The 72,089-nt window shown below is 36.0% G+C and overlaps 1 protein-coding gene across 1 annotated transcript; it reads right to left on the minus strand.

Annotated features, from left to right (window-relative positions):
- Positions 1-1,417: 1,417 nt before the first annotated feature.
- Positions 1,418-19,393, minus strand: LOC132300593 (mitogen-activated protein kinase kinase kinase 5-like). Its single transcript, XM_059797758.1, has 11 exons — positions 18,584-19,393; positions 17,101-17,727; positions 16,879-16,966; positions 9,454-9,516; positions 9,205-9,368; positions 8,835-8,910; positions 6,922-6,981; positions 6,716-6,841; positions 2,334-2,543; positions 2,139-2,236; positions 1,418-2,028 (listed from the first exon to the last, which is right to left on the minus strand). The coding sequence occupies exons 1-11, from the start codon at positions 19,066-19,068 to the stop codon at positions 1,974-1,976; spliced, it is 2,052 nt and encodes a 683-aa protein (XP_059653741.1). The 5' UTR covers positions 19,069-19,393; the 3' UTR covers positions 1,418-1,973.
- Positions 19,394-72,089: the final 52,696 nt, after the last annotated feature.

The following is a 72,089-nucleotide window of genomic DNA, read 5'->3' on the forward strand; positions in this document are numbered from 1 at the left end:
CGTTATTTCCAATAACAATGCATCATTTCAAAAAAAAAAAGTTAGTTCACCTACTTATAAAATTGCTAAAACCAGATAATATTATTTGATTGGGTAAGTATACTAATGACATGACGGCACACCCAATTAATTGTGAATTGGAGAGGATAATGCGATTGATGTCACGTGATTGGTATTGTGTGGTTGGTTTGGCTTGCCTACAAAAGATGTGAAATCAGTAAACTTTTAAATGGATTAGACTTTGCTTTGACCACCTAATTATGGATTTGGAAAATGATACTTAGGCCTATTTGATAGGCCTACTTGTTAAAGTGAATTAATTTAGGCTATTAGTCGCTTGAAGTGGGACCTAAAACAAGGTCTCACTTCAGGCCATCAATAAGCTTAATTGTTTCACTTTGATAAATAAACTTAATAAGTTGGGCTGAATATAATTAATTCACATGTAAGGAATTAAGTCTCAAGCATTCCATCACTTATCTTATATCCAAGACCATGTTTAGTTAATGTTTAATTTTTGTTTGAACTTGACTAGAAGAGTTGATTATTATTATTATTATTATTATTATTATTTTGGATAATTTTCTGAAAACAAGAGAGGATCTTGAACCTGATCTATAAGATCCAAATGGATTTTTAGTTTTAATGGATTTTATTATTATTATTATTATTATGATTATTATTATTATTAAGAGCATGAAATCTTTTTCTTAATAGTTGGATCAGGGATTTATTAAAAGATATAAACTTTTCAAACTTTAATAATATATTAAATCCAGTCGTTAGTTAATAAACATTACTCATGGGACAGTGCTCTAATAGTGAGATAGCTCTTTTGATGGACTTCTCTAGTATAATTTGAGTAATGCAATTAAAAGAACTCCATCAAGAGACGTGATTAAAAGAGCTCTAATCCCATTGACCGTTAGTTTAAAACTTTAAATGTTTGAGCAATACTTCTAAGAGAGGAGAGCTCCCTCACGAGTAGAGCCGTAAGCTATATTCATATTTAACTGAATTGAGACAGTTATTTGAGATATGTGAAAGAACATATACGAGCTCGGTTCCTCGTGCTGCAATATAACACAGATGTTCGAGATGTGAAAGAACACATACGAGCTCGGTTCCTCGTGCTACAATATAACAAAAATGTTGAACCGCATCAGACAGCTCCCACCCAACACTCACACTGTACAGATCAAAACACTCTTCAATACATAGTCAAGAAGCAGATCCAACTATGCCCAACACAACATTATAACTCACTAATCAAAATGCCGTAACAAGGAGTGTAACTTAGTGTCTTCACCTTCGAAAATAGGACTATGGTTCAAATTCCCATAAGAGCACAAGGTATGAAATAGAATGATCGGACAAATTAGCCAAAAACACTCTTGACGCAGAGCACAACAATACAAAATTGAAAGTTCCAACTGAAATAACTAATATGAAGCTGCCACATTGAGTTCCTCTGTAAATTGAAAAGAAAATGACTGACAAATAACTGGATAAATTCAATTTTCTGATATCTACAATTCCCCAATCCTACATGAAAGAACTTCTGTAATTGCCAAAGCTCTAATTTAGTGAATAATATACAAAAAACTGCTTCTAGATCACCAGTCCAAGGATATTTTCCAGAACAAAGTAGCCTCACATCTTCACAAAGTGTCAACAATAAAGTTGAGATGGCTGCAACTCCCTATGGCTGCAAGTCACCTGATAGAGCATCCACGAAGATATGTGGAACATTTACTGAATCGAGCCACTTTAATAGAAACCCATATCATAATAGAAGCGGTATTTCACTTTTGACAAGTTATCACAATAAATGGATCTTTGTCGCGCACACTGTTTGATAGAGCTGGGAGCATTTGCAGAAGGCCTAGGATGATACATACTGAGACCCAAGTGAGGTGGGGATGGACTAGGATGGGCCTCAAGAGGAGGAGGAGACTGACGTGGAACCACTGTTAAGTCGGGAGTTTCATGCTGAGATTGTTGGCCAGCTGCACGGGATAAATGAAGCTGGAGAAGGCAATCATACAAGAGTAAAGTATTACTATCTATCTGAGATAATGAGTGGTACCATGATGAGTTGGAAAGGGAAAGGAATAAATGCAGAAAGAAACTCTTACTTGTTCCCAGGCTTTCCATTTATGGCAGGTGCTTTTGGAGATACTGGCACCTGATCAAGTTTATGACTAGAATGCTCTTGTGGAGTATGTGCTCTATCCTGTTGAAATTATGTGTTATAGTTCAAATTCACTATAATTTAGCGGGGGGAGAGAGAGAGAGAGAAATCCATGCAGTACATCAAGACTATGACTTACAGTCAATTTCATCCCACTAAGAGCCCGGGTGAAAGATGGAATATCAAGCACCTGTGAATTTTTTATGAATCGATGTTCTAGTAGCATGCTAGCTGAAGGCCTCTCTGCCGGATTCCTACAAAAACAACAACGTAAAAAATCTTTGCCCTCACATGACAATGTTTGAGGTATGGTTGGGGTTTCTCTTGTAACCTTGAACATGGCTGCAGCCTGCATTATAGAAGGAAATGTAACCAGTTTAGCAGATAAACAGAGGAAATTAATATGGTAATAAATGAGTCCAACCAGATTCAACCTTGACCAAATTAAGCTCCGCCAGAGCTGCAAATAAACCTTATTAAATGCAAAAGCAAAAAGTTGGGTATAAATTATGATGCACTGAATCCACACAACAGATAGCATCATGTGGCAAAAGAAAGATTTGTTGGCAAGCAGCCAAACTTCAAGTCGTACTTGCAGACAGACTACATGGCATGTCACCATATCCAGTGAAACTCAAATAGGCCACACATGAATTGCTGCATAAGTTTGTGCTAGTGCTTTATTGGGTCTTTGGTGAAAGTGAATCCCAGTGGGAGAAACCCTGTCAGGCTATTACTGTTGCGCATGAAGCGTGATAGAAGAGAGGAGTGGGGAATATACCTTAAATGATGAGAAATAATTCTAAACCAGTTCAAAGTGATGGACAATGACTTTTTCCAGACTAGTCACTTTCCAAGAAATCAACAAAATGTACCAGCCATATCCATATAGTTGAATGCAAATTCTACAATAATATCATTAACTAATTGTGATCCTTTCAACAAGGCTCTTTGGGGAAGTGGCCTTGGAGGTTTGGAGTTGACAGGGATAGGCTTTGGAGGAGAGCTATCTCTCAGAGATTTGGAGAGGAGCAGGGTGCGCAGTGCTGTCTTGAGGTGAGGATTCCAGGTGGGGTGGGTGTTTGGAATTCATAAGGAAAGTGTGGGATGAATTCTCTAAACACATCAGGTTCAGGGCTCGAGGAGGATCTTTTATCCGGTTCTGGGAGGACAGATTATGTGGGTACCATGCGTTGGCGTGTGTTTTCCCCAGACTCTTCAGGATTGCCATGGATAGGCATGCTTTGGTTGCCGACTGCTATCACTTTGATGGTGGGAGGACGACTCGGGATGTGCGTTTTGTGAGATAACGTTCTTAATTTTTGGCATTGTTGTACTGCTAGGAGGTGACTGCAGGTGAGGCAGATTCCTTGGTTTGGACCCTTTCTTCTCCAGGGAGGTTCGATGTTTGCTCCTTTTATGGGAGGCTTTCTGATGATCCAAGGGCTGCATTCCCCTGGAAGGCGGTGTGGTGCACCAAGGTCCCCCTTTAGGTGGCATTCTTTTGCTGGATGGTTGTTTTGGGGAAGATTCTGACTCTTGACAATTTGAGGAGGAGACAGGTTGTGGTCAACTGGTGCTGTATGTGCAAGAGGAACGAGAAGATGGTTGATCATCTTTTGTTGCATTGCCCGGTTGCTAGGGACAGTTGGGGCTTGCTCTTGTCTTTGTTTGGGGTTTCTTGGGTCATGCATTGAACCTCTTTTGGCTTGATTGAGGCTTGGAGATGATTTATAAAGGGATCCCAAGCCCGTGACTCTTGGAGGCATAGTTGTTAAAGGCTCAAGGCGCACAAAAGCGCAAAGGCCTCCAGGAGCCTGAGGCGCAAGGCGAGGCGCGCGCCTGACTGAAGCAAGGCGCACGTTGAAAAAAAAAAAAAAAACACTCACCCAATAAAGATTCAATAGTATATATAAAGATGCAAAAGTTAACTAAATCAATTACTTAAGTTCAATATTCAACATAAAGATGCCACAGCGAACTAAATCAAGTACAATAAAAATGAAATGTTGAATAAAAAAAATTGAGATTGAATATTACTCTCACTTTTGATTTCAAGCATTGTTGCAAAGTAAAATTAAGTAGTCTACTACTCTATTGTGAAACTTCCTAAACTTTCAAATACACACAGTCAAACTTTAAATTTTAAAAACCAATTATGGGACATCCAATGATTTATGTATAGTACCATTTATGTTGGAGGTCATAGAGAGGCAGTATAAAAATTGAGATTGATTCTAATAAATTAATAATTAAACAACCAGTTTCAGAGAAGACAATTTTTTTTTTTTTTTTTTTCCTGAATTAAGAGAAGACAATTTTGGAAAACAAAAAGTAATTGAAGCCAGTTATTTTTAATTAACATAAAATTAGTATTTTTAATAAGAAAATCAAGCAAAAGAAAAGGAGTAAAAGAAAAGGCCAGTTATAAAAGGGTCTCTTGAATTTTGCTTCTGAAGAGACGTGGCAGTAAAAGAAAAGGCTAAGGGAAGTTATGTAACTTATGTCTCTACGTGGCAGCAAAAGAAAAGGAGGAGGAAAAGGTTGAAGTTGAAAAAAGAGAGAGAAAAGAAGATTATTCTGCCGAGAAAAGAAGAGAGAGAAGAAGAAGAAGAAGAAGAAGAAGAAGAAGAAGAAAAGAGAAAAAGAGAGAGAAAAAAAGAGAGAGAAGAAGAAGAAGAAGAAGAATAAGAGAGAAAAAGAGAGAAAAAAAAAAAGAGAGAGAGAAAAAAAGAGAGAGAGAAGAAGAAGAAGAAGAAGAAGAAGAAGAAGAAGAGAAAAAGAGAGAGAGAAGAAGAAGAAGAAGAAGAAGAAGAAGAAGAGAAAAAGAGAGAGAGAAGAAGATCTGAAGAAGAAGAAGAAGGAGAGAAGAAGGAGAAGGACTTACCTGGAAATCGCAAGCTTCCTCTGTCGGCAGAATCGCAAACTTGCAGAATTTTTCTTCAAAGTTTCTCAGCCCCTCTTCGATTCACTTTTACAGTTTCCTTTTTGCTTTTACACTTTCCTTTTTGCTTTTGCTTTTATTCTATTCTTTTTCTTTTTGTAAAGTTGTCAAAACAGTAATAATAACCAAATAATAAGTAATAAACAAATAGCAAATAGTAACAAATAGAAGGAGGCGCGCCTTTTCTACGCCTGGGGCCTCTCGCCTCTTACGTAAAGGCGCACGCCTTGTTTAGCCCAGACGCCTTAAGTCACTCAAGGCGACAAGATGGCGCCTGGAGGCGCCTTGCGCCTCAGGCGTGCGCCTACGGCGCCTTTAACAACCATGCTTGGAGGGTGGCACCCTTGTGCCTTTGGTGGTGTCTTTGGAAAGAACATAGTAGGAGATCCTTCGACGTCAAGGAGACTCCTATAGGGGTGTTGAGTTTGTCTTTCCTCAATTCTCATTTTTGTTGGGTTGCTGGGAGGAATTGTAAATGTATGGGGGAGATAGTTGATTTTTTGGACATTCAGAGAGCTTAGGGGCCTTTTCAGGCTCTTTTTTTTTTGGTTGGGGGGGGGGGGGGAGGCTTCTAATACAATCTTACTTATAAAAAATAAAAATAAAAACTAATTGTGATCCTCATCCAACAACAAAGATTGATTTATAATTGTGATCCCTCATCCAATAGCAAAGACTGATTTCTATTCCAGATTAGTTATCTTCTTCTGAAATAAACAGAACCCAAGTTTTACTAGATGTCCTACTGAAGTAACAATTTACAGCAAATTAAGTTCTGATTCCATCACTGTTTCACTTTGGTTTAATACCTCTACAGTAATACTATAAAATGGAAAGTTTATGTCTAACAATATTCATTCTTTACATCAAAGACTTGAGTACTTATGAAATATTTCCGTTTTGTTTCTTCTTTTCCTAATATTTTTCTATGGTATCCAGATTTTGCTTCTAGCAGTCATCTGTTCTTAAGCATCACTACAGTTTTGTTGGCGTATTTTTAACCTCACGTGCTTCGGTCTTTTTGGATGTTTTGTATCCAAGCTTCTTCATCTGCCACATCTTTCCTATTTTGAGATTGTTTAATGTGATCAATCACTTTTCCTTCCTGCTTCGAGAGACTATTTCAAAACACATCCAAAAACAGATTTATAAGAGCATATAGGTACATAGCATGCATATTTATTTTTTCATCATCTCACATCTTGCATTCGATAGTGATTTATTATTCAGGAGTTTCGAATTTTGATTTCATATACTAATTTTATATATAAGACAAGATTTTCTTACTATTGTTATATTTTCCGCTGGTATTGGAAACGTGTCATCAGGTTATAAAGCATAGTTTCTAAATCATAAAGCAACGAAAAGAAAAAGACAATTACAAAGAACATAAATGGTAGGCAAGACAAAACTTTGGTGTTCTAGTGTGAAAAGAACATGGAGAAGGCAATCACAGCAATTTTGATGACATTTATGTACAGTTTTCTTGTGCACTTGCATAAAGTTTGCATATTGACAGATCCAATATCGGACAGGTCATGATGAATACAGCACATCAACTAAGACTAAATGCTTACCCCTTCATATTCACTCCAAGGAGGTTTCCCTTCCAGCATTTCAATAATTGTACAACCCAAACTCCAAATATCAACAGCTAGAGCAAGATCAGAATTAGCATCTTTCTGTGTCGCAGGCTGCAAGAGCTGCGGGATAAAAAATGATGTCAGTACAGGAAGGCAGGGAGATGATTTCATAAAAATTTGGTGTCACAGCAAGAATGAACCTCAGGAGCCATCCAGTATGGACTTCCTTTTAAAGACAGATAAGCTGTTTGTCCGCTAAGCTGCATAGAAAGCCAGATTTTTTTTTCCAAACAAAAAAAATTAAATTATGACAGACTAAGAATCAATACATGACAAAATATGAATCAATACAACGATATGATGGCAACGATAAACCACAATAATGATCAAAATAAATAAATTCAAAAACCATGAAACAAAGTTGATCATGACTAATTATATGCTACTTATCAGTTTGTTTGCAAATTGCTGATGAGGTGTTAACACAATTTCCCTCAATTCAGGCTCACTCATCCACTTTATATTTAACAACTAAGAAGCACAGACACTTCTATGAGGTGACGTGTCCGTGTCCGACATCAACACTCCATGGACACGCCTAGACACATAAGAACATACATCAAAGTGTTAAACCTCTAAGGAATAAAAACGTAACTATAATGACATGATCGGATAGTTATATCATATATAACATAACATATTCCTTTTTATATTCAAATAGCGTCTTCTTTTTTTTTTTTTGATAAGATTTTTATAAAAGGCAACCAAAATCGACACTATAGCTTTAAGCTATCCAAAAAATCCAAAAGACAATCCATTGAATTACAATACCGCCCATTTACCCAAAAGAATAAAGAAGTAAGAATAAGGAGAAAATAAGAGCAAACAATAGTTGCTGCAATTCTATTAAGAATAATACTGATCACCCCTCTCCAATACCATAGCCACCCTTTATACAATGTCTCCTACCAATCCTAGTTGTAATTGGCTTTAGTACAATAAAGGAAAGTAATTAAAAAATCAAAAAAAATATATAAATCAGTGAAGTTTCCGAAAAACACTACATGGAAAGTTTCCAAAAATCAGAACATTGAAAGCTTCCAAATCAGAATGTGGGTAGTTTTCAAAAATCAAAAGGTTAAATGCAGAAAATTAGGGATTCTGTTGGGCCTTCTTTGCATTCCTAGCCCTCTTTGGGTGCTCCCATGTCCCAACGGTTCATAGGGGTGAATCTATAGCTGCCGCTGACTGTGACCCAAAAAAGAAAATCTGGAAAAACAATTTGCAGATCAGATCCCTCAAAACCAACCCAAGGCATGTGGGTGCTTCTGATCTGATAGAATACTCGAAATAATTTAAATCCTTGCTAGACTATGATAAGATAATTTGACTAGGTGTTTGTTTGATGCATCTAAATGGTAATAGTGCACTAAACTCAGTGATAAAGTAGTGTAATGTAGATCTGCAGAAGTACAGGGATACATAGGAGAGAGTTTGTAGACAGAGAAACAGAGGAAAGAGATTACATATATCATGCTTAGAGATAGACAGACTAACCCAGGTTACCCAGTCCTTTAAAGAGAGAGACCCATTATGAGAGAAAAAAATCAATCCAATTCATAGTAATGGAGTGGCAGATTGGTCCATGTAATTCCTATGACTGTGATGTCCTTTGATTGATAAGGTTAATTTTGTAAATGTGTTGCACATAAGGGTAGTTTAGACATTTATATTATCTACTTGACTTGACTTTAACAGGCCTGACGGTCAACTCACAACAGGGGTGGTCAGGGTTAAGTCAACCATACGGAGGTTGACCATGGTATTTTAGAAACTTTAATTCGTGGATAATAAAAGAAAACCTCAGGGTTAGTAAGGATAATTTACCCTATAAATAAAGAAATAGGAAAGCAAAAAGAATCAAATCCAAAGTCAGTATGCTTGACAACCGTGCATATAAATCCCTGATCTTTATTTATAAGGCACACCATAGAAGATACCACAATTCTGTTGAATTTATATGCATGGCTTATGTATGGTATTCTATATCAGATGTATGGTTTTTTAAGAATGTTTTTGCTTGTCTGGATGTTAAAAAAAGTTCGGAACTCACATGTTTAGCCATCCCAAAGTCAGCAAGCTTGACGACCCCAAATGCATCAACAAGCAAATTAGCCCCTTTAATGTCCCTATAAAAAGTATCACATTGTTAAACTTGCCAAGCCAGAACTGATACTCCCATACTCCAGATAGAATATGGAAAATAATATAATACGGAGTACAAAATATCCAAACAGAAGCAACATAGATGTGTAGGCCTTTCACCAATAGAATCTGTCCATCTGCAGTTAAATATGAAAGAAATTTAACATGCTTCAATGTTATATCCTAATTTGTTACTCTAAGGATACTCTATGAGAGATTTGAGTTAAACTTATTCGAGTAAAATTAATTCCATCACATGATCAAAGATGTGTAGTTACCTGTGTATTGTCTTTGTGCTATGTAAGTAGGCCAACCCGGAGAGAATATGACGAGTAAAATTGCGTACAACACTTTCTGTTATTGCTCCACAATGGTCACGGATGTATTTATTAATAGGACCAGGATGAACATACTCTAGATATATGTGAAATTTGTTCTTAACCTGCATGTACATAAACCAAGGGTGTCTAGAAGAACATTGGGGTATAAATATAGGAACCATAATATGCAACAGGGAAATTACTCACAATTTCACTGCCGTAATACTGCACAATATTTGGATGCTTTAGCTGACTGAGGAGTTTAATTTCCTGCCAAGTTGGAAAAAAGTAATAGCTACAGCAAATTAATAATAGTTAAACCAAAAAAAAAAAAATCTGAATTAGAGTAGATAAATACAAGTAAATCCAGCTGAGAAATCCATGTAACCCAAATTCATGTATATTCTCAATGAACTAATGCCAAACTACTTTATTATGAGTTCTGTTGTACAGTATTGTATAAGTTGTCATACATGTACAGTTAGACTACATTGTAAGTAGCCACCTTCACCTACCCCACATTACCATATATAGCATTACCATGCATAAGGTTTACTTGTCTTCCATCTCCTATATAAACATCATTGTATTATTGTATTATTCACTCAATAAAATATATGCTTTCATATATTCTCTCTCTCTCTCTCTCCATGGTATCAAAGCAAAAATTGATTCCTCTATAAATAAAAAAAAATTCAATCTTATTCAGACTCCGATCTCGACTCCATCTCGGCTTTCTCTTAGCAATCTCTTCTCGATGATCTCAGTTCTCATCTAGGCAACCTCTCTCGGATCCCTCCTCGACAATTTCTCTCAGGTTCATCTTGGCTTGATTTTGGTTCTCTCATCTTGGCTCCCTCTCCCTACTATATCTCATTTGTTCGGCCGCCCTCATTATGGATACCAAGGACTCATCTTCTTGGGTCACTCAGCAGCACCAAATTGAAAGGCTCAAACTACCTTCGATGGTCGCAAGACGTATAGGTGTTCTTACGGGCTTGAGGAAAACTATCATATCTTCAATCAACCAAACCCACCACTGATGAAAACATTATGGAGATTTGGGAGAAAGAAGATGCTAAGATTATGACTTGGTTATGGAATAGCTTGGAACCTGAGATCTTCAACAACGTGTCATTCCTAGAATCTGCCAAAAATATCTGGGAAAATCTCAAGGACGTGTATTCTTCAGATAAGAATATTTCTCGTATTTATCAGTTGTACCAGGACATTTTTAATCTCTAGGAGATCGTTCTGTTGAAGATTATTACTTAGAACTAAAGGATATGTGGGAAGAATTGAAATGTCTGCCAACCATTGACTAGAGACATAGAAAAACATAAAGGGCACAGTGAGGAATTTCGGGTGGCGAAATTTTTATTTGAACTTAAACCAGAAATTGCTCCGATCAATTCGTAGATTTTGTCTGGCAAGGAGATGCCTACAGCTAGTGAGACTTTTGCTTGAGTTTGGAGAGCATTTATTCATGCCCTTGTGATTAAACCAATCTACTCTTATTGTTCCAGTTGAGTAACATGATACTTTCCGTGGAGGACGAGGGACAGAGGTCCTACCAACCCAGGCCGTGATACTCGTGGCGGCAAAGCGGGTCGCGGCAGCAAGGAGTATACTAATTGTGGCTGAAACAATCACTCTGTTGACTTCTGTTGTCTTCATGGCAAGCCAGCTTGGGCTAATCAGGCTTTAGTTCAAGAGGAGACTACTCCCAGTCCAACGAATGAACAAGTAGTTATCTCCAAAGCCGAGTATGATTCTCTGGTAAAGTGTGAGCACGCAAATCAGCCCTCCTCTTCCACCTCTACTATTGTTACTTCAGGTAATACCTGTGTCTGTGCTTCATATTTATGCACCTTGGATCATTGATTCAGGGGCATCTGATCACATGACAACATCTCTTATTTTCGATATTTCTCATGTTTTCTCATCATCAGTTGTTACTATAGCGAATGGAGCCAATTCACCTGTTAATAGAATTGGTACCTTCCACACGCAGTTTTATACATCCCTCAATTTTCATTCAATTTATTGTCAGTTCGCAAAATCATATCAGATTTAAATTGCTTAATTATTTTTTCTTCTTCCCGTTGTGTCTTTCAAGATCTTAAGACGAAAAAGACGATTGGTGGGAGGTTTGAGAAGGATGGTCTTTACTACTTCCAGCCAACTCCTGCTCCGACAGCTCTACATACCACTTCCTCATCAACTTATCAGTGGCATTGCCGCCTTGGACATCCCTCTTCAAATAGTGTTCGAGTCATGGTCCCTTCTTTAGTTGATTTTTCTAAGTTTAATAGTACTACTTGCGAACCCAATAAACATCGTCGGGCTATTTTTACTTCTCGTTTTGATAATAAAAGTATTAAACCTTTTGAGTTAGTACGTTCGGATGTTTGGGGACAAGCTCGTACTACTGGTTTATTTGGTACTCGTTATTTTGTGTCATTTATTGATGATTGTTCACATTTAACTTGGGTTTATATTCTTAAAAATATAGCTCAAGAGTTATATGTTTTTCAATCCTTTTATGCTGAAATTCAAACTTAGTTTGATGCAAAATTACTTATTCTTAAAACAGACAATGCCCTTGAATATTAAGTTAATAATTTTTAAAAGTTACCTGAGTTGAGGGGCATTATCCATCAAACATCTCGTGTTGATACCCCTCAACAAAATGGAATTGTTGAACGAAAGAATGGACCACTCCTAGCTATTGCTCGTGCCTTAATAATTCAAATGCATGTTCCAAAACATTTTTGGGCGGATGCAGTTTTGGTTGCTGATTATCTTTTAAACCGCATGCCTTCTGGGATCCTTCAAGGAAAATAACCCTTACAAATGATGTTTCCTAATAAAGATCCTTTTTCCATCCCTCCGAAGGTGTTTGGGTGTGTCTGCTTTGTTCATAATATAAGCCTAGGACAAGACAAACTTGATCCTCGTGCCCATAAATGTAATTTATTAGGTTATTCTCGCACTCAAAAGGGATATAAATGTTATAGTCCAACTCTTCGTAAACAATTTGTGTGTGCAAACGTAACTTTCTTTGATGATGTTCCTTATTATTTCCAGGAAGGCAATCGTTTGGAGGACTCTGTTCTTAAAAGAGTATGCTCTTCCAACTCCAGTTTTTTATTCTGACATCCCACTAGCTCTTCATGTCCATGCTTGTTGCCGGAAAAGAGTAGTTAATTATGTTCTAAAAACTGAAATAGTAAACCCAGCCTTGCCACTTCCACCAGTCACTTCAACGCCTGGAGATTCTTCCATCTCTTTAGACTCTAATCTTGATCAACCTATCGTCGTTCAGAAAGGTAAAAGCTCTTGTACCAATCACCCTATCTCTAATTTTGTATCATATAATAATTTGTCCTCCTTTCAAGATTTTTCTTTGTCGGTATCCTCTATTGCTCTTCCTAAGTCCTACAGAGAAGCACTTTCTCATCCAGGGTAGAGGAAAGCTATGGAAGAAGAAATACATGCTTTAAAATTGAATCATACTTGGGACCTTGTTCCTAAGCCTGCTGATACTCAGGTTGTTGGTTGTCATTAGGTTTTCATTGTTAAACAGAAGCCCAATGGTATTGTTCACCATCTCAAAGCTCGACTTGTTGCTAAAGGCTACACTCAGACTCATGGCCTTGACTCTTTCCTCAACTTTGTCCGTGAGTCGTAGACGTAGGCTCAATACTTTGGCCGAGGTCAAAGTCCATTTCTTTTCTTCTATTTTGTCATCTTGACAGGTTACCCATCAGAACAAAGAGGTTCCTTACAATGGGGAAACTCTTAACCTCTATACCTCCCCTACTTGAGAATCTACTAAGACGTTCTCTCTTATGGCCAAACTGAACTCTGTTCGTATGATTATCTCTTGCAACTAATCTAGAATGGCCACTTCATCAACTTGATTTTAAAAATGCCTTTCTGAACGGTGACCTTACGTGTGTGTGTCATCTTAAGAAGTCTATCTATGGCCTCAAACAGTTCCCTCATGCATGGTTTGATAATTTTAGTAAAGCAATGGTAGCTCATGGTATGACCAGTAGGCTAATCACTCTTTTTTTTTTTTTTTTTTTTAAGAAAACGAAACGTGGTATTATGATTCTTGTGATGTATGTAGACGATATCGTTATCACCGGCAGTGACAAAGATGGAATACAAGTTTTAATCCATCAAGTGAGTTCTACCTTCCTTACTAAGGATTTGGGCAAAGTTCAGTATTTTCTAAGAATTTAGGTGGCTCGGTCGAAGCAAGGCATTAGTCTCTCTCAGCGGAAGTATACTTTTGATCTCTTACAGGATTATCCTGGATATCTTGATTCGAAACCTGTAGCTACAGCCATGGAGACTAATGTATAACAAAAGGTGGATGATGGTGACCCACTCGATGATCCAAAGATATATCGGAGACTTGTAGGTAAACTTATTTACCTCACAATCACTCGTCCAGACATCTCCTATGCAGTTAGTGTTATAAGTTAGTTCATGATCGGTCCTCGAGTACCCCACATGGAGGTAGTTTTACGCATCTTAAAGTATCTCAAGGGTGATCCGGGACGTGGTCTGCTTTATCGATCTTCTGGACATCTTCGGATTGAGGGATACACAGATGTAGATTGGGCCGGTTCTCCTTCTGATCGACGGTCCACCACGGGTTATTGCACCTTCATAGGAGGAAATCTAGTAACTTGGAGGAGTAAGAAACAGTCAATTGTGGCTCGTTCCAGTGCTGAAGCAGAGTATCGTGCCTTGCCACACACTGCCTGTGAACTTACTTGGTTAAAGACTCTTTTACAGGAACTTGGGATTTCAATCCAGTACCCAATTCCTCTCCATTGTGACAATCAGACAACTATTCATATTGCTAGCAATCCAATCTACCATGAGAGGACTAAACACATTGAAGTAGATTGCCATTTCATCCGATCTAAAGTTGACTCGAATAAGATTGTTACACCTTTTGTTCCTTCTGGCAAATAGCTGTCAGACATCCTCACTAAGGCACTTCCAAATAACTCCATTGATTCTATATGTAACAAACTGGGAGTTATTGACATTTACTCTCCAGCTTGAAGAGTGTTTTTTTTTTCCTAGTTGGGACTCACACACACTGCCTCCACTGAAGTTCGAACCCCTGACCTCCCTTTGAAAAGTAGGAGCCTTGTACCGTGTATAGTTACACGTGTATAGTTACACGTGTATAGTTAGATTACATTGTATATTAGGGTTTACTAGTATTTTATATATTCTGTAACCGCCTTCACCTACCCTACATTACCATATATAGCATTACCATGTATAGGGATTACTTGTTCTATTGTATTTTATATATTCTGTAACCGCCTTCTCCTATATAAACACCATTGTATTATTGTATTATTCCCTCAATAAGATATACGTTTTCATATATTCTCTCTCTCTCAACAAGTTCCATATAACAAAAAATTATTCAACCAAATAACTCATATGCATCAAAGAATTCAAAGTCAATAGAATAATAAAGCCACGAACTACTATTTAGAAAAAATCCAATTTATATAAGGATCCATGAAAGTTCCAGTTGTCGTGGCTTAAACAGCAAGATTCTTTATAGTCTGGTCAAGAGTGTGGGGAAACACAACTAACAATTAAGGGTCACATTTAGAAGAAATCACTTGGAATTGATGGAGTGATAAAACACTGCAAGGAGACCTTTTTCTGTTACAAGAATATCTCTAGTTTGTCAATTTTAATTTAGACTAAGCTATTGTCCGTACTTATTCAAAACAAAATCTAGTGAAAGAAGCAATTGGTATAGCACAAATTATACTTCAAGAAAAAGAGAAGTTTGAGAAACAATTTTGCAATCCACCGATTCAAGCATTCATCATCTTGCAATCCAAATATTCAAGCATTCAAAAAGAGGGGACCAGGAGCAGATTCGTAGCTCAGAATGTGAAAAACTCTTCAGCAGATTATGAGCAAATTCTGGTCTAAAATAGATGACTAGAGCTGAAATTTCAAAGAAAAATAATAACCGACACTAGCTTTATTATTATTATTATTATTATTTTATTATTATTATTTTTGGTGGCATGCCACTGACTCTTGCTCAAAAAGTGATTTCCACCACTACAGATTTTCTCCAGTATGGTAATTACCCAACACAGACATACTGAAATTTGAAAACAAACACATACTAATAGCATTTGGTTGGTGGTAAAAAAAATTTAGAAAAGAAAAAAGAACACTTCATATTTGTTATTTTAAGGCAATGTTTTGAGTACTAATGAACATAAGCACAGACCTATCTTGAGTACAAATGTCATTTCCTGAGTTGATTTATAACTTACTCAACTTAGAAAATAAATCAGGCATTAAATTCCTCTCTCAAATCAATTAAATTAAAGTGACCACAATTTCACATGATCCAGGTCCAAAAACCGTGCTAATTAGTAAATTTAGAGTAAATTACATTGACCTCCATGAGGTTTAGCAGAGTTACACAGAAATTACAGTGACATCCCCTAAATACGAAACTTCATAACAATTACCTCCCAGGCTCCCTCTATAAACTATTAGCGTTGTTCAAAAACAGAAATATGATGTCATGAGATGAAAATGTTTAAATTCCAATATTACTTTCATTTAACACAACATATTTACTAAACAAATATTATATTATCTGAGGGAATATTAGTAATATCATAGCTGCCATAAACTCCATTAAAGGGACATCAATAATGGGAGATATTTCCAAACCTCAAGAGAGTCCAATGTAATTTACCTGTAACTTCCTTATGCATACATGGTGTGTGTAACTTTAGTAAGATTATATGTTCACTAAAATACTTTCATAAAAATCAGAGTTAAAATCATAAACCCCCCCTCTACTTTCAAATCGTGCATAAAACCCCCAGTAAAATAATAAATTAAAAAACCCTAAACTAACAAAACTTTTCAAGTTGCCCCCAAACCTGTGACCAACCCATTAAATGAGTTGTGAAATTTCAAATTTGACCCTTGCTATTTAATATTAAATTAAAGTTATAAATATTATTTTAAAATTAAAAGATGCCCCTTTATAATAATATTATTTAATGTTTGATGCATTGTTATCTTACTAGTGATCGATGACCCATTTCTCACCCCCAGTATTATTTTTGTAATTTTAATAAATAGGAAGGTCTCTATTATTTCTACTCTTTTTTGTTGGGTTTCAGGGAGAGATTATAGATCTACGGAGGAAATTATTGTTTTTTTGGCCTCTTTGAAGGTCTAAGGTGGCCTTTGGCCCTTTTGTTTCTTTGGGTTCCGCTCCCCTTTTGAGCTTTTTTAATATATTCTTACTTATCAAAAAAAAAAAAAAAAATAGGAAGGTCAAATTTGACATTTCACAACCCATTTAATGGGTTGATCATGGGCTTTGGGGTAACTTGATAAGTTTTGTTAGTTCAGAGGTTTTTTTTTAATTCTACTGGAGGTTTTATGTATGATTTGTTTTTTGATTTTAACCCTAAAAATCAAGAAAAATGGTTGACCATGTTAGAGAATGTAATATAGATATATACTTATATTAAAAAAAAAAAGAATGTAATATAGATGCATATAGTGTTACAAATATTGGTATACAACCTGCTGTAATTGCGTTATACACTCTGCAGATTTTGGGTCATCCTGCAATATCTCAACTTCTTTCATTGCACATAAGGCTCCAGTTTCCCTGTTGAAGAGAACAACATTATCACCAAGGGTTGTAGCCAAGTATCACCTCCTCAACCTCCCAAAGTGTGGGGTGAGGGTTCAAGTCCCCATAAGAAAGAACTAGCATAAGAAAGATATGGAACTTTAACACACCTGTTGGTGGCAACATAAACACTTCCAGATGTACCACGCCCAATAAGCTTTCCTTTTTTCCATTGACATTTCATCGGCATCAATTCTGGCTTAGCTGTAACTTGGGAAACAGTAGCAGGCTGGGAAGGAGAGGCAGCACCTGGAGGAAGAGGTAAGGGGTGGACATGGGCCTGAGCATTACTTTCACGTGGTGCTGTCGAGGACTCGAGGGATAACTTGTTATGCAATGGTGATGCAGGCCCAGTAGGAGTAGGACTTCTGGTGTTTCGGCAGGGACTTAGGCTTGGACTGTGGAGAGGTGAATTATCAACACTAAATGCAGTTATCTCAGGGTACATTTGATTAGGACACCCTAGACCCAGAATCATATCTAAAGGAGGCATCTCAGGTGCAGACCAGACTTGAATTACTTGAGGAGACATGTGATAATATGCAAAAATATCTCCGTTACTTATCTGTGGGCTGAGTGCAGGACTCGAAATGGGGCTAGTGGGATTACCAATAGGAACGGTAGAGCATGAACTGTCTTGATTCCTTCCCAAGCCATTCAGTTCTTGAGGAACCTTCCTAGATGACTGAGTTTCAGCACGCTCCATATTCTTTTGGGTGTCCTGGGAAACTAACCTACTGAAATTGGACAATATGCAAACATGGAGTAGAGTCAGCATAATGCAGGAAGTACAGGACATCTCAATGCAAAATCAATACATGAGGACCTAAGAAAAGCCCTGCACTAATGCACTTCAATAGTTAGCAATAAAATATGCAACCAAGTTTTCCATTGCTAGCTAACCAAATATTTCAAAGCATGATAAAGAACACACAGTTCAAATGAAGTGAACCCTTGTATCCTTAACGCCTAATGTACTGAAAATCTGGAGGATTAACATAGTGTTATGGATTGTTCATCCACTGTATCAATAAGCTTCTCAAGAAACTTAATTATATTTAATCTAATGTTCTTGGAGGCGCCATACCAGAGATATGATCCTTTGAAAAATAGCAAATAGCAAATAACAAATAAAAAAAAATACAAATAATAAAAAAATAAAAATCTGGATGTAGAGGCAGAATTATGGAAAATCATACAAATAATAATACAGTAATAAAAAGAAACAATAATTTGTTTTTCAAGAAACCAAGTCCAGTTGTATATGCTACAGATGTATGGATCTCCACACAGAAAGCAATTCAAATTTTTTGGCATAGAATGAGATGATGAAAAGTACTGCATCTCTCATATCTTCATCTGCTTCTTTGTTTGCGCGTGGTAATACAAATATTAACCAATACATTTGCACACAAAATATAAAAATTTAAAGCACTCTCAAAAAAAAAAAAAAAACAGATATATTGTCTGACAAATGAATAGATTAATGGAAACTAATAATAGGGTATGTTCATGTTCATTCCACGATGCTACATGAACATCCAAATACGACACACATAAAATCCGTATTGGAGTCAATTTTGAAACTCTTACCTCTCAGATGCAGAACTCGACGTGACTCCATCTCCGTTCCCCCTCCCGTTCCCGGTCAATCCATCAGCTCTTTCTCTCTCCTCTCCGCCTCTCGACGGCCCCTCCTTCCGCGACCGCAAAGGAACATTGCCCGCATTAGAATTCAAATGTGAATTTGAAGTTGAAGTTGAAGCCGAGGAGGCGTCACTGCGGAGCAACACGGCCAATTCCGGGAGGGGCAGAGGCTGCGGCTCCGCAGCCGACGGCGACCGACGCGAGGGAAAGTGGTCTCTAGCGCTGTGTGAGCGACAGAGACTAGAAGAAGGCTCGGCGGCAACGCCAATGTCGTCGTCCGTGAGCTGCCAGAGCTTCCTGGCCCGCGCGAGGCGGCGCCGGTACGAGGAGCGGAGACCACGGAGGCCCCTGACGACCCTGTGGTGGGGGCTATCGGTGGAGTGTCGTTTGGAGGACGATGACCGAGAGAAAGCGTTTTGTAGCCAATGCATTGGAGATTCGGCTGAGATGCATCTTACGGTGGCGATGAATCAAACGACAATGGTGGTGGTGGTGGGGGTGGTGGTGAAGAGATAATTTGATAGGGTCCGATTTAGGCCCTCAGAACCGTTTGATTGGAAGAATACGAGGCCATTGTTGTTGATGTTGATGATCATTCACATTCAGAAACAAACCCTAACAATGGAGGAGATCGGAGGGACTGGTTTCACTTTCTCTCTCCTCTGTAACGCTGTTTTACCCGAAACAGGGAGGGAGGTTGTCCCCGTCTTGAGGTCAAAAACTCACATCCCTTATAGCAGACCCCCCCTCTCTCTCCCCTCTTTCTCTCTCTATAAATTTATGTAATTTATAAGTAAACTGGATTTTTTTTTTTTTTTTTTTTTTTTTTTTTGAGTAAATTGTTATTATTATCTTTTATAATTTAATTATTCATTTATTTATTAGGGATGTGACTGATGTTCATCATATTCTTGGGTTTTGTCTCAAAAAGTTTCTCTATTTTAATGAATTTCCAAAAAGAAAAAAAGAAAAGAAAAAGGAGACTGACAAAAAAACAAACAAATAAATGTATGTGAGATTTATCTTGAATTGAATAGATTTTTAAATTATAACAATCAAATTATAATTCAATTTTTTTTTTATGATTTTATTTCTGATTATCTTAATCTGGATTTGAATTTTAATTATTATAAAATACTTATCCGATTGTTATGAAGAAAATTAATTCTAAATCAAATGGGATTTTCAAATTAACTGCATTCAAATTCAGTATAAAGTTTTTCTTATTTTATTTAACATTTTTATTTTTAATATTATCACGATATATATATATATAAATGTAAAATGTGCCTTTCATTTTGAAATTACAGACCAACTCAGTTTCGTTGAAGAAACAGCAGTGAATAACTAAAACTATAATTAAGTTAGTTTTGAAATTCCTTATTTGGATAAAAGATGAGGGCATTTGATAGCATAAATACCGTTAGAGGTTTGGATGAATTAATCCTCAAATAGATATATATATATATATATATATATATATATATATTTTAAATGATTACCAAAATTTAAAATCAAACCCAAGATTATGTAAAACAAAAATTAGACTCTATTATTTTGTTTTGTCCAATTGAACGTATTTTTGACAAATTTTTAGATTTTGTTTGGAACCAAATTCTTTCAGGCTCTATTTGGTTGGATGGAAACTTTAGAAAGTGAAAGTGAGAGTAAAAAAAAATAAAGTAAATAAAAATTAAATAAATTTTTTAGGAGTGAAATGCAAAAATTCTCCCTATAATTTCAAATGTGTGCAAATAACATCATTTATGTTCAAATCTCATTCCTGTAGTATGTAAAGTGAGCAAACAGGTTAAAATTAACTTATGGATGAAAAGATGAAAATACTTTTTGCCAGGTTAAAATTAACTCATGGATGAAAAGATGAAAATGTCCTATATTTTACTAATAAGAAATATAATAAAAAGTATCTAAAAGTTGAAATTATCTAAATAGGCATGCTAGAAACGAGGTAGTTTTTAATTATTCCTTCAACCCAAACAAGAATCATGTGGAACAAAAACATTGTTCGTAAACCGTACTCTCTCTCTCTCACTCTCTTCGTATTCATTAGGCTCTCACTCTCCAGAGACACCCGGGGGACCGGAGGGGGGATGATAAATTTTTGAATAAAGTACAATGACATCTCCAAATTTGATATAAAAATAATCATATATAAGTTGACTTATTTTTAGATAATGACACCCATTATCACATTTTTTGATCCAAACAAACCCTTAATACGTTGAAAAATACGAGATTGTCTATCACTATTTAATTCATTTTTATTGTAAATTATCATAATTGAAGTCATTTTTGCTCTTAAATCCTTGAGAAGATTCATTTTATGGATGTTGAGATTACAAGTAAAGAAGGAAATCAAGTGTCCCCAAAGGACCACACAAAAGTAATATATAAGGGGCAGAGCCAGGATTTAAATTCAGAGGGGGCACGGTGAAGGGAAAAAAAAAAAAAAAAATGGAAAAGAAAAATGATAGGACTTTGAAAGAAACTAATTAAGCATGAATGAATAAGGAAAATTTTGACTTTTTTTAAAAGGAAATTAAACAAATTTAAAGAGTAAATGAGGAAAAAAAGGAAAAATTTAAGAGAATTTTGAAAATTTAGGGGGGGAATAATATATAAATGTCTATATATATATATGTAGAAAAAATTATAAAAAATCATATATATAATGTAGGGTGGGGCTAAGCCAAAGGCATGTGCCCCACCTAGGCATATACTGGCTCCGCTACTATATACATATATACACACACAAAAACACTATAATAATATACACATTATTACTGCCATTTATTGTAGAGAGATTTGAAGCCGGTGGGTGGAGGACGTCAGCGACGGCAGTGGTTGTGGTGGTTAAAGGCATGGTGAGGGCATATATATATACTCGTATACTACGTATGGTTCAGATCAGCATCAAGGACCTTAGAAATGTTTGTTAATATAAAGTTCTCGAGATAAGTTCAATGTAGGTTGCAATTAAGGTTTTCAAAAAGGCTTACAACTACCGAAATGCTATAACAGTATATATATACTCAAGCTCACTATACAAGTCCTACTACAAGAAGGATATACACATGGCACATGTAACCAATCATTGGACAAAGAATGTTCTACCACAATGCCCTTGCCAACTCAGCTAATTTGTCCTCTAGTGTACCAGAAATTACAGCTCACTATATCAAGGTTGTAATAGCATTTTTATCCAAGACTTGGTGATTACTTACCGTAAAGTGGGTTTTTGGGGTATCAAAAGTGACCAAAACGACCACTTTGATACTAAAATGATTTTTGGTTCCGAAAAGGGCAAAAATGACCACTTACTTAAAAGTGAGTTTTTGATATAACGACCTGAAACCGGGAGTTCGAATCGCTAACCGGGTCCTTACCTGAACCCGAGGACACTTAAGGGAAAAATGGTCATTATTCACCTTACTACACATGTGAGGGTTCGTCATCAACCACGTCTGCATCGTAACTTGAAAAATGTTAATAGAAGGGGTGAGCATGGAGGCTCAGTAAGAAATGCCTAAAGCACCAACTTTGGATTCCCTTGAGCTACACAAAACACATTAGGGTTAAAAAAGAACCGGGATCATACATTGGGGGTTCTATCACATTTACATCACAATATCAATCTCATCAACGACATTTATACAACATATCATAAATGTGCATGAAATTACTATGCAATGCACAACCGTCCCCAAACTTAGTCTCTATTGACCCTAACTCACACTGAAAACCGCTAACCTACTTTACTGAGGCGAGATTGATTAACTATCCCTGATTTCAAATCTGGCAACCATTTGGAGCTTAGTAATCAAATTAACACCAAACTTATGAAATCCGGGTTACTTTATAAAATCCATTTCATGCCTTTTCTCAATATCGTTTCCCGCCATGCCATGCACCTAAATCAAATTCATCAATTTAACTTCCTTTCCATTCATGTGACAACAAAGGGATAAACATGGCATTCTCTTGAAACAAGCATAGCATTTTCGTAAACCAACTACAAGCATGGCATTCTTCATAAAATAAACACAAGCATGGCCTTCTATAGAAATTAACTACAAGCATTCTCATCATAGAATTTTCATCATCACAATCATGCTAGCACTTTGGCACAATTAATAAATTCTTCAACTAGTCAATTGTAATTAATTCATTAACATAGAAAGGGAATACATTTATACATCACATACTAGCATGCTTTCTTCACTTTATCATACCAGTATAATTTTATTCACAATATCACTTTCAACAATGAAATTAAGAGAATCATGGTATGAATACTCAATAAAAGACAAAGTTTGAAGCATTAGGAAACCCCTACCTCAATGTGTACAAGCCAAACAATCCCTTAGGAAAATCTTAATTTCGAATTCCTCTAAACCCTAGCAATGGTGGTCTCAAAATGTAGTCCTTGACAAGTAGAACAAAACTCTCTTCTTGGTCTTCATCAAAATCTTACCCTAACCCTTTCAAATTTAAGCTTGAAATGTATAAGACATACGTATGTTTATAGATATAGAGAGAGAATGAGAAGAGTTAGAGAGAGAGAGAGAGAGAGGAAAATGCCAAAAATGGGGAAGGGGGGGGGGGGGGGGTTCTTGGCTTGTCTTCTAACCACTTGTGTGGTCCATCTTGTGCCACTTGTCAACTTTTTGTGGAATATAACTTTTTGCAAAGTTACCAACATGCCCTCATTCATCCATTACAAAGCCATCCTTGTCCCACAAAATATCTTCCCAATGTATAGATATATGAATATGTATATATATGTGTGAAATGCCACTAACGCCCCTCACTTAAATGAGAAAATCAGGAAAAGTTCCCTAGCCTGAAAGTTGTCCTGACTTCAAAAAATTCTAAAAATGATCCCATCAATACTTATTGGCTCCAAATAAATAAAAAATGCATTTCTAAAACTTTCAGCTCAAGAAAAGAACTTAACGGTCCTCGGGCCTGTGTAGCACGCAAAACGATGCATAAAAAATAAATAGATAAAAATAATAAAAATTCAAAAAAGTCCGGGACATTACAATTTACCATCCTTAAAGAGATTTTGTCTTCAAAATTTACTCTTCTTAAGAAGAAGGCCCACTACTACTCAATTTCTTGAAAGACATCACATAAGCCTGCAAGACTACGAGCTCACGATCCTTATTGCCTTTGACACCGGATGTTAATAGGCAATCACCCACCACCGTCACTAGTAGCATAATGTTCACCACCTTATATGGGTACTCATCACACAAAATCCTACCACGTAAATCATTGGATTCTATACTTGGCTTAAAAATGGCACTTGGTCGACGGTCTGCCACACCACCGTCAAGTTTGGAGAGTGTGCATTAAGGCGAGGGCCAAGAGTTTTACATTTATAAAAGCCACTACTACCTTTCACTATAAATATAGCTAGGGCGAGTAGGGATCGTCCCAAGGGATTGTGAGGGTCGAACAAGGTTGTGAAATTGCTATTAGGGCTAGTAGGTCGAGTGATTAAACAATTGGTTGGTTGGTTGATTAGACTAGAGAGCAACTAAATTAAACTAAGTGATAACAAAAGAATGCAATTAAGAGTAAATAAGAGAGAGAAGAGTCTTAGGGTTTAGAGATCACCACCAAGCAATGTATTTCTATACCATTGACAAGTGACTAATGAGGGCAAATAGTGTGTTGCAATATTGGTGTGTGTGTGTTTAGTTGATTCAACAAGCAAGGATGACTAGTAAAGCATGTATTTTCTAAATATCATGTGAAAGGCACAATATATCTAAGCAATGAAGCATATATTGTCTAAACAATATGTAAAAGGTACAATAGATCAAAACAAGTCATTAATCCTTTTATTAAGCTCACAATCCAAATACAACACAAGATTAGAGACATATGCTACTTGCATTCAAAAGCTTGGATCATCAAATAACAAGCATGGATTGTCCTCCTATTTAACACTATGCTACAACTACACTACATCTACACTACTAGCATGAAAATAACTAGGGGAGAGGCACAATCCATCAAGGAATAAGTATGAACCATTAAGAAAATCACAAGAGCATTCTTTTAAGTACTATGTTTTGACAATCTCTAAATCTATAGAATCAATACACATAGACATGCATCAATAATACAAAATCTAGAGACAAGCACAAGAACATCTATTCTAGCATACATAGACATATGGATAGAATGAAATGATCAATTGGAAGCATTAAACCACATAAATCATTGAATAAATAAGATCTATATATATCCAAGTGTCAAAACATTAATTACAACACTAATCCCTCAATAATACACAAGATTAAGATATAAAAAGCATGCTTGGGGCTAACTCTAGCCCTAAGAGGATGTCTAGCCACTCATGGTGATGTTGCTCCAACCCTTAAGGGCTAACTCCATGGTTGAAATCTGCTCCTTGTTGATGAAGAACTCTAATGGTGTCTCTAGCCTCCTCCTATTTTCTTTTACACTAAAAATAGCCTCTAAAATTGTATCTACCAAATGCTAAAATCTCCCTCTCAAAAAGTGCATCATATTCCTTTTATAGGTAGGTCAAGTGACACACCAAATGAGCTAGGGTAGTGCAAAGAATATTCTCTAATGATTGGATAGAGGACGGATTGAGCAAGCTGGCTTTTTAACTTTTTCGCACTGGAGGAAGTTCGATCGATCGACCCTTGGACTTGGATCGATCAAACTGGCTGAGATCTATCGAACTGAGGCTGGATCGATCCAACTGGTTGAGCTTTTTGGGAAAAGACATATCTAAGATATTTTTGGGAAAATGACAAAAATGGTTGGTAGGGTGGTACAACTAGATAAGATCAATCATTTGAATAAGGACAAAAGTGTTCGATCGATCGAAGGGTGGTGTTGGATCGATCGAACTTTGGACTTTATGCTTTGGGTCAAGGTTTGGATCTATCTTGAAGTGCTGAGATCGATCAGTGTTCGATCGATCGAACATTGAAGTTGGATTGATCGAACATTGCTGCTTCCCACGTTTGGCTTCATTTGCTTCTTTCTTTTCTCCACTTTGCTCCTTTCTTTGTTTAATCCCAGAATTGCTTCAATTAATCTCTTATTTGGCTGAGTTAGCTTATTTTCGGGATAAGTGCCTGAAAATGAAAATAATACGAAATCAATCTAAAACGATAAAGTAAGATAGATAAAGGTACTAGAATGCCTAAGCTTAAGGGGTTTAAATACACACTTTTTAGCGCTCATCACACCCCCAAACTTAAATATTGCTAGTCCCTAGTAATGAACTAGAAAGTAAAGGAATGAAATGAACAACTATACAAGTATGAACTAGAAAACAATAAATGGATAACGCCACTTTCGTAGGGAACACGATTGCACTTAACATATGCAACAAGCCTTTTAAACCCCTAGGTTACTCCTAGTGGACGAGTGAAGTCTCGCGAGGGTTTCCAAAAATGATACCCACAAACACTAAGCTCATTCTTTCAAAAGAGGTACCAATATTGCAAACAAGCATTGGGAGAAAACTACCTCAAGTATGCAATGTTTCAAACATTTCTAAGCAATCTCCCAAAATCTCAACATCAAGCAAGCAAGTATGGTCCTCCACACATCAAGAAAATGATCATGCAAATCAAAACAACTTTAGAGTCCTTTTTGAGTGGACCGGCATCAAGTGTGTTGCTATCTTAGCCAACTAGAGAAATGATCACATCCTTACCCTCAAACTAGCACACAAATCTAGTACTGATCATCAGGACAAAAAGTGGACCTTTTATTAAAGCTTTATTCATCTAGGTGCGCTTATTCTTTTCACTCGATTTTTTTTTTTAGGATCAAAGATGGAAGCATGGTGCAATGTGTTGATCTATTAAGCTTTCTAGCGATCCATGAGGTCGAGCGTTAGGTCAATGACTTCCAAACCAGACGAATTTAGGGCATTAGGCATTCAAATACCCCTACGGACTTACAAGCTCAAATCAACTAGGCTACAAATCAAGACAACCTCCATTTAATCATTTCCCACTTCTCACCTTTTGGGAGAAGTCCTCACTTTTTATTGCTTTTGCAACTTTTTTTTTTTTTTTGAACAATCAAATTCAATTATTAACCTAGAGTTTGGGCCCTCCACCTTTCGGTGCGAGAAGTTCAGTGCTTGATGAGGCTAGAATCCCAGCTACTTAATGAAAAAGGGGTTGTTATCCACTTTTATCAAGAATGAAAGCTTTCAATGCACTACTAGCCCAATTGGGATATAACCAATTCAATAATTAACAAAGCATGTACCCCATAAATGAATGCTCGTGTGCGCCTGTGTTAGGGTAGAATCCTAGAATGAATCTCAAAACAATCACAAAATCAGAATGATGTGGACCACAAGTGCAAGCAAAATATCAATCTTTTGAAAAATTTACTCATAAATGGCTTCCATAAAGCATACAAGGAGTATTGGACTCTCAAGTCAAGCAATTTTTAAATTTTAAGCAATATAGTCCTCAAAAGATCAAAATCATCGCTAGATATGGACCAATCATAGAAATATCCCTCAAATACACAAGTCATGCTCAAAATTTTGAAATTTAAAGCTAACACTGCAAAGCACCATTCCCCCCAAACTTAAATGGCACAATGTCCTCAATGTGCAAGAGAACAAGGGAAAGAGTATACCAGTGCAACTAAGTAAGAATGATCGGGACTGAAGTATCCAAAGTGGGTGGCATGGCCCCCCCAAACTTAGAATGAACTGTGGTCCTGAAAATTGGCACTTGGATAAACTCATCAGATATCAAAATGGGATAATTAGTGTACAGTGGATATGCAAGTGTAAATGGGATAACAGATAAAGAGATGAGAGAGGTATAAGGGTGGTCCTGAAAATTGGGTAGCACTCTCTCACTGAAATCACTATGATGCACCTGATGGAATCAAACATACAGATATGAGAATATAATCATATGACATCCATAGCAAAAACAGATATATAAAACTGATAAAGTACAGGTACAATAGAAATATCAAAGCCGACAGACCGGCTGCAAAAATAATAATACTGTACAGTGACAAAAATATAGATCAGAGATCAGAGAGCAGAGAGGGATCAAAAGATAAAAGGAATTGGGAACTCTGGACGATGAGGTAGGACGGGCAGGTCAGGCTCCGCGGATATCTCTGGATAGATCTCAGAACATAGTCGCGACATCCGTAGGGAAGGTAGCAAAATCAGCTCTGTGGGCCGTAAGATCAGCTCGTATAGCAACAACAGCATCCTCAAGAGTCTGCAGGCGTACTCCAAAGCCAGGGGTTAGATCTGGAGCCTCAGGTATAGATGAATCAGAAGAAAACTCCTGAGTTTGTTCCTAGTCGTGAATGGGTGACCTGGCAGGAGAGTACTGCTCTGCGTCATCTGCAGGGTGCTCTAAATCAATGTCTATATGCTCGGTAGCTGGATTGACTGGTGCGTCGTCTGCTGCGGGATCTGCTGCTGTTGCCTGAGTTGCTGCCTCTGCCTCCTCCTCAGCCTCTACCTCCTCTGCAGCCACTACTGCGTGGTCTGCAGTCTAGTAATAATGGCGTTGTAGCTCTTGTTCTAGTCCTTCTTCAAGAAGTGACAGGAACCTCTCTCAGGATGCTCCCGAGGATGAATAGGGTAGTGCTGGTCAATCAAAATCTGGGTGATGAGGTGGCCGAGTGGGAGAGACTTAGCCCGTCCGGGCGTCTCCTTGCTAATGTACTCATCAAATAGCTTCCTCATCACGCTCCAGATGAGCACGGGAATGGACACCCAGTGGCCTGTGTAAAAGGCGTAGAGGGCTGTCAAATAATCTCCCCTTATCTGAATCTTGTGCCCTGCCATATAGATGTTCTGGAAGAACACGGAATCAAAAAACATAGGTCATCTGGAAGGAATGTGCGGGTGGTGAAGGTCTCGCCAGCAGCATGGTGACCTGTAAGAAAGACTGCCATGTCGGCATAAGAAGGCCTGTATAGCCTCGGATATGTCTCTTGAAGCTCTGGAGGACAGCGGTGTGGGCAGTGGCAAGACCGGGCTAGCGAGTCCACTATGATAGTAATCTGATGGCCATCTATAGTAGTGACCAACTCAGCTGTGGTACGCGGGGATGGTCGGAGGTTCTGGAAGAACAACCATACCAGCCGGGGGTAGACTGGCTCTGTGACTGGGGCAAGAATAGCTGCAAGGCCCTTCAGAATGATATCGTGGTAAGCTGATCGGGTCAGCACCGATCTAGAGAAAAAGGCTGTGTCGAACACTGACTCATGGTCGACTGTCATATGTGCATATCTAGGCGCGGGTCTATCACGTTCCTGAGCTGGCTGGCATGGTAGAGATGGTACTGGTGAATGCTCAGCTCCAGCATGTGGTGGAGATGGTGATGGAGTAAATGCAGGATGAGCCACAGAGGTGGATGGAATATGATCATCCTCGGCCTCATGAGATGGTGACTGAGGTGGGGTAGCCTGTGCTGGCTCCTCCTGTGCATGAGAGGGCTCTGCTGGCTCCTCTATCCGTGGTCTAATATGTCTCTGAGGCCTGTGTTGCCTCTTGGCAACGGTCTTGCGCTTAGTCATCGCCTGTAAAATAATTTAAAAACTTTTAAGGGGAGTTAGTACCAGAATTAAGAATTGAAGGCACGAAATAGAAACATGCATGTCAAATAAGATAGACAAATCATATAGATGACATAAATCTATGCAAATGACAAGATATGAGACATGCTAAACAATGTAAGTATGAAATGCATCTAATGTGGAATATCACAGGCATTGGGCATATATAAGATAGCATGAATACAAGATATGAAGAATGAAGTGTGTGTGCGAGATCTGTGAAATTCGATCGATTAGAAAAAGAAGTGAGATCGATCTCAAAAATTGGATCGATCGAAAATAATTGAGATTGATCTCACAACTTCGATTGATCTGAGATATGAGTTTGATCGATCAAACTGTGCAATGAATGTAAACAGTCACAGATCTATGACTTTGGAAGCACGGGGCCCACACGAACGTGTTCGTGGGCCCATCAACACAACAAATCATTAAATCCCATCACCCAATCATGGCCTATCCTCCCAAAATCAATTCAAAAATAAAAAATATAACAACATATATACACATATACAAACATGCTTCAAGGGTATCAATTGTGGATTTCATCACAAAAATGGCCTGGATTCAACACATAGAGTATGTATGGATGAGATTGAAGCTTAAATGAACCTGAGATGCTTGGATCTTACCTCAAAACGATGAGAGAAGTGGAGAAGGTATGAAGGAAGTGAAATCCGAGATGAGTAAGAGAGTGTAGCTTGGATCTCGCTGGAGATCTCGCCGGAGATGGAAGAGATGAGAGTGCACAGTGGCGACGAAGAGGGAAGTAAGGGTTTGGAAGGGTGGATCGATCTAAATGATCAATCTTGAGACCCTCCAGGTCTATTTTAAAAACATTCCCGACAGAGTTCGATCGATCGAACCGAGACTTCAGATCGATCGAACTTTGATGAACTCTCCTCAAAGTATTTTTGGATTTTTGAAATTTTTAAAAAATGAAAAACTAAAATTAAAAATTTAGAATTAAAATTAAAAATTGTAAAATAAAATAGAATAAAATATTTTTGGATTTTTATTTTCATATATATTTTTTAATTGAATAATCAATAGTAATTAAAAACTAAATAAACTAAAATATTTTTGTATTTTTGAAATATTTTTGAGAAATAAAATGAAAATGAAAATAAAATAAAATAAAAATAAAAATAAAAATATTTTTGAATTTTTAAAATTTTGAAAAAGTTAAAATAAAGTCAAACAATGAAATGAAGAACTGAGATCGATTGGAACAAGAGTTCGATCGATCAGACAGAGAGCAAAAATATGCAGGTTTTTGGTTCAGAAATTGGCTAAGTGTTGGAACTTGAAGATCGATCGAACTTGGAAGTTGGATCGATCGAAGAAGTTCAGATCGATCTTGGAATGTTTCGATCGATGAGACAAAGAGGTGAAATATGCAGGTTCTTGCAGGCTCAAAATTTTTCTAAGTGTTGAATCATGAGATCGATCGAACTTTGAAGTTGGATCGATCGAAGGTTTCCTGATCGATCTAAGAATTAGTTCGAATGATGGGACAGAGAGGTGATTTGGATGTAGGTTTCTGCATGTCAAATTTTTTTTTCTAAGTGTTGGATGCAGGTGGAAGTTCGATCAATCGAACTCAGGTTTGAGATCGATCGAACTATGCAGAATGCTCAATAATGACATGAAAGCTCATGCAATCCTCACCAAATTTCCTTTCAATGCATATGAACCAAAAACAAGTATCTAAACTTCGTAAGAAATGAAATTTAAGATAGCAATGGGGGAGGAATAGGGTTTTGACACCCTACGAAATGTTTTTCCTAGTCTTTAACGTCTCTAGCAAGACATTGGGCTCCTTTAGCCTGGATCAAAGATCTTATAATGTATCCCTTCCTTGTTGGGGTGATAGATGTTTTGAACTCCACCCAACAAATGGTTCTTTGAAGAACTTGTTGGATTAAGCTCAAAAGAAACCTTTGGTTCCTTGTCTATGTAGTCACAACCTTTAGGCTTCCATGCCCTTTCAAAGCAAGAATTTGAAACAAGACTTTTAGAATGCAAGGTTGAAGATGATCCTTTGGAAGTTTTAGTCTTACACAAACACACATTTCCTTGACATTGAAGATCATGACATTTATCTACAATATTAACCTCTCCTTCATATTTGTCAAATGAATTGGGTGTGGGATTAAAGATATTCAACTTCACCTTCATGTGGCCAAATGAGATCTTCATTATCCCCGTCCTACAATTGATGTTGGCATTAGCGGTTAAGAAAGGACGGCCAAGGATAACGGGAATTTGGCTCTTAGGATTGGGGACCAGTTCCGTGTCTATGACAACGAAATCAACAGGAAAGAAGAATTTATCAATTTTAATCAAAACATCCTCAATGATACCCCTAGGCTTCTTAATAGATCGGTCGGCAAGTTGCAAAACTACCGACGTCGGTTTTAATTCACCTAGGTCTAATTTGACATAAACTGAGTATGGAAGAAGGTTAACACTTGCTCTTAAGTCAAGAAGCACCCGATTAATGATATGATCACCAATAATGCGTGAAGTAGTAGGTGAACTGGGGTCTTTAAACTTTGGCAAATTGTTATGTTGCAAAATTGAGCTCACTTGCTCGGTCAAAACCACTTTTCTTGGTGCTTGACTCTTGTTCTTCCGCTTTTGGGTGCATAAGTCTTTCAAGAATTTGGCATAAGCCGGAATTTGCTTGATTGCATCCAGAAGTGGAAGATTGACTTTTACTTGCCTAAACATTTCCATAATTTCATTGGTTTTTGCCTTTTGCTTGTCTTTTGAAATGGATCCTTTTAAGGCATTCGGAAATGGAACTTTTGGTTCAAACACTTTTTCAGAATTTTCTTTTGAACTCTCTTCAACGTAAGAAGTTTTTAAATCATTTTGTTTCTAATCATTTTTCAGCAAAACTTTTTCAACATCATTTTTCGAAACTTCTTTTTCAAACACATTTTTCAAGACTTTCTCATTCACAAGATCATGTATATGCAATGAAGGAGGAATGGGGTGTGAAACGGGACGGGTGACAACTTGAGGTTGCACCGGTTCACACTCTTCATTGGACATTTTAACTTGATTGTCCATAATCCTACCACTCCGCAAGATAGTCATTGCATTAACATGTTCAATGGTGTGGCCTTCCGATGAAAAATGGGTTTCCACAACACATTGTTGCTTAGGTGGGGCATTAATTGGCATTTTTCCTTTCTCTCTTGCATTGAGAATGCTTGCTATTTGCCCTACTTGGGTTTCTAGTTTCGCAATAGATTGAGAGTGAGAAAGGAGCAATTGAGTGTTAGCCTCTAAAGTGCCTAAAGCATTCAAAACTGTTTCTTCAAAGGCGGGACTTCTAGTACATACATATAGACACATATGGATTTCTATATAAATTTATGAGTGTGTATAATTTTAACAAACTTAAATAAATATCTTTAGATATTTCTACACCACTATTCACCTTAACAATAACAATGCCCAAAAAATTCATCTAGAGAATAAATATTTGTATACAAAGGAATATTAGTGCTAAAGAAATAAATTAAGTTACTACATCTAAAGAGAATTAAATAGAGATGAGTTTGTGACATGTGATTTGTATATCACTTATTTTTGAGGAAAATGATCAATGATATCTACTCTAGGGCTGACCACAGATCGGATCGGTTTGGTTTTGGGTAAAATTCAAACCAATCTGGTCCTCACGGATTGGCTAAATCTGAAACCAAACCGATCCGTGGGGACTATCAATCCAAACCAAACCGATCCGTGGGGACTATCAATCCAAACCAAAACGAACCGTGAAATAACGGATTGGTTCGGTTCTGTTCCCACGGATTGAGCTTTTTCAAATAGCCCAATATAATTATATTGTAGTTATGGCCAGCCCAATATATGATTGTATTTTACTATTTTAGTTATGACTCAACCCAAACAATAAGTCTTTCAAAACAGTATGTTGTAACACATTTAATCTAAAAACAAATAAGGAATAAAATAAATAAATAGAAATAATATATTACAGTATACATATAATTATATATATATATATATATATATATTAATTATATAATATAATTCACGGATCGGTTCAATTTTTTTAGGGTTCAATCCGTTAACCGAACCGCTCATTGCGGATTGCTAATTTTTAAAACCATCACTGAACCATTAGATCAAAAAACCGAACCGAACCACACGGATTGGATTGGTTCGGATCAGTTTGACAGATTAACGAATTATTTGAACACCCCTAATCTACTCCAATTACTTGGTTAAGTGAGTTGTTCAATTGAATTTAAAATGGCATTGGACTTCACTTCAAAATGGCAATGGACTTTCCTTCGATGTCTATTTGTCCAAATATTTAAATTAATAAAGTAATATAATTTAATATTTAAACTAGTCACTTATTTTGGATATTCTATACCTATGACAATACTTAGGTCCATCACATATGTGGCACAATCACATCATCGTCAATAAAAAATAAAAGAAATGCTGCCATCTAAGGATGAAATGGGACCACCTGATTTTCATTCCTTTTTTCTTTTGATTTTTTTTTTTAATTGATAATCAAAGATGACGTGTCACAACATGATTGTGCCACATATGTGATGACGATAGTGTTAGTACTCATGAGTGAGGACCTAAATATATGATCTTAGGATATCACATTGTGACAATAAAGAATATATATAATTGGCCCACTAAATTCTTAAAACAGTTGGATCTCACCAGTGATTCCGTTAAATAAAATCAACTTAGAGAGTAAAACATTCTAAACAAGTATAATTATATGATTAAGACATTCTAAGCTTAGATAGAAATAATCTAAGAGAATCACATAGACCTATAATACAAAAAAACAATAAATATATATATCATCCGATTAATCTTTCAAGTGAGTCGGCTAACTAAATTTGAAACCGGTTGGACCTCATTTGTGATTCTATTTAATTAGCTACGTGGTTATGTTTGGTGGGTGGTATTGGTGGTAAGTAGCCTTAACAAAATTTTGAAATTTACTGTAATTCTTAATTGAATTTTCCATATATTGTCGTAAATAAACATTCTTAGATAACATGACATTATTTACATCAAATAAATTATTTTTTCAATACTTCAAAGTAAATTAAGTATCCATATCACAAGGTCATTAAATAAAAATGATTTTTGGCTTGTGATATGAAAACATTATTGACTATGAAGTAAATTACGCATCCACATCAAAAAGTCCTTAAATAAAGATGTTTTTATGGCAAGTGATTAGGACAAAATTAATTTAGAGGAAAATGATGAATGGTACTTACTCCAATTAATTACCTCAGAAGTGAATTTAAAAGGAGTTGGACCTCACCTATGCTCATGTTCCATCATTCCAACATAGCCCATCCATCCCATTTTAAGTATTCCTTTTTTGAAAACTTAATCTTTTAACATTATACAGCGAATGAATTTTCAAACATACCTTTCTAAAATTTTGTCTTTATTCTATGGTGTGTCCACAATAAAGTCTTACTTTAAACTTTAATTATTTGTATAACTTCATAAAGGTAAATTAGGAATGTTACTGAAGATAGTGCATTGGATTTTCAATTGGGACAATTATTTGGAAACAATCAAAAATGGGAAGGTGGACACTAATATTGGATAAAGGGAGTATATAAGATTGCAACACGAGCAACATCTCATCACAAATTCAAAATCCCTTTCTCTACTCCCCAGAGATTCAGAAATATGAGTTTGTTAAACTAATGTCCAATGTTGCTTGTCTTGTTTATTATCATGTGAATTGGGGTTGTTTCCTGTTCACCCCGTATTGCAACCCAAGATGCTAGCCCATATTTCATAATAGGGTGAACTACATTAAACCCCCTTTTTCTATCCGTCTTCTTCACTGTAGACACTAAATTTCAGTGGCCTTTGGTTTTGACAAATGGACCCATCAAATATGGGTTTAATATTTAATTAAGTTATTTAATTGGCCCAAACTTGGTCCACTTAAATTATTTAATTAGCCCAACCCAGATGATTAAATGAAAAGATAATTATTCCTAATAAAATATATTTGGAATAATTATATTTAAGGATAATTATCATAATATAATCAGTCCGGCCCAGTTATGATTTTATCCTTATCAGGAGATGACACGTGTCATCATCCTACTAATCCAATAAGCCTATAAATAGAGGCCTGGAGGAAGCAGGAAGGACACAAATTTAGAATTCAGAAATTCAGGGGTCCAGAAATTCAGAGACTCAGAAATCTAGAGGGATCCAGAGATTCAGAATTGCAGAGTAAATACAGAAGCTCTGCAGACATTTATCCCCAACATCCAAACCTAAAGGCGAAGAGTAACAAGCATATCAAATCGTACCGTTCTTCATCAAAATTCCATGGTGATCAACAACAAGCACATCAAATCGTGTCGTTCTTCATCAACATTCAACAATGATCAACAATAAGCACAACCAAAGTCGTGCCATTCTTCTACAATTTCTCTGAAGATGAAGAACAATAAGTACATCCTATCCAAAGCCATGCCGTTCTTCCTCATATTCAACAAAGGACAACAAGCACATCAAAATCGTGCCGTTCTTTTCCCTGCGATTTAACAAGTTCAAAGAATCATCAAATGACATTGTTCGAGATTAAGCTTCGTCAGCCCTCGATCAGAAATCATCAGTGATCTTCTTCAACTACAAATACTTGAAGAAGATTGTCAACAACCTGATTCAAGATCAAGCTCCAACAGCCCTTAGATCCAACCAACAAAGGAGATCGAATCAGAGGACAACTTCTTTCTTTTGTAAAGAATATCTCAGAGGATTGTACTCAATTTCCATAAATCAATAAATTATTATTTGCTCCCATATTTTGTTTTTTATTTGCAGACTACAAAATTTGTGTGTACAAATTTTTGGCACGCCTGGTGGGACATCCTCTGCTTCTTATCTCTTTCTCTTACGTCAAATCCTTAATAAATTCATCGTCAGATTCTATAACTTTCAACAAGATTCAGACGAAGAACAAGAATACCCCCAAGGATATCGCAGTCGTGACGGACAACATCATTACCCCCACAAAAGGTAGTAAGAAGGTTGCAATTTCGTCAAGTGGTACCAACATCTTTGTAAGCCCAATGATGCGGAACATAGCCAAAGCATTCGTTCCCACCAAAAGGCAACACGATGCGGTAAAAGTAAATTCCGTCAAATTCGCCAAATCTATCCACGTAACAATGCAAGCTCATACCGCGTTCACTTCGCTGGGGGCATGGAAGAAGGTTCTTATAACCTCAAAGGTCGCTCAAGTCATAAGTTCAAGTTCAAGGCTGGTCCACTCAAGGCCAAAGATTTTTTCTGACTCCGTCACTATGCCAGTCATGATGACGAGTACTACCTCGTACGAAGAGCAATTGATGAGTATGGCCCGTGCAATTGAAAGATTCCAACACTTTCTCAAGGAGCAATTTCTGAAAATTGCCTCACTGACAGAAAAGTTAAAATTGCGTGACGACAATACTGAGTCAAGCAAAGGCCAAATTTCTCATTCGAATTCCATGCCAGAGATCACTCCAATTGGCGATGACAATGACATGTCCACCAATCCAATAATTGAAGCTGCCTCCATCACCTCACTTTCTGTCCAACAACTTCAAAACATGATAGTGAATTGCATAAGAGAACAACAGAGTGGCGTTCCCCAAAGTGCTCGCATGTACTCAAAGCCTTACACAGAAAGAATTGACATCTTAAAAATGCCGGTTGGGTATCAACCTCCAAAGCTTCAACAGTTTGACGAAAAAAGCAATCCCAAGCAACATGTCGCACACTTTGTAGAAACTTGTGGCAATGCTGGTATAGACGGAGATCTCCTTGTCAAACAATTCGTTCGTTCTCTCAAAGGGAATGCTTTTGATTGGTATACAGACCTCAAAGCTGGAGGTATTGACAGTTGGGAGTAGATAGAACGAGAATTTCTCAACCGTTTCTACAGTACTCGTCGTACTGTAAGTATGCTGGAGCTTACAAACATAAAACAGATGAAGGGTGAACCCATGGTTACCTACATCAACCGTTGGCGAGCTCTAAGTCTTGACTGCATGGATCGTTTGTTTGAAATTTCTGCAGTTGAAACATATATGCAAGGCATGCCCTGGGAGCTTCTTTACATCCTACAAGGGATTAAGCCTCACACATTTGAAGAGCTTGTTGCTCGAGCCCAGGACATGGAACTTAGCATGGAAAATCATGGTGCTAGGAAAAATGTTCCAGATATACCAAAAAACCTTCAAGAAGATGAGGGAAATGAGTCCGAAGAAGAAGACAATATACTTCCTAACTCGAATGACGAATTAGCATCATCTTTCAATATAAGCATTAACTTTAGAGACTTGCATCAAGAAACGCACTATGTTACAACAATGATTTCAACCGAAAGTGCTAAATCACAGAGGGCATTAAGTCAAGGAAACTAAGAAGAAAATTCTCAAAGTGACGACGAGATAGTCCATACCCTTCAGCATAGGTTTAGATTGCCGCTTGATTCTAGCAAAGTTGAAAAATAATAAAAATTGAAGTGCTCCCTGATATGAGCCTAACTGTCGATGGTGTTCCCAGATATGAGCCTAAACTGTTGATGATACTCCCTGACACGAGTATAAACTATCAACTTGAAAAAAAAAAAATGACACTCCTTGAGTCCTTGGCACAAGTTTAAACTGCCTACGAGAAAAAAAGAAAAAAAAATCAAGAACTCTTTGATATGAGTTTAAACTGTTTCCAAAAAAAAAAAAAAATAAATAACACTCATTGACACGAGTTTAAGTTGTCTATTTGAAGAAAAAAAAAAAAAAACAACAACACTCTTTGGTATGAGTATAAATTGTCCGTCTGAAGAAAAAAAAAAATCTCAACAATGCTCTTTGATACGAGCATAAACTATCTTCAAATTTCAAATTGATCCATGTCAAACTTAAACTTGGACTACTTTCAAGCCTTCAAAAAAAAAAATTAGAGAAAGTAAAATCAACAATGCTCTTGATCGTATGAGCTTAAACTATACTATGCTCTTGACTCACATGAGTTAAAACTGTGATCGGAAAAAAAAAAAAAAAAAAAAAAATGTCTCTATTGAACTACGTGATGACTTGATCCCTCTTTTAAGGGTACGTAGGTAGCTTAGAATTTTATTCTAAGTTTAGTACCATGAAAAAAATGTGCACAACTCCTGACTCGCAAGAGTATAAACTGTGAACGGCTAAACAAATAAACAATGACAACATCTTTGTTAACAAAAAAAATGATCATGAAGTGCGGAGCGTAAAATCAAAACATCTAAAATCGAGCTTATCTCCTTATTCTAATTACAGCGAAGGTTGGAGAGCTCATAGGAAGATATATGGGACCACTCTAGCAAATGATGGTATGGAGGATCAGAGTGAAACGGTTTCAGCACAAAGTGGCCAACAAGAGAAGTACAGACTTCCAGAGCAGTTCCTTTCTCTATGGTGTCGCTCTCTCGCTCCAAAATCTGTATGAAAGATTTTTGTTCCAACGGAACAATGGGACCTGAATAGACTAGTAAAAATGCGTTCCAACTGAACAATGGGTCCTGACGGACTAGTAAAGATATTTTCCAACGGAACAATGGGTCCTGAAGGACTAAATGCGTTCGAACGGAACAATGGGTCCTGACGGACTAACTGTGTTCCAACAGAACAATGGGTCCTGACGGACTAACTGTGTTCCAACAGAACAATGGGTCCTGACGGACTAGTAAAGATGTGTTCCAACGGAATAATGGGTCCTGACGAACTAGTAAAGATGTGTTCCAAAAGAACAATGGGTCCTGACGGACGAGATGCGTTCCAAAAGAACAACGGGTCTTGATGGACTAAATGCGTTCCAAAGGAACAATGAGTCATGACGGACTAGATGTGTTCCAAAGGAACAATGGGTCCTGATGGACTAAAAGCATTCCAAAGAAACAATGGGTCATGATGGAGTAGATGCGTTCCAATAGAACAACAGTCCTAACGGACTAAATGCATTCAAAAGGAACAATGGGTCCCAGATGGACTAGTAAAGATACATTCCAAAGGAAGAATGGGTCCCAGATGGACTAGAAAGGAAAGGAAAAAATAGGTGAAAAAAAGAAGGAAAGAAAAAAAATGTGTGAAAAAAAAGGAAGGAAAGAAAAAAAATTCGTGAAAAAAAAAAGAAAAAAAGATTCGTGAAAAAAAAAAGAGAGAAAAAAAAAATTCATGGAAAAAAAAATAAAAAAAAGAAGAAAACGAGAGAAAAAAACAAAAGAAGGTAAGAAAAAAATTTGTGAAAAAAAAGAGAGAAAAAGAAAAAGGAAAGAAAAAAAAATTTGTGAAAAAAAAAAGAAAAAGAGAGGAAAAAAAAAAGAAGGAAAGAAGAAAAAGAAAGAAAAAAATTGTGAAAAAAAGGGAGGAAAAAAAAAGCAATAAAAAAAGAAAAAAAAGGCGATGAAAAAAAAAAAAAAAGAAAGAAAGAGAGAAAGAAAAGGCATACCAACTATTTGTGGTATTTGTTTGAGTAAAGGCCGCAACCTAACACAGTTTTCAGAGGTTGTAATTTGACAAGTCTTCAGAAGCTATTGGAATTGATGTCAAACCCTATAACATTGGTGATATATATAGGCAACAAAATACCTCCTATTTGTACTGGATTTGTATAATCCAATTGAAATATTACAACCCAAAGTTGGATAGAAAAGCGAAAGAGGAAATCTTACAATTCAAAAACCAAGTTGGACACTTGAAATAAGAGACAAGTCCGACCAAACGTGGGAGTTGAAGTGGGGGCAATTTATAGATACTAAAATTTTAGTGGGCTTTGGTTTTGACAAATGGACCCATCAAATATAGGTTTAATGTTTAATTAAGTTATTTAAATGGCCCAAGCTTGGTCCACTTAAATTATTTAATTAGCCCAACCCAGATGATTAAATGAAAAAATTATTTTTCCTAATAAAATATATTTGGACTAATTATATTTAAGGATAATTATCATAATATAATAGGTCCGGCTCAATTATGATTTTATCCTTATCAAGAGATGACACGTGTCATCATCCTATTAATACAAGAAGCCTATAAATAGAGGCCTGGAGGAAGGGGGAAGGACACAAATTCAGAATTCCGAAATTCAAGGGGTCTAGAAATTCAGAGACTCAGAAATCTAGAGGGATCTAGAGATTCAGAATTCCAGAGTAAATACAGAAGCTCTGTAGACATTTATCCCCAACAATAATTCATTTGCTTCTTATCTCTTTCTCCTACATCAAATCCTCAACAAATTCATCATCAGATTCTATAACTTCTAATAAGATTTAGACGAAGAACAAGAATACCCTCAAGGATATCGCAGTCGTGACGGACAACATCATTACCACCACAAAAGGGGGCAAGAAGGTTGCAATTTCGTCAAGTGGTACCAACATCTCTGCAAGCCCAATGATGTGGAACATAGCCAAAGCATTCGTTCCCACCAAAAGGCAACACGATGCGGTAAAAGTAAATTCCGTCAAATCCGCCAAATCTATCCACGTAACAATTCAAGCTCATACCGCGTTCACCTCGCTGGGGGCAAGGAATAAGGTTCTTATAACCTCAAAGGTTGCTCAAGTCACAAGTTCAAGTTCAAGGCTGGTCCACTCAAGGCTAAAGATTTTTTCTGACTTTGTCACTATGTCAGTCATGATGACGAGTACTACCTCGTACGAAGAGTAATTGATGAGTATGGCTCGTGCAATTGAAAGATTACAACACTCTCTCAAGGAGCAAGATCTGAAAATTGCCTCGCTGACAGAAAAGTTAAAATTGCGTGATGACAATACTAAGTCAAGCAAATGCCAAATTCCTCATTCAAATTCCATGCTAGAGATCACTCCAATTGGCGATGACAATGACATGTCCGCCAATCCAACAATTGAAGCTGCCTCCGTCACCTCACTTTCTGTCCAACAACTTCAAGACATGATAGTGAATTGCATAAGAGAATAATAGAGTGGCGTTCCCCAAAGTGCTCGCATGTACTCAAAGCCTTACACAGAAAGAATTGAAATCTTAAAAATGTCGGTTGGGTACCAACCTCTAAAGCTTCAATAGTTTGACGGAAAGGCAATCCCAAGCAACATATCGCACATTTTGTAGAAACTTGTGGCAATGCTGGTATAGACGGAGATCTCCTTGTCAAGTAATTCGTTCGTTCCCTCAATGGGAATGCATTTGATTGGTACACAGACCTCAAAGCTGGAGGTATTGATAGTTGGGAATAGATAGAATGAGAATTTCTTAACCATTTCTACAATACTCGTTGTACTGTAAGTATACTGGAGCTTACAAACATAAAACAGATGAATGGTGAACCCGTGGTTACCTACATCAACCGTTGGCGAGCTCTAAGTCTTGACTATAAGGATCGCTTGTTTAAAATTTCTACAGTTGAAACATATATGCAAGGCATGCCCTGGGAGCTTCTTTACATCCTACAAGGGATTAAGCCTCGCACATTTGAAGAGCTTGTTACTCGAGCCCAGGACATGGAACTTAGCATGGAAAATCATGGTGCTAGGAAAGATGTTCCAGATATACCCGAAAACCTTCAAGAAGATGAAGGAAATGAATCCGAAGAAGAAGACAATATACTTCCTAACTCGGATGACGAAGTAGCATCATCTTTCATTATAAGCATCAACTTTAGAGACTTGCATCAAAAAACGCACCATGTTACAACAATGACTTCAACCGAAAGTGCTAAATCACAGGGGGCATTAAGTCAAGGAAACTAAGAAGAAAATTCTCAAAGTGACGACGAGATAGTCCATACCCTTCAGCATAGGTTTGGATTGCCATCTGATTCTTGCAAAGTTGAAGAATAATAAAATTTGAAATGCTCCTAGATACGAGCCTAAACTGTCGATGGTGTTCCCAGATATGAGCCTAAAAAAAAAAAAAAATGACACTCCTTGACACAAGTTTAAACTGTCTACCAGAAAAAAAAAAAAAAATCAAGAACTCTTTGATATGAATTTGAACTGTCTTCAAAAAAAAAAAAAATGACACTCATTGACACGAGTTTAAGTTGTCTATCTGAAAGAAAAAAAAAACAACAACACTCCTTGGCACGAGCATAAATTGTCCGTTTGAAGAAAAAAAAATCTTAACAATGCTCTTTGATACGAGCATAAACTATCTTCAAATTTCAAATTGATCCATGTCAAACTCAAACTTGGACTACTTTCAAGCCTTCAAAAAAAAAATTAGAAAAAGTAAAATCAACAATGCTCTTGATCGTATGAGCTTAAACTACACTATGCTCCTGACTCACATGAGTTAAAACTGTGATCGCAAAAAAAAAAAAAAAAATGTCCCTATTGAACTACGTGATGACTTGATCCCTCTTTCAAGAATACGTTGGTAGCTTAGAATTTTATTCTAAGTTCAGTACGATAAATAAAATGTGCACAACTCCTGACCCGCAAGAGTATAAACTGTGAACGGCTAAACAAATAAACAATGACAACATCTTTGTTAACAAAAAAATGCTCATGAAGTGCGGAGCGTAAAATCAAAACTTCTGAAATTGAGCTTATCTCCTTATTCTAATTACATATGAAATAAGCCTATAAATAGAGGCCTGGAGGAAGGAGGAAGGACACAAATTCAGAATTCAGAAATCCAGGGTGGTCTAGAAATTCAGAGACTCAGAAATCCAGAGAGATCCAGAGATTCAGAATTCCAGAGTAAATACAGAAGCTTTGCGGACATTCATCTCCAACATCTAAACCTAAAGGCGAAGGGCAACAAGCACATCAAATCGTGCCATTCTTCATCAAAATTCAACAGTGATCAACAACAAGCATAACCAAAGTCATGTCGTTCTTCCACAAATTCTCTGAAGACAAAGAACAATAAGCACATCCAATTCACAACCGTACCGTTCTTCCTCATATTCAACAAAGGACAACAAACACATCAAAATCGTGCCGTTCTTTTCCCTGCGATTCAACAAGTTCAAAGAATCATCAAACAACACTGTTTGAAATCAAGCTTCGTCAGCCGTCGATCAGAAATCATCAGCAATCTTCTTCAACTGCAAATACTTGAAGAAGATTGTTAACAACCCGATTCAAGATCAAGCTCCAATAGCCCTTAGATCCAACCAACAAATGAGATCGAATCAGAGGACAAGTTATTTCTTTTGTAAAGAATATCTCAGAGGATTGTACTCAATTTCCATAAATGAATAAATTACTATTTGCTCCCATATTTTGTTCTTTATTTGCAGATTACAAAATTTGTGTGTACATTCATTAAACCCCCATTTTTTATTTTTTTGTTAATAAACCCCCCTCAATTATTCGAGGGGGGTGATTTTAATGGAAGTTAGCTGAAAGGGAGTTGTTTGGACATTTAGTTTCTTATATATTTTGTAGACAAAAATGTCCTTGTTCCTATTTTAATATATCTTCACATATATATCTACTCCATTTTCACTCTTAGCCGCATATCTTCTACCATTGCAACAACACGTACTCTTCCATCATTATAATATTATATATAATTTGTATCATAATATAATGGTATATATAATATGTACCGTTAAATATTATTTATACTATATTTTCATTTCCATCCAGCCTTCAGACCAATATAAATCTAGGTTTATTTCTTGAAATTTATCTGTTATATATATATATATATATATATATATATATATATATATTTGAGAATTATATTGTGCATTCATTTATTTGGTTTTTATTGATTTTCATTTTATATAGATTTATTAAAGGAACACTAAGAGAAATAATGCCTAATTTTTTTTTTCTTTTTTTATATTAATATTTATGCCTACGTGTTTTCTTCTTCTTCTTCTTTATTTATTTATTTATTTTTATATTTTAATATCATTTTTTTCTATAAAAAAAATAAAAAATTCCTTCCATGTGACTAATGTGAACTTGTCAGTCTAGTAAAATGTTAAAAAAAAAAAAAAACAATAGAAGTGTTAATTTCTGTGATTGATGTCGTTTAGATTATTTAATAAATAAAAAAATAAGAAGCAATTTCAAATAGGCTTTAATGGGTATTTAAGTCAATTTATATTTCAGTTCTCTTTCAGCTAACTTCCGTTAGTTAAATCACCCCCCTTGAATAGTTGAGGGGGGTTTTTTGGCCAAAAAAAATAGAAAAAGGGGGTTTAATGAAAAACACAGATAGAAAAGGGGGGTTTAATGTAATTCACCCTTCATAATATTCCCACCACATCAACCAAAAATTACAGTTCAAGTTTTCAACAACCTAGAAAATGGGGTAGATCTCAACCTTCGTTGTCAATCAAAGGACGATGATCTTGGTTATCATGTGTTGCATTTTGGAGACTCCTTTTAATGGCATTTTCGCAACAGTCATGGCAAAATACGAGGGGCAATTTTGACATCTACAGTGAACAAAGGGACATAATTAAATGTGTAACTTGTGTTTGGAAAGTGCAAGTAGATGGATTACATTTAGGACAATGCTTAGCTACTCACCGGTGAGTAGCTTCACCCTATTCACCCCTTAGGTGTTCCAATAACAAAATAATACATATGCTTTAATAACAAATTCAGCAAAATAATAAAAAAAGAAGAAGAAAGTCGAATTGACCCGTTTTAATTAGATAATTACCCTTTCTCTTTTCTCTCTCATCTTTCATCGATTCCCAACTCACGCCCTCTCTCTCCACTGTTTTTCTTCTTCACCCTTTCTCTTTTAATCTTCTTTGCCTTTTTCACCACCGGTACTGTTGTTTCTCTCACATTGCAATTGACTCCTCCTTGGACATCCACAGGACCAATTTCGTCTACTCCATTCCTCCATATTCTTTGGATGAAACCCTTATAAATAGATGCAAATTTGTGAACGCTGCACATCACAACTTCAAAAAGTACCACGCTTGCCATATACATCACATTCAGTTTGTTGAGCAGACCACTGAATGTCTCATGTTTCTTTTCTGTTTTCCTGGTACTTCAGAGTTAGAGTTCCATCAGAACTTTAGGTCAAGTATAAATTTTTAAAAGTGTACCTTGCATCTACGATTCCTTCCTTCTCATCTGCAACTTCAAATTTGAAGTAGTTTGCTGAAGGCATGTCAGGTATGCCAATAAAAACCTGGCCATTCCATGGACCACTCAGGCAGTATCGATGACTACCATTCCATATATATGCTTCTGGAATATTCAGAGGATTAATGCCAAAAGTGATGAAAAAGAGAAATAAAAGAGAAAGGGTGAAGAAAAAGAAGAATAATGGAGAGAGGAGGGCATGAGTTGGGAATCGATGAAAGAGGAGAGAGAAAAGAGAGAGGGTGATTATCCAATTGAAATGGGTAGATCCTACTTTTTTCTTATTATTTTATTATTTTATTATTTATTTTATTATTTATTATTTTGCTCTAAATTTGTTATTAAAGCTGATGTGTTATTGTGTTATTGGAACACCTAAGGGGTGAGTAGGGTGAAGCTACTCACCGGTGAGTAGTTAAGCATTGTCGTATTTATAAAGGTTGGAGTAATAGCAATACATGCTTTATTTATTTTTGTCACCATCATTCTTTGGTAATTGGTGGTGTTCCAGGCCAGCTAAGAAATTTTTTCTCAGAACCAGCTTCATTATATAAATGTAAGGACAATGCTTAACTACTTACCCGTGAGTACCTTCACCTTACTCACCCCTTAGGTGTTCCAATAACAAAATAACACATCAGCTTTAATAACAAATTCAGCAAAATAATAAATAAAAAAAGAAGAAGAAAAAAGTAAGATCTACCCATTTTAATTGGATAATCACCCTCTCTCTTTTCTCTCTCTTCTTTCATCGATTCCCAACTCATGCCCTCTTCTATCCACTGTTCTTCTTCTTCTTCACCCTTTCTCTATTATTTCTCCTTTTTATCACTTTTGGCATCAATCCTCTAAATATTCTAGAAGCATATATATGGAATGGTAGTCATCGATACTGCCGGAGTGGTCCATGGAATGGCCAGGTTTTTATTGGCATACCTGACATGCCTTCAGCAAACTATTTCAAATTTGAAGTTACAGATTAGAAGGAAGGAATCGTAGATGCAAGTTACACTTTTAAAAAATTTATACTTGACCTTAAGTTCTGATGGAACTCTAACTTTGAAGTACCACGAAAACGGAAAGGAAACATGGGACATTCAGTGGTCGGCTCAACAAACTGTATGTGATGCATATGGCAAGCGTGGTCCTTTTGGAAGTTGCGATGTGCAGCGTTCACCAATTTACTCCTGTTTACAAGGGTTTCATCCAAAGAATATGGAGGAATGGAGTAGACGAAATTGGTCCTATGCATGTCTAAGGAGGAGTCAATTGTAGTGCGAGTGAAACAACAGTACCGGTGGTGAAAAGGGCAAAGAAGAATAAAAGAGAAAGGGTGAAGAAGAAGAACAGTGGAGAGAGAGGACATGAGTTGGGAATCGATGAAAGAGGAGAGAGAAAAGAGAAAGGGTGTGTGATACCCCTCGGATCCGAGACACTAGTTGATCAAGTCCGACCCGAGTCCGAGGGATACCAAACAATTAAAGTATTTTAAACGAACACAGATTACAAAAATGATTTAAGAAATAAAAGAATAAGCGAAAAGAAACTATAAAAGAAATCCTCAATATAAAAACCTTAAAATATTAATAACTTAAAATCCTACAATCAAAAATCTCCAATCTTTTAACAACTCGGGAATCCATCTCTAGTGGACCCCTAATATAAAAATCCCAAACTGAATCAAAGTAAAACTGAAGATAAAATCCAAGTCGAACATCTGGAAAGAGATCCTACATCGTCGGAAGAATGAGTGACCGTCTCTGCTCAGCACGAACAAGCTCAAGCATGGAACTGACGTACACCTGTAAAATAGGAGTGGGTCAGGCCCACGAGTAAGTTCTATCCTACTGCAATCCAATCAGAGACCCGATACGCATGTACATACTAAATAGTTCAACAATAGCTAATAGTCCGTACATAAATATATATCCACACTACTGGACCCTCGCTAGACTATGAAGAGGGTCTCAACCTGAATAGAAGGCATCACACAAATCGCACCTGAGTGGGTATGAGTACTTAAGCCTAAACAGGGTATACCTCAATCCCTACAGTCAGCTACACATCCAACTGCATATACGCATCCTAACCGTTGACTCTGAGACTCAAGCTCATGTCACGGTACCATAAAAATATATTTAAACTCTAACTCCATCCATCCACAAGAAATCCATTAAGTCGTTCGGCGTAGTCAACCTCACCGACTTACATACATATAAGGAGGATTTATTTAATAACCCGTACCCTCATTCCAAATAGGTAGGACTTAGCAACTGGTGCTATCCAAACCTAGTATGTCACCGTCCCATACCGGTACATACAATCCATTCCATCCAACAGTTGATACCAAACATAAACAATGCACATAGCAACTGAGCCGTAATAAGCATAAATAGAGATATAGACTAACATGTTTACTCCAGTAATTGATAACCCAAAATCATAAGACATATCAATTAATACCATGATGAATATAAAATAAATATATAGGTTATCATATTCATCCCATATCTCCATTATAAATTATCATATTTCTGAGCATGCAGATAATTCATCATTCTCGTCCACGAGTCCATGACAAGTACAATAAACTTAACTATATTAATTATCATACTTGTCACTATTAATAGCATCATAATAATCCATTTTCCATCCACAGAGAATACAAATTAAGTTCAGTAAAATTATAATTTCTCTGCACTATAATGAACAACTTCCGTCGATGCTTACTAATGTTTAAGCTCTAAACACATATTGGTTTATTAAACTTTAATCCACTCTCACAAGTGTTGATTAGACTTAGAACATCTCAAAACACCCAAGTATAGCTTCCTCCAGCTTCTGAAAAATCCGAGTTCCGTAGCCAGATTGGTCGCAGAATACGCAAAACTGGAAGCCCGTGAAAGAGCCTGCTCTTTTAACCGAAAGAGTCTGCTCTTTCTTTGCTTAGAGCCTGCTCTTTGGTTGTAAAGAGCCTGCTCTTTGCTTCTATGAGCCGTCTCTTTGCAAACTTAAAGCGTTTCTTCTCTGTTCTTCATACTTAGAGTTCTTAAGTGTCTAAATTAGATTCCAATGTGCTTCAAGAAATATTTTAATTCCCTATTCAATCAACACTATCCCTTAATCAGTAGGTACACAGAGAATTTACCAAATTCATACATCTCTGTAAGACACACAGAAATACTTCCACAGACTTTTAACATTTAATGCTCTGAGTTCAATTCTGTATTATTCTGTTCTTGGAGACTTTAATCCTACTCTAAAGCATTGCTAAACCATCCATTACAGTCATAATTCTACTTAGAAAAACTTAGAAAATCAACCCCCAAGAAGCCACTTCACTGAAAACTGAAGACACCACAAACAGAACGTAGTAAAAACTGGAAAATAAAAGTAGAGCCGGCTCCCCAAATATTGGAGCTGCCTCCAATAGCCTTGGAGCCGGCTCCAATTGCCTAGGAGCCGCCTCCACCTCAAGGAGAGCCGGCTGTAATCAAGGGAGAGCCGGCTCTCCCCCTCCTCTGCCTCGTGTTCTTTTTTCCGGCTACGTTTAACCCTTCTACAGATCACCGTTTTGATTTCCAGAAATTTCTAAGTAATTCCCAGTAAATTCTAATGTTGGTTTAAGCCTTGATTATACTTACTAATATGGATTTAACCAAGCACAATGCAAGATCAGTTCCAAGCTTTAACAGTTTATCAAACCAAACCTAGGACTAACAGTTTGCGTCCTAGTAACAGATAGCCTATCTATTTTTGTTTTAGAATCATATAATAAACCTGGAACCAATTTAATATGCAAAGAACACGAGTATAAGGGAGAGAGTAAGGTTAGAACTTGCCTTTGAGATCTTTGTTCAAAATCTCTACGCCGTCTCTAAAGCTTTCCGATGATTCCCACTGCAAAACTACTCTGTTGCTTCTTTATCTCTAGAGACATGAATAGGGTTTTATTTGTTTTCTAAAACCCTATACAGACATCTCACATATATTTATAGGGTTTTACTAAACCCTAGATTAATTCCAACCCTCCTAAAAATCCTCACCGATCCAAAGAAACCTAATAAAACCTACGTCGGCAACAACTGACTTTTAAAACAAAACCCTATTTAAAAATACAATTAAATTAAAATAATTACCACTTAAATTAAATTAATCAAACCATTTTATTAAATTAGATTAAAACAATTAAACAGTTAAATTAAATCAAGTAAAGCATTTAATCCTAATTAAAAAAAATAACTAAATGCAATCAAAACACAACCATGAAAACAATTAAACTAAAACAAGGTATAAACATAAAACCCAATAAACTCATAATGAAATTTAAATAAATTTTCAATTAAAACACACCAATTCATAATTAAATAAATAAAAATATAATTTAAACAATAAAATAAATTCCAAACCTATCCTTTTTAAATTTGGGGTATTACAGGGTGATTATCCAATTAAAATGGGTCGATCTGAATTTCTTCTTCTTTTTTATTTATTATTTTTCTGAATTTGTTATTAAAACAGATGTGCTATTTTGTTATTGGAACACCTAAGGGGTGAGTATGCCGATGAGTAGTTAAGCATTGTCTCTTATTTAATGACCTTATGATGTGGATACTTAATTTACTTTAAAGTATTGAAAAAAAAGAAGAAGCTAATTAAATAGAATATCAAGTGAGGTCCAACCGGTTTCAAATTTAGTTAGCCAACTAACTTGAAAGATTAGCTGGATGATATATGTATTTGTATTATAAGTCTATGTGATTCTATTAGATTATTTATATCTAAGCATTAAATGTCTTAATCTTATGACTGTCCTTGTTTAGAAATTAAAATGTTTTACTCTTTAAGTTAATTCGATTAAATGGAATCACAGGTGAGATCCAACTGCTTTTAGATTTTAGTGAGCCAACACAATCAATGAATGAATTATATATATTCTTTGTTGTCACTATATGATGTCCTTATATCATACATTTAGTTTCTCACCGGTGAGGACTCACGTCATCTTACTATTTATGTGGCACAGTCTTGTTGTAACAATTCATCTTTGATTATCAATTAAAAAATTTAAAATGAAAAAGGAATGAAATTCAGGTTGGCCCATTTCATCCTAAGATGGCATTATTCCCTTTTATTTATTTTATTAAAATACTCCATATTTGACTCATACAAAAATTAAAACAATAATATTTTACTAGATGAATCAAAGCAGTTGTTGTACGTTATAAAGAAAGATGCATCGAAATATAAGCACTCCAATTATTACACACTATTTATAAAGGTTGGAGTACTAGCAATACATGTTTTTTTTTTGGCACCATCATGTTTTTTTTTTTTTTGGCACCATCATTTTCTAGTAATTGGTAGTTTTCCGGGCCACCCAAGAAAAAGTTTCTCAGAACCAGTTTCATCATATAAATGTAATCCATCTACTTGCACTTTCCAAACACAAGGTCCGCATCTAGTTATATCCCTTTGTTCACTGTATATGTCAAAACTGCCCCTCACATTTTGCCATGACATACTACAAAAAAAAAGTGTACTACCCCAAATATTGTTACGAAAACGCCATTGAAAGGACTCTCCAAAATGCAACACATGATAACCAAGATCATCGTCCTTTGATTGACAATGAAGGTTGAGATCTACCCCATTTTTTAGGTTGTTGAAAACTTGAACTGTAATTTTAGGTAGATATGGTGGGAAAATCACATAATCCGGGCTAGCGGTGTGGGTTGCAATTGGGGGTGAACAAAAAACAACCCTAGTCCATATGACAATGAACAAAACAAGCAACATTGGACATTTGTTGAATAAACTCATCTTTCTAAAACTTTGGGGAGGAGAGAGAGGGATTTTGTATTTGTGATGAGACGTGTTTACAATCTTATATATTCTCTCAGTCCCACATTAATGTCCACCTTCCTATTTTTGGTTGCTCCAAAATAATTATCCCAATTGAAAATTCAATGCACTATCTTCTGTCACATTCCTAATTTACTTTTATTGTATTGAAGTTATAAAAATAATTAAAGTTTAAAACTAGACTTTGTTGTGGACCCACTATAAAATAAAGACAAAATTTTAGAAGGGTAGGTTTGAAAATTCATTCACTACCGTTACGATAAATAGAAAAATATTAAAAATTACAATTTTAAAAGATTAAATTTCTAAAAAGCGACATTTAAAATGGGATGGAGGCCTGGAGGGGCTATGTTATAATGATAAAACATAATCATAGGTGAGGTCCAACTCCTTTTAAATTCTCTTGTGAGGTAATTAATTGGAATAAGTATCATTGATCATTTTCCTCTAAAATAATTTTGTCCCAATCACTTGCCATAAAAAAATGTCCATATTTACTGACTTTTCAATGGGATACTTAATTTACTGCATAGTTAATAATGTTTTCGTAATCACATGCTAAGAATCATTTTTATTTAATGACCTTATGATATGGATACTTAATTTACTTTGAAGTATTGAGGAAATATATATGTTAATTGGTGTAAATAATGTCACATTATCTAAGAATATTTATTTATGACAATATATGGAAAATTTAATTAAGATTTACAGTAAATTTCAAAAAAATATTTAAGGCTACTTACCACCAATACCACCCACCAAACATAATCACATTGCCAATTAAATAGAATCACATGTGAGGTCCAACCGGTTTCAAATTTAGTTAGCCAACTCGCAAGAAATATTAGCTGGATGATATATATATATATATATATTTGTATTATAGGTCTATGTGATTCTCTTATATTATTTCTATCTAAGCGTAGAATGTCTTAATCTTATGACTATCCTTGTTTAGAAATTAAAATGTTTTACTCTCTAAGTTAATTCTAAAACTTATTTGGTATCAGAGCCATGCTGGCTTAACTTTTTATTGTTAATGCTTATTAGGTAATGGTAGCATGATTATTATAGTAATTATGTAATGAACAGTAAGTTACTATTCTGTCGTCGTTTTGCTTAAGAGAGATTCTATTACTCGTCTGTCAACGATTTACTGGAAATAACACCTTGTAAAGCAATTTAATGCAAAAAGCGGGCTAAATATTGCAACGCGACTTTTGGATGAACCATAATTGAATCTGGGATAAACATAAGTTAGACAGAATAGTAGTCATATTGTTTATTACATAATTACTATAATAACCATGCTACCATTACCTAATAAGCATTAACAATAAAAAGTTAAGCCAGCATGGCTCTGATACCAAATAAGTTTTAGGATCGATTTATCAACAAATGTTACAATAATATAAGACAAGAAGTTTAAACAGACTTACAGAAAACTTTCTTTTATAAGGTTTTTCACCCTTACTTCTCTTCCTAGGTTTAGGATAAGATAAGGGAGTCTGGTAGGCAAATTGATCACAAAATTCACCTACTTCCTTTCTTCCAGTTAATCTTTGTACTTTTAACTGGGATTGTAACTTCAGATCATTACAGAAACTACACCTACGGTGGATTGGAAATCCTAGATGTTCCTGTAAGCCCTCTCATGATGATTATTATAAGGCAATTGTTGAGATGAATGGGTTAAGCTTAAATGTCATGAGGGTCATTGATGTCTGTAGGATCATCAAATTGATCCTTGACAGATTCATTTCCGAGGTGTGTTGAGCAGATCAGCAACATGATCCATCCGGTGCAGCATATTGTTGAGTTTGGAAATATCTGGATACCTATGGTGGATTAGTCAACATTGGCTGTAACAATATGTTATCCTAAGATTATATATTTAGGTCCTTATCAGTGGGGACTTACACCATCCTTACTATATATGTGGCACAATCTTATTGTGACACGTCATCTTTCATTATCAATTAAAAAAAAAAAAATCAAAAAGATATAGGAATGAAAATTAGGTGGGCTTCTTTCATCCTAATTTTTATTTTTTATTTTTTATTAACAATGGTGTGGCATAAGATTGTGCCACATATCTATGTGTTGGGACGTAGATCATATTATCATCACTTCAAGGCCTTTGTTGAGTAAGATGGGCCAAAGATTTCACATTAGTGTATCTTAAGAATGGATTTTTACGGTCCGTTTCAAGAATGAAGATCGTGTGCGGCAGGTTCTCTCCCGTATCCATACTTTTGAGGGACGGTTAATTAATATAAAGAATGTTAAACTTGAGAGGGGAATCTATGGATACAGTTCCAATTTGGGTTCGTGTACATGATCTACCTATTCACTGTCGCAATGCAATTGTGGTGTCGAAAATTTGTTCTTCCTTCTCTAATCCTATATATATGGATGGTGACCACTGGCGGTTCCAGCCCACCCCAAATTTTTATTTATTTATTTATTTATTTATTTTTATTATTATTATTATTTTTTTACTATACCTAATTTTGACTCAACCCCAAAATATATAGTACTAATTGCAATCGCGCAAGCGACTGTCCATTCATAGTCGCAATTAAGATTGGTTAGCATTAATTATTTTGAGTTTCTATTTTTATGTGACTCTACTAACAGTACTTTTTATACAAAAATATCCTTTTAAATTATTTAATCTTTCTTTATAGAATAATTCATTCACAAAAGATGGTTGAATTCGGAAAAAAATAAAAGGAAGAAGAAAAAAACAAAGAGCAAGAAAAAAATCCAAAAAGAATAAAAAGAAAGGTAAAAAAAAAAAAAAAAAAATCAATTATATATTTCTTCCTTTTTTATTTTTTCCTCTGTATATGTGTGTGTGTGTTTCTTTTTGTTTTTTTTTTTTTTGTTTTTTTTGTTTGTTTGTTTTTTTTTTTATTTTTATTTTTTTATGTTTTTACAACTATCCTTGTATAAATGGATTTTAAGAAAAAAAATGAAATAAAAGAAAAGGAAATAATTCATTCACCAAAAAAGAAATATATACGTATATAAAATTAATTTTGTATATATCTTTTTTCTTTTTTAAATCTCAGGATCTATCTTGTTCTTGTTTCTTCTTCTTTTTTTTTTTTAGATTTTCTTCGATCTCTGTTTTTTTTTTTTTTTTTTTTTTTTTTTTTTTTTGGTCAGAATCCATTTCTTGTGAATCAATTATCATATCTAACTTTTTCTCTTTTTTTTTTTTTTTTTCAGTATCAATTCACATCACATTAGTAGTTATTATTATTATTATATATATATTATTACTATTATTAGTCCAGCCAAAGAAATATTAGCCCAACCCAGACAATTACTAGATTTACCCTAGGGACGGTCCCATTAAGTTCCCAGACAAGAGGTGCATGGCTGTGATTGCATGGTGTGTTTTGAATTTGGGTGGAAATTGCAGTTGTGTTCTTTGTGCAAAAAAATTGATCACTTGGTGGATCGATGTCTTCATAAAGCGATTCTAATCAAACCAAAGAGGGTTTTTGATAGATGGGTGATTAAACAGAAAGGTAAGTTGGTTGAGTGTCATAATTAATGCAGAGAAGGTAGCTATGAATTTTCCCCAAAGGGCGATACTGAGTGATGAACAATGTAATGTGGATACTGTGAGAACTTCTAATCCATTTAGCATTCTTGCAAATAGTGGTGAGGAGGTTGGGGACGCCGGTACTGTCACTGATGTTATGATTCATGATAATCAAGATAAGGATGTGATTGAGGATGTTCTCGCTACGACCACTGAACTGATTGATACGCCTCAACATAAAGTTGAGGATGATATTGCAAAGAGTCCCATTTTGATTGTTGAGTTTCCAAAAAAGGGTATGGATGTGATTGATGATGAACCTCTTACGTACTGTGAGAGATATGGGGATGACAGACAAGTTTCAACTGAGCATACAAGAGCAAATATGTCTTAATAATAAGGATAGGCCTTTGAAGGACACCAGGGACACCAGTGATCTTACGCAAACTGGTGAGAGAGATGCCAAAGAGTCATTCTCTTCTCCTCTTGAGCTTAAAAAAACTAAAGAGTACTATCCTAATGACCCAGGTACACATGTCAAGAAGGGGCAAAAGGTTAGAAGTGTTACTGCATCTACGAGGATTACCAGAAGTCACGGGGGGTTGTCTGCCAATCCTCCTACTCAATGATTAGCTGTTGGAACGTAGGGGGCGGCTTGAATAAGCCCAGAAGGCAGAGGGAAGTGAAGAAACGGATCCATGATAATGCTTTCCAGTTTGTTTGTTTGATTGAGACTAATGCCTTTGATAAGATCTCTAGAAAGATATGTAGAAATTGGAGTTGGTGTTATAATTATGGTTCTCATCCTCTTGGCAGGTTGTGGATTGGGTGGAATCCAATTATGTTCTCGGTCTCTGCGGTGGAGGAGAGTAAACAATGTATGCTACTAAGAGTAGTTTCTACTCATAATGGGGAAACTTTCTTCTGCACACCTGTTTATGCTGCAAATACTCATGGGGATAGGTTGTAGCTTTGGGATAGAATTGTTCTTTAATTACTTTGGAATGATTAATGGGCCTTGGATTACTTTGGTGGACTGGAATGCCACAAGGTTTCATGCTGATAAAAGAGGAGGGTGCAGGGTTCCACAGAAATTACTGGATAGCTTTAATATTACCCTATAACAGGCTTGTCTTGTGGAGATAACTTCAACCAATGGGGAATGGACATGGTGTAATAGACAAGGAGTTGATAAAAGAATTCTTGCTAAATTAGACAAGGTCTTTATCAATTCAACTTGGTTGGATAAATTTCCTGGTTCTAAGGTATCCTATTTTGCTGCCACTTTCTCTGATCACTATGGCATCTTGGTTCATGTTTCTCAAAAGTTTGCCAGTGGTCCAAAGCCATTTAAGATGTTAAAAGTTTGGTGTATGCGGAAAGCTGTTAGGTCTATTGTTTAAAAGACAGGAGATGAACAATTCACTGGAACTCCCATTTATAGGGCCCTAAAGAAGCTCAGAGGTGTCAAAAAGCCTATCAAAGAGTGAAATAAAAACTGTTTTGGAGATGTAAGTGAGAAGGTTGTTCAGACTAAACAACAGCTTGAAGATATTCAACTCCAATTGTTGAGTAACCCCACTCCAGACCTTTATGAGGTTGAACAAAAGTCTAGATAGGATTATCATACTGTTTTAACACATCAGGACATTGTTTGGGCTCAAAAATCCTGAGTGCTATGGATAACTGAAAATGCCAAATGTTCTTCCTTCTTTTATCAGAAAATGAAACAGCGCAGAAATTTTAATGCTATTACTTATATTGTCAATGAGGAAGGCCATTCATCCTCGGATATGGGTGTCATTAAGGAGTGTTTTGTGGATTTTTATAAGTAGTTGTTCACTAGGAAAAGTACTACTACATTTCCTCAGTTTTATCCCGGCAGAAGTTGGAGGAAGAAGAACTTATGGGGTAGGACAGAGCCATCAAACAAGAGGAGGTCAAGAGTGTGGTTATGGAATTTTACCCTGATAAAGCTCCTAGATCAGATGGTTTTCCTGCTAGATTTTTTCAAACTTACTGGTCCATTGTGGGCTCTGATGTAACAGCTGTTGTTCAACATTTCTTTATTTCAGGAAATCTCCCTCTTGGAGTGAGTAATTATTTCCTAATACAAATTCCAAAGGTGGGTAATGCTGAGCATGCCGGAGATTTCAGACCCATTGCCTTGTGCAATGTTATACATAAAATCATCACCAAAATTCTAGCCAAGAGACTGTCCAGTGTTCTCCATTAATTGGTAGGTGCAGAACAATGTGCTTTTAGTACAGGTAAGAAGGTCCAGGATGCTATAATCATGGCTCATAAACTTGTTAAGGATTTCAATAGTCCCAAACTGTTGGGATTTATATGCCCTGGCATAGCGAATTCCTATTTGGATTATAATAACATATGTTCCTAACATATCTAAAATATTTATGATTTATATAATTGGTGAATTCAATGTATTATGTTTCGATTTATTAGGGAATTGATAGTGTCCACTTGATTACAAAGTTTCTTCTTTGTGTTTTTTCAGAAAATGTCATCTTTGGCCCTCAAAAACCTATTTTGTTCCGAAAAACCCTTGCTGACAGGTTTTTGCTGACTTTTAGTACAAGTGTACGGGTGGTGGATTCTCGTAACCAGTTACGAGAGCTTGGGCAGTGTTATGGTCATTCTATTTTTCCTTCTAACTGGTTAGGAAAGCCCTCTAAATGGTTAGATGGTCCTAGGTTGACTATCTTGACCTTTTTGACCTTTTTGCCCCTTTTTCTTCCGTTAGCTATATCTTCTTCGTCCGAACTCCGAATCAAGTAATTCTTGAGTCTAAGTTTATTACTTTTTCGTTGTCTTTCCAATGGTGTGCTCAGTAGCACCCACTTTCATTTTGAAAATGACCATTTTGCCCTTAGGTTCATTCTTCTTCGTTTTTGAAACGTCGCTTCCGCATTTATTTTCTTTGGGTTCCGTGACCTCATTGAGGGTCACATTGATGTCTTAGAGACGTGTTGTATCTCTAGAGACTATTGTTTTATCTTTTGCTTCCACATTCTGGATCCGTTTCGAGTCATCACAGGACACACTGGGTTGTAAAATCCAGTGTCGTCACAGGTGGTATCAGAGCTCCTAGGTTTGAATACCTTGGACGACGAATTTTAGGTGCATATCATGCTTGTGTTGCCATGTTCTATGTGTTTATATGTTTCATGATAACATGTTTTGGTCTGATAACATGTTTATGTGCTTATGTGCTACATGTGACATGTCGTTTGTTTAGCATGATTTTATTTTAATGTAAAGAGCATGCCTTATGATGTATGCTAGATTAGATTTGTAAATGCATAACTGTGTTGTATATTTGGCATGACACAGGATTGGTCATTAAGGCACAAGTTGAGGTTGATGGTGATTGTCGTCACAATTTCGTGGTAGTATAGGTTGTTGTCAACCTAGCATTGGTTTTGAGGTAGGTGGAGAGACACCTTTTGTGTAGGCTCTCGTGAGTTGAGTCATTAGGCGTTGCCGTAGTGCTGGATTTGTCAGTTTTAGGCCATGATGAGGTTATGGACCTTTTAGGATCTTTGGTTGTTCAGGATGATTCCTCTGGAATTACAATTTTTGTGGGCAGGTGCATGGCACTGTTATGCCACCATACTGGCTAGCTACAAGTGTAGTTTGGATGGAATCAATGTTGGTTTTGTTTTGATAGGCATAGTCCTTTTGATCGATGATGATGATGGTTATTTTGGAGATCAGTCGTAGTGATTGATTTGGTTGTTGTTGGTATGACTATAGTTGTCATTTTCTTTGAGTTCTCTTGCTTGATGACGCTTTTGGGATCAAGTCGATTGATTGATGTTTCGGGTAGAGAGAGCATTGCATTGTCACCTCTAGATTCGGAGATGGATTGTTAGAGTCTTACCATCGTGGTAAGGACTCACATTTGTTTTTAAACAGGTTGTTGTCGCATTGGTTTTTTGAGTCAGCTTATGACTAGGACTGGTTCTTTTTTTTTTTTTTTTTTTTTTTACCTAGACAGTCTAGGACATGATGTCCATAAGGTTCATTGTTGCATCATTTTATTCTCAACAGTTTCGTTTACTACCATGTTAGTAGTATGATTTATGTTATTGCGATGCATGAGTAGGTGAAGGTATATCAGATTTGTCTTCTGGTTGTGTGGCATTAACATGCCTTATTTATATGCTTAGAGATGTCATGTTGTTACTGTGCTTTAATGACATGCTTTTGTGTTACGTGGAGACATGTCACATGTACTCTTGACTTTATCTATGTGAGTAGATTTACTTATTTGGTAGTTGCATTCCTTGTCATATGCATAACTTCCGTGTTTGGTTTTTCCTTTTGTTTTCCTCGGTCGCACGTAGTTTGTACGCCGATTTCTGCAATGGTTTCGTTATGAGATTCCTTGTAGAGGAGTTGTCACATTTATTTTGTCTTGAGCTGTCTACTTCCTTAAGGTAGGAAGAATGCTCCATTTTCGTATTCGTCGTGTTGCCACTGTGGGAGAATAGGGTTTCTCTTTCTTTTCTTGGTTCATGTTTGGGACTTTAGAAGGAGTGAGTCTCTTCTCTTCGTCGCCTTGTGCACAGTTTTGAGGTTGGTTGGTCCATGAGGATCACCGTTGTTGTCTTGAGTCCTTGGTAAGGATTTGGTGGATTTTGGTCGACTTACTTCCATGTAGGGGGTGAAGTCTTTGATCTTGTTGTCTTTCATTTCAGAGACGGAGTCATGGTGTTGTCCTTCTTAGGACTGGTTGTTTCCTTTCTTTCGTGTCTTCCCTTGGGGAGTTTTATCGTGGTTGTTGACAGAGGTTGCTGTGTTCAGAGTGAGTTGATTGGTGTGAAATCATTTTATGGGGACTTCTATCCATATCATTGAGGATTTATTTGATTCGTAAGGTGAACTCATTGCTATTTTGAAAATGTCTTTTGGAGACTTGTTTCAGTTTAGGAGACTTGGATGTGGTTGACTCATAGAAGAAGTTTTAAAGGATCACTGTTGGATTTGGCTTGTTTGTGAAGTTTTCTCATCCCCGTTATGGCTAGACGTGGTTTTGAGGAATCGTAATTCCAGTGATTGGTTGTGGATTGAAATTGAGGAATTTTTATTTAGCTTGGTGATGCCAAGTACTGTATCGAGAGATTATATTGTGACCTTGGTTGTCAGAAGTTTGATGTGTGTGCCACGTGGTGAACTTGTTTTTTGAGGATTTAGTTATCCGTGATGGGGATTTTGATCCAATGTTGAATTATGGTGTAGTCTAGTAGTTGATTTGTTTCAGGATGATATTTGGGATTTTGGAGATGCTGTTTCTCTTGTCAGGCTTTGGATTCGTGATTGATGTTGTTGATAGGAGTATTTTGGGACATTAGAGTGTTGGTTTTGTTGTATTGAGGATTTAAGGCCTTAAGCATAGCGGTGCCTATGACATTGTTGTCAGAGTTTTGGGATTTGCTACCCCAACTCTTACAAGATGCTTGGTTTTCGTGGTGCTTTTGGTAATGATGATTCATGACATTGATGTCATTTGTATCGAGAGGTTTCATGGATTGACCTAGTGGGGGGAGGTTATAAACTAGTACCTAGTATTGTCATGCTACTGTACAAAGTTGTGTGTTGTGAGCGGGTGTTAGTTGCTGTCGATGCTACCTTACTGACGAGTAGGTGTGGGCGGGCACTTGGCATTGTCATTGCTACCACACATTTGAGTACGTCGTGGGCGGGTTCTAGGTGCTATTCGTATTGCCACATCGACTTTGGTCAGTACCTTGATTTGATATTTAAAGATTTTGGAGTTCTTTGGTGGTTGTTTTTGGATCGGTATGATGGTTCATCAGGAGAAATGCTTACAGTTGTTGCCTTCTGTTCCTTTGTCTGACCTTGGGTTCTGCGTATGATTTTTGACTTGTTGTGTGACCGTGTGGTCACTTTTCTTTTAAGAGGTTATCCTGTCACAAACACGTGGGTGTGAATGACATTGGTTTGTGCGTTGTCTTTCAGTTTTGGGATTTGCTTTCGTAGCCTGTTGTGTGGGGTACTCGGAGATGTACTCCGTAGTTATCCTGATTTCATCTTTTATTTGTTGGGGTTGGATTTCGAGGATAAAATCCTTTTAAGGTGGGAAGGTTATAATGACTCAGTCATTTTCCTTCCCTTCCATTTTCCTCAAATTTTGCGGAGAATTTTTTTTTTGGTTATCTTTTCTCTTCTGTGTTAAGTTTCTCATCACTTAGTGTCATCTCGAGTACTCGGAAATGGTTTCTGAGACTCGACAACTTCCTTTAAGGACCGAGTCATTTTCACATTTTCATTTTTCTAGACACTATTCACTTTTCGTCCTTTTCCCTATTTTGTCTTTTCCCCATTTGTTACTTTGTTGACATAGCCTCACTTTTTGTGCTCGGAGTTGATTTCCAACTTCACGTACCTTCGTTCTAAGTGGTTTCCACGAAATACTCTGGTTGCTCTCAGTATCCACAGGGGCATGGATGCATAGTTCTTTGAAAATATTTTCTTTTCTTGGGGTGTTTTTCGTAAATATCTTTTAAAGATAAGTTATTTCAGGGGTTTTTAAGAAAATATTTTTAGAAGATATTTTCATTCTGGGTCATTAGTGCAGTTAACCCTTTTTGGAGGGGCCATTGTGTAATTAATGAAAGTTATTGCAAAAATGCCTCGTTTTGAGCCTGGACCCTTATACGGGATTCATTTTTACTTTTCGTCGAGTCGTGTACTCATAGAATTTCCTTCTCGTCATTTTCCCCCAGTTTCAGGGTCTCTGAACCTAGTTGCTGCCGAACTTGTTTAGGGCATATCTTTTTGCTCGGGACTCGATTTTTGATGCCGTTTCTTGCGTTGTTCATCTTTTCTCATTTTGGTTCTTTTTCGTTCACGGAGTTTTGCCGTTTCAGCGCGTTTGCTCAAATTCCACTTTTCTGGACCCGGCAGGGCCCTTTCGGGGCACTTTTAGGGTTTTACTATAAATAGAATGTCTTAAAGTGAAAAATCACTTTTTTCATCTTCTTCCTTCCTCTTACCCAACAGCCATGGAAGCCCATGGGGCTGTCACCTTCTCTCTCTTCTTTTGGACTTCTTCCCTTTGTTAAAAAGTCGTGGTGCCTTCGTGTTTTATATTTGTCTGACTACGCGCATCTTTTCCCCTTATTAGAATCTGTTTTTGGCCATTTTTTGAGTTCGGGTTTGAGATCAAGTTAGGATTTTGGTATGTCCTCTTTGGGGTTTTATGATCACCGGGTTGTCCCCGACAAAACACCGAAGTATCGTCGGATTCGGAGCATTTTTTTTTTGTGGGGATTTGAGATTTCATCTCAGATTGAGATAAGGGGTGTTATAGTTTATTATCTAAGGGTTTTACTTGCTTTTGTAGTGAAATCTAAGTTTTATGCATGTCTTTTATTAATTTGAGAAATTAATGATTAATTGTAGTTTGCATGTAACTCACTTTAGACTTGATATATGACATAGCCATGACTTAATCTTTGATATACATTAATTTGGGATGATTTAAATGAATTTTCAAATCTAGAGATTTAATGAATTTAATTTGATTTAAATTATACTTAATTGTACTTTACTTGTATTCTATTTTAGACTTAATATATGGCATGGTCATGGCTTAATCCTTGATATATATTAATTTTGGATCATTTGAATAACTTTTGAAATCTAGAGATTTAATTAATTTAAATTAATTAAATTCTACACGATGACGTCTTGTTCATTTTGCACTTTTGATTTGATATATGTAATGACCATACTATGTTGTTTCATATATATTAATTTGAGGTTATTTGGAATTGATTTGAAATCTAGATAATTTAATTATTTTTATATACATGTTGATATATACGTTGTTGCACAATTTGTTGATTTTGGAAACTTAGGGATGTCATTGTTTGACTACGGCTAGGACATGGTTCTAGTATGGGGGATTGTCCCCCTATAGTCTAGTGCGCACATAAGGCGGTTACCCGTGGACTAGTAACCCTAAGTAACTATGTGGTCGGTCTGATCCGGTGTGATGTCTGAGTATTCACCTTGTTTGATTTCGTATTTAATTTCAAGTTGATAACTAGATGATATCGTAACTTGTTGTTCCTTATTTGATTTCCATTTTGAGTTTCAAGATGTTAACTTTGAGAAATCATGTTTTATGCGTTGTATTGAAAGTTCTAATGTTGGTTAAATTGTATTGATACTGTAATTTGTGTTTTATTGTTCTAATGTAGCCTAGGACGATTCCTTAGACTCATTTGGAACATAGATGCTAGGTGGCATGAACCACTTTAATTGATTTCGTATCTTAGATTTCAAATTAATAACTTTGAGAATCTATATCATGTTGTGTTTTATAGTATGCTTCTATATTGTTTAAATGCATAAGTGTTGTAATTTATGCTAGAAATGCTCTAAGGTAACTTAGGATGCTCCTTGAGTCTCACTTTGACATAGACGTTAGGTGGCATGAGCCTCTTTAACCTGTTTCACCTTAAGGTGATAAATTTGTAAAATGCTAGGTCTATGCATGCTCATCTCCTACGAGTAGCTTTATGTTACTCACCCAAAGTTACCGGGGCATTTTTCAGGTACGAAGACTTGGTTCGTGATGCTCATCATTCCTTGGATGATTTGTAACTTTTAAGTTTCCATTTCATGCAAATGTTAGCATGAAATGTCATTTTGTAGCCTTATATATCAAAACTTGTATCTTTGATTCCATATATGTAATGTGTACATAAGTACACCTTTTACGATGTAGTTGACTTGTATGAGATGAGGCCGGAGGCCAATGACATTTATATTGCATCTTATGTAATTCTTGATTTCATGAAATGTTATGAAAACCTTGAAAATTCATAAGTCATTACTTCATTACTTTTTATCGGGTGTGGGAATTCCATTTTTATTCTTTCATAGAGTCTCATTAATCTTGTATGAAGTATGACCAAGGGCCAAATGAAAATTTGACTCTATTTTATATTTTTAGTTTTCAAAATTTTGATTCCAAGTTTATTTTTAATTTTTTTTGGCCGTCGGGGGTGGTTGGATTTTGAGTCGGGGCTTCTCAGGAGCCGCGGACCATTCCTGCATACTTAGAATCATTTATTACACTTGCGTGCACATTCGTTTCAACCTAGAAATGCATTTAGGGTCAAATGCATACTTGGTGTAAAGTTGCATTTTTTAAGTTTTTAAGTCCTTACTGATCTAGAGGCATTTTGGCTATTTTACAGTGTGTTTTTTTCATTTCTCTCGTATAGCTTGGTTGAACATTTGATTTCGGGAGGGGTTTCTTCTTCGTGTTTTTCCAGAAAAATTCGTTTGATAGCCTATTTTTTATCTCAAATGTGGACAGTTATTGTAGCATCTTTTTGGGCCTCTTGACCTCTTCTGATCTAGGGGCATTTTAGGTATTTCACATTATATTTTTTTCATTTTCTTCCACTCAACTGGGTAGAAAACTCGATTTTGAGAAGGGGGGGGGGGGGGGGGGGGGAGGTTCTTCTTTGTGTTTTTCCAGAAATTGTCATCTTGGCCCTCAAAAACCTATTTTGTTCCGAAAAACCCTGACTGACAGGGTTTTGCTGACTTTTAGTACAAGTGTATGGGTGGTGGATTCTCGTAACCGGTTACGAGAGCTTAGACAGTGTTGTGTTCATTCTATTTTGCCTTCTAACCGGTTAGATGGTCTTAGGTTGACTATTTTGACCTTTTTGCCCCTTTTTCTTCCGTTAGCCATATCTTTTCCGTCCGGACTTCGAATCAAGTAATTCTTGAGTCTAAGTTTATTAATTTTTCGTTGTCTTTCCAATGGTTTGCTCGGTAGCACCCACTTTAATTTTGAAATGACCATTTTTCCCTTAGGTTCATTCTTCCCTGTTTTTGAAACGTCATTTCTGCATTTATTTTCTTTGGGTTCTGTGACCTCATTGAGGGTCACATTGGTGTCTTAAAGACGTGTCGTATCTCTAGAGACCATTGTTTTATCTTTTGCTTTCGCATTCTGGATCTGTTTCGGGTCATCACAAGACACACTGGGTTGTAAAATCTAGGGTCACCACAGACGTGGCTCAAAAATATCTTCCAGGCTTGATCCAATTAGCTGAGCTGGCACAGCCTCATTTTGATCGATTGTAGACCTCTTCGATCGATCGGGACTTCCCTTTGATCGATCAAAGAATCCCTTATGAATTTTTCTTGGCTTCTTTCCAACTTTGCTCCTTAGCTACAAAATTGAGCTAAATGGCTCTTGTTAGCCTGTTTGAACTTTATTAACCTGAAATAGGCAAAAACACAAATAAGTATCAAAGACATGAAAGTAAGATAGATTAATGAACTAAAATACCCTAACTTAGGTGCTAAAATGCGTCACATTTGAGCACTTATCAGTCAAACACACCACACCAATACTACCTCTCTCACACACACACATATCCACCCTTCACTTGTGACCAATCTAGGCTTCCTCACTAGGCTTAATCCAAACCTTACACTTGTCACCATCCTAGGCTTCCAAGTGTATCCAATGAAAAGTCAACAAATAGGCAAATGGGATAGTGCCACTTGTCACTCTTTACCCAAATTGCAACTTAGTCCCTTCACTAAATATCTCAAAGAATATTTGCACAAAAGTCCCTAAGGCAAAATATCTCAAAAACTTAATGGTGTGTTGTCGTGTGCCGAAGCAACCAAATTGAAATGTAGTGTGGCTAAGTTTAAATTTATAAATGTCACTACTACCTCTAACTACTAAATATAGCTACGGTAAGTAGGGATCATCCCAAGGGATTAGTTGTGTATTTGTGATGGAAATTAATGTCGGATTAGTAGTCGAATGATCAAAGATTGATTGTTGTTTGTTAAACTAAACTATGATGCAAATAAAGATTAATGCAAGTAAAAAGAGAGCAATCTAGAAAATAGGGAAAAGATATAGGAGAGAGATCTTGGGGTATAGAGTCACCACTAACCTTCACTTCATCAAACACTGGCAACTATATATTAATGGGGAAATTTAAATTGTAACTTGTGTATGTGTGACATTAATTGAAACTAAGCATAGAAGACAAATAAGTAATGATTGTCTAACCAATTTTAATGAGTAGCACAACCTATCAAATGAGACCAAAATTCATTCAATTAAACCACAATTAATTCACACACAAATATCTAGAGAAATACACTTCTTGAGTTCACAAGCATAGAACACCAAGAAACAAGCATGGATTGTTCACCTACCTAAGAATTTAAAGCAATTACACTACACTAGACTACAGATATGAAATTAAACTAATTAAACTAGAGATGTGACACAATCCATCAAGAAACAAGTGTGAACCATCAAATAAATCTCAAGAATGTTTAATTAAGCACCATGCCTTGACTATCACTAGATTAACATCATCAATACACATAGACATGCATCAAATTCATTAAATCTAGAGATAAAAGCATGAACATCAATTCTAGCATACATAGACGTATGACTAGAGCCAAATGATCTATTGAAAGCATTAATCCATACAAATCAAGTAGAAATCACAAGATCTATATTTATTCATGGTCAAAACATCTATTATAATTAAAATCCCCAAAAATACATAACAGCTAGGTTTGAGAAGCAAGCCTAGGGGCCATCTCTAGCCCCAAGAGAATGATTTAGCCACTCATTGTAGTGGTCATGAAACCCTCAAGGGCTAGCTTGGAGGTTGGCAGCATCATCTTCATCCTTGCTTTCTTCTCCAAAACCCTAGTTCTAGAGAGGAAAATATCTATCTAAAAATATCTCTCTAAAATTCTTACAAGATAAATTGAAAGTATATTCAATTAATTCATTACATTCCACTTTTGAGTAGCCTCTAAGTTAGAATAACAGCCTCTGATTGGAGGAAATTCGCAACTATGCACGGTAGGTAGAAATCGGCGCTTTCGGGAATTAGACAGCTCACTGCCAGGCATTTCGATCGATCGAAGATTTTCGATTGATCAAACACTAAGCTTCGATCGATCGAAGCTGACGTGGCATCAAAAATATCTTCGGGCCTTATCCACTTTGCTGAGCTGGCATCGCCTTGAATTTCAATCGATCGAAGGTCACTTCTTTCCAACTTTGCTCCTTGACTATAAAACTGTGCTAAATGGCTCTTGTTAGCCTGTTTGAACATTATTCACCTGAAATAGGCAATAACACAAATAAGTATTTAAGTCATGAAAGTAAGATAGATGAATGGGCTAAAATACCCTAACTTAGGTGCTAAAATGCGTCACATTTAAGCACTCATCACTTAATTACACAAAACACCCCAAAAAACGAAAATGTTTCTGAAGAAACTATGCATCCATACCCCCAGAAAATAAAATAAAATGAGCTTGCTTTTCAACGAAATTAAATTGCTCACCGAGCACCGAATCCTTCCTCGGGTGCAACAAAACCCAAAGGCAACGCAGAAAAAGAATAAATCAATTAAATAAATAATTAAACAAATAAAAAAAAATGAATGCTAGAAAAAGGACAAAGATGACATGGTCATCACAACACCATTTTAAGTTTAATTGGCTAATTCACATAACCAAGTAATTGGAGTATATAATGGTACACACAAATTTCGTATCTGCAAATTAAAGTACCAAATAAGGAGGAAATAACGATTTTATTGATTTATGAAAATTGATGAGTATAATCCTTTGATGCTTTCTTTACAAAATAAAGAAGGTATCCTCTGATTCGATCTCCAAACAACACTGTTGGAGCTTGGTCTTGAATCGATTTGTTGACAATTTTCTTTAAATTTTTGTAGTTGAGGAAGACCGCCAACAATTTCTGATCAAGGGCTGATGAAGTTTGATCTCAAACAGTATTGTTTGGTGATTCTTCAGAGTCCTTCTTCCTCCCTCCATGCCTCTATTTATAAACTTCATGGATTAATAGGATGATGATATATTTTCTTTCTTGATAAACACATAATCATAATAATATATATTTTTTATTATTATATTGTGATAATAATCAATTAGAGTAATTATCCCAAATATATTTTAGGGCGAATGCCAAAAAAACCCCCTCGACTATCACTCAGTTGCAAGAAACCACCTTATGAATATTTTTAGCAAAAAATCCCCCTCAACTATCATGAGGGTGTCATTTTAACTGACTTCCGTTTGAATGATTGTGTGAAGATTTTTTTGGACCAAATTACCCCTTAATAGAATATTCTTTAAAAAACTTATTTATTTTTTTCTATCTTTACTCTCTCTTTTCATCAAGAAAGCCTTCTCAAAATGAAAACGCTTTCTTGAAATAGTCTCAAAATGTTAAGAAAGTTTGATACTATTTAAAGGACTTTGCAAGAAACCCCCCTTATAAATTTTGGACCAAACTCATTTATTTATAATCAACCTTTTTTGAAAGTTTGATACTATTTAAAGGACTTAGATAAATGAAAACACCCCGAAATTGTACAAAATTCACACTGCACATACATATTGATTATTGAATACGATGGGCCTTGCCGCCATGTCTGCAACTTGAAGCACTAATAATTTTTTGGAAAACAAGAACATTGTAGCTCTAAACTAGCAATACAAGATAGATTGAATACAAAGATAATGCAATCAAGAAAGCCGACAAAAACCGACTCCTAAGTGGATGTCTCCATGGCCACTAAAAGTATAGTACTATTTTCCACCAAAGCAATCTGTGATGGAGATTTACCGAAAGCGGAAGAGATTGACAGACTCAGGACGTAGCGACAAATCCTGAGCGTATTAGGTCTTTAGTCAAAATCCGATTGTAGATTTGACAATATTACTGATCTATAAACAAATCTATACACTTTCATGCATCTATATGTATATACGCAAAACTGGTATTTAGCTCAGAGTATTGGTACATACTTCCATGCATCTATATGTATATATGCAAAACTAGTATTTAGCTTAGAGTATTAGTTTTGTGCCAATTGATATGTGCTTTGTCACCAAGCATAACATCATTTGCACATCTATATTTATCAATAAATCTACAAAACTGCATATATATATATATATATATATATATATATATATATATATAATGTTTGAAGCCAAAAAAATGAAATTTAGTTAAGATTAATTTGGTTTTGTTGCAATTAATGACAGGGTGATCAAGCTTCCATTATTGGAGGAGCTATAGAGTTCGTTAGAGAATTGAGTTTTGCAAGAGGAAGATGAATGACACTACGGTGGATGATCGACCTGGTGGTGTAAGTGGTTCATGGTCTAAGCAAGAAAAAGAAAGGGCAGTCAACAAAGAAAGAAAAAAGCAAAAATTCTGTGGTGGGTACTTTAGTAATAATATTTTGATATTAAGGGTAATTTAGTCTAAAAAATTTGCTCACATAATCACTTAAACGGAAGTAAGTTAAAATAAGGGCGAATTGCAAAAAATCCCCCTTGACTGTTACCCATTTGCAAAATACCCCCCTTGTAAATGTTTTTGGCAAGAAATCCCCCTGAACTATGAGGAAGGGGTGATTTAACTTATCTCCGTTTCACAATCTTGTGAGACAATTTTTTTCTGACCACATTACACTCATATCTGGGTTTAGCTTCAATTGGGTTTTCACCACGTGAGAAAAACTGAATAAATAAAAAATTCAAGGCACCTTTAATTTATTAATCACCATTGGAAGTGCTTTATATTTTAATTGTATGGTTGATGTAGAAACCATTTTGAGAACTGATTTTTTTTCAAAATACAGCTGCCTCTAATTTTGAAGTTTGCCAGCCATTAGAGAATATAAGTCCATGGAGAACGAGCATGTTGACAGAAAAGCGATTGAAATATCTGGAATTGATCTTGCGCAAGTCTGAGTAATGAGTGTCTAGGGTGGGATCTGGTAAAAAGTTGTACCCACTTTCTTTTGATTGGTCCAAACTAAGCCCCATGATTTTTTTCCATTGGTGTTCTCCATAAATCTCTTTTTAAAGTAGAATTTCCAGGACCATGATGCTTATCCTAGGATATTTGGGTTTAAAATAGGATTTGAAATTATAATCAGAGACTAATGGGCCTCAATTATTTAGATTTTTAATTCTTTCTTCCAATGGTTTTATTCTTTAGGATTTCATCGGAGTTAATTATATATGATTTGAAATTATAATCAGAGGCAGTGGTATGTTTTTCATTCTTTTTCCTAAAATCATGTCTGGTTGGCAAGGGAGCAGAATAAAATAAAGAAAACAAAAAAGTGGTAGAGAAGAACAAAAAAAATAAAATCAGTGGAGAAGACCCAAATGGAGCAACTGACTCAAAGGATAATTTGGTAAGAAAAAATTGGCTCACAAGATTGTCAAACAGAGGTAAGTTAAATCACTCCTTTCTCATAATTGAGGGGGGTTTCTTGCCAAAAACATTCACAAGGAGGGTTTCTTGCGGATGAGTAATTGTCAAGGGGGGTTTCTTGCAATTCGCCCTTAAAATAATCCCCTCATGATACTTGAAGGGGATTTTTTACTAAAAATATTCATAAAGGGGGTTTCTTGCAACTGAGTGATAGTCAAAAGGGTTTTTTTTACAATTCGCCCTATATTTTTTTGGGCATAATTATCTTTTTTAATTAACTAATTTGGCCTGGCTAGTTAAATAATTTAAATTGATCAATTTTGGGCCAGTTGAACAATTTAAATAAACATAAAACCCATATTTGATGTGCCAATTTGCCACAGGAAAAGCCCACAAAATTTTAGTGTCTAAAATATCATTTATCATTTACCTCAAAATTAGTGATATCCAAATCATATCTCACAAAATCGTCTCTATTTAACTCTCTTTAGATGTTGTAACTTAATTTTTTTTTCTTCAACACTAATATACCTTTTTATAAAAATATTTAATCTCTAGATAAATTTTTTTGCATTGTTATTGGTAAGGTGAACAGTGGTGTAGAAATAACTAGAGATATTTATTTAAACTTGTTGAAATTATACTCTCTCATAAATTCATATAGTAATCTATATGTGTAAATATATATATATATATATATATATATATATATATATATATTTTAACAAAATAAATCTATATATAGATTGGTTCAACTTACTACAATTTTAATAGGTTCAAATCTCATTCAAATATTAAAATACTTAATGTTTGATTCATACAAAAATTAAAACAATAATATTTTACTAGATGAATCAAAGTTATACGTTATAAAGAAAGGTGCATCAAAATATAAAAACTCCAATTATTGCACCATATTTATAAAGGTTGGAGTACTAGCTATACATGCTTCTTCATTTTTTTTTTTACACCATCAATTTCTAATAATTGGTGGTGTTCCAGGCCACCCAAGAAAAAGTTTCTCATTACCTTGATCATATAAATGTAATCCTTCTACTTGTACTTTCCAAACACAAGTTACGCATTTAGTTATGTCCCTTTGTTCACTGTAGATGTCAAAACTGCCCCTCACATTTTGCCATGACATACTGCAAAAAAAAAGTGTACTACCCCAAATATTGTTGCGAAAACGCCATTGAAAGAAGTCTCCATAATGCAACACATGATAACCAAGATCATCATCCTTTGATTGACAATGAAGGTTGAGATCTACCCCATTTGCTAGGTTGTTGAAAACTTGAACTGTAATTTTAGGTCGATATGGTGGGAAAATCACGTAATCTGGCCTTGCGGCTTGGGTTGCAATAGGGGGTGAACAAAAAACAGCCTTAGTCCACATGACAATGAACAAAACAAGCAACATTGGACATTTGTTGAATAAACTCATCTTTTTAAAACTTTGGGAATGAGAGAAAGGGATTTTGTATTTGTGAAGAGATGTTGCTGGTGTTTACAATCTTATATACTCCTTTCGTCCCACATTAGTGTCCACCTTACCATTTTTGGTTGTTCCAAAATAATTGTCCCAATTGAAAATCAAATGCACTATCTTCTGTAACATTCCTAATTTACTTTTCTGGCATTGAAGTTATAATAATAATTAAAGTTTAAAACTATACTTTGTTGTGGACCCACCATATAATAAAGACAAAATTTTAGAAGGGTAGGTTTAAAAATTCATTCACTACCATTACAATAAATAAAAAAACATTAAAAACTACAATCTTAAAAGATTAAGTTTTCAAAAAGGGATACTTAAATTGTGATGGAGGGGCTATGTTAGAATGATAGAACATAAACATAGGTGAGGTTTAACTCCTTTTAAATTCTC

This window comes from Cornus florida, unplaced genomic scaffold, assembly GCF_030987335.1.
Source record: "Cornus florida cultivar Cherokee Brave unplaced genomic scaffold, ASM3098733v1 CherokeeBrave_3.0.0_Hap2_Chr03, whole genome shotgun sequence".
Classification (NCBI taxonomy): Eukaryota; Viridiplantae; Streptophyta; class Magnoliopsida; order Cornales; family Cornaceae; genus Cornus; species Cornus florida.

Excerpts from the sequence above, each read along its gene's own strand:
- LOC132300593 (XM_059797758.1), bottom strand. The coding sequence starts at position 19,068 with ATGCATTGGCTACAAAACGCTTTCTCTCGGTCATCGTCCTCCAAACGA. Across the intron at positions 2,237-2,333 it reads TTAGTGGGATGAAATTGACT|GATAGAGCACATACTCCACA; the intron begins GTAAGTCATAGT and ends TAATTTCAACAG. Across the intron at positions 2,029-2,138 it reads AATGGAAAGCCTGGGAACAA|CTTCATTTATCCCGTGCAGC; the intron begins GTAAGAGTTTCT and ends TGCCTTCTCCAG.